This window comes from Ostrinia furnacalis, unplaced genomic scaffold (genome assembly GCF_004193835.3).
Source record: "Ostrinia furnacalis isolate ACB-3 unplaced genomic scaffold, ASM419383v2 OfSCF1918, whole genome shotgun sequence".
NCBI lineage: Eukaryota > Metazoa > Arthropoda > Insecta > Lepidoptera > Crambidae > Ostrinia > Ostrinia furnacalis.
Genome location: NW_021132157.1, coordinates 82483 through 154571, shown reverse-complemented (window position 1 = coordinate 154571; position 72089 = coordinate 82483). Strand labels below are relative to the sequence as shown.

Below are 72089 nucleotides of genomic sequence, written 5' to 3'. Positions count from 1 at the left end.
TGTTAATTTTGGTCCATTTCCTAAAAAGACATGGAATTAAGTACTATTCTACCTGTTTAATTTCTAAATCGTTTCGAGGAGTGAAGTTACTACATAAATGAATACAAAAACGCCGAAGCCAAGTGATTTCGGATTCACAACTCTCACGTAGATCACTTTTATCTAGTTAGGCATTGGGTAATAGCGGTTAAAAATCTTACGACACTAATGCCCGTTATCACCATCAATCCCTAATTTTTAAGTGACCCCTATGCTAACACTGAATTTTGTTTTCATAGGGGTCACTTAAAAATTAGGGATTGATGGTGAAAATAGGTTTATCCTCTCTGTCCCACCACCAACTCCTGTATAGCTGGGAACTTCATTTTGATCTCCAATAAAACCCAACCAGTGAAAGGTCAGAAGTCCCGAAATGTACCCCGGGCGCTAACTACTGACTTGGACCGCGCAATGACTTTTAACAAAAGAAAGTTAGTTCGAATAGGGAATACTTTCAATTTGTCCGCGCGTCGGTTAACTTATAAAAAATATTATAAAGAGTTGTGGTTTTCCGAATAAGGAAAAATATACATACACGACTCGTATTTTTAACTTTTTAAAAAATTGAAAGATATGCCCGTGACGTCGAGGCGTAGGTACTTAAAATTGTAGCACTTTGTGACGCATCTTAACTTCGTAATTGCTTTTTTGATTGACAAATAAAAATGTACCTATTGTGTCCAATATTTTTTGATAAGTAATTAAAGGTTTTTTTATAGTTTTAAAAAGCTAGTTTCGTCATTTGTTTCCAGCTGAGCAGCGAGATCCGTCGTTCGGACAGTGCGTCAGGCGACTACGCGCCGTTGCACGAGGGTCGCGAGGCTCACTGGGAAGTGGTGGAACGACTGCTCTTCCTCTACGCTAAGCTCAACCCCGGCCAAGGATACGTGCAAGGCATGAACGAGATCATCGGCCCGATTTACCACACATTCGCCAGCGATGCGGACAAAGAAAACAGACGTGAGTTAAATAAACATAACTATGTAGTACAGAACTGTTGAATCACACGCATCATGTCGTCAGAAAAGCAGCAAATCTGTGTTTAGTTGAGTCCTTAAAAAAGGACACCCTTTTCTATCAAAATACGTCCACAGCTGGATAAAGGATTTCTGCAGTTACTCATCCTGCATGCCCACTGAAAACTGCATCATGTACCTACATTTTAGAACAAATATGTCTTCTTTGGGATCTGTAGACTCCGAAAACATAACATTCACTATACAATTCGTGATGCATAATTGGAACAGAGAGCAATTTAGGCTGTTTCTGACATTGCCTAGATCTTATAAGAATTTACGATATAGAAGTAAAGATCAGACTGCACATGAGCTACGTATTTACGTTAAGTACAAATAGACATGTTACACTGAATAAGGACAATCAACTATGCACTTTAGGCCCACGGCATACGGAACTTAATGACTTGACCTTCGCGCTGCTGCGACATTACGTATTGTGACATTGAATCGTGGAGTTTGCGGTTTCAATATCTATTTGGGCCTATACAGGCTTCATACATAACAGAATGGCTTTAGCATCAAACCGCAAGTGCCTTTGTTGCAGTGCCATAACAGAGATATTACTTTTAGCAAATACTCTACCTAATAAACCCATTGAGAGCCAAATCTTGAATTACTTACAGTCATAAAGTTAATATACCTAGCGGAATAAAGCAACAAAGAACTGAGCGTTCGAGATGTCATTAGCAGCAACACTGTATGATAAAAAGAGATGCGTGATGCCGTCGCCGTCACGTCAAACAACCGTTTTTTTACTTAAACTATTTGTAGTTCGTTAGCACTTATTGGTACGCTCAAAATTTGAACTCAGATATTTTTTCACATTTTACGTGAGTGAAATCGTGGATGTTTATGAGAAATAGTGCTTCAGATACGTCAATAAAGTTTTAAAAAATGCCAGCTGCCAACAGGCACTAGATGGCGCTGTTGTACCACGCCACGTAGCGTAGTCCGGCCACCAGGAACTAGATGGCATTGTACCACGCCAAGTAGTCCTGCCACCAGGAAATAGATCGCGCTGTACCACGCTACGTAGCGTAGTCCTGCCACCAGGAACTAGATGGCATTGTACCACGCCAAGTAGTCCTGCCACCAGGAAATAGATGGCGCTGTATCACGCTACGTAGCGTAGTCCTCCCACCAGGAACTAGATGGCGCTGTTCTACCACGCCAAGTACTCCTGCCACCAAGTACTAGATGGCGCTGTACCGTGTAGCGTAGTCCTGCCACCAGGTACTAGATGGCACTGTACCACGCCAAGTAGTCCTGCCACCAGGTACTAGATGGCGCTATTGTACCACGCCAAGTAGTCCTGCCGCCAGGAACTAGATGGCACTGTACCATGCCAAATAGGCCGAACTAGATGGCGCTGTTGTACTACGCCAAGAAGTCCTGCCAGCAGGAACTCGATGGCGGTGTAGCGTAGTCCTGCCGCCAGGTACTAGATAGCGCCTTTGTACCACGCCAAGTAGGCCTGCTACCAGGTACTAGATGGCGCTATTGCACCACGCCAAATAGTCCGGCCACCAGGAACTAGATGGCACTGTGCCACGCCAAGTAGTCCTGCCAGCAGGAACTAGATGGCGCTGTTGTACCACGCCAAGTAGTCCTGCCACCAGGCACTAGATAGCGCTGTTGTACTACGTAAAGAAGTCCAGCCAGCAGGAACTAGATGGCGCTGTTGTACCACGCCAAGTAGTCCTGCCACCAGGTACTAGATGACGCTATTGTACCACGCCTAGTCCTGCCACCAGCAACTAGATGACACTGTACCATGCCAAGTAGGCCTGCCACCAGGAACTAGATGGCGCTGTTAAACTACTACCGAGTAGTCCTGCCATCTGGAACTAGTTGGCACTGTACCACGTCAAGTAGTCCTGCCATCTGGAACTAGATGGCACTGTACCACGCCAAGTAGTCCTGCCAGCAGGAACTAGATGGCACTGTACCACGCCAAGTAGTCCTGCCAGCAGGAACTAGATGGCGCTATTGTACCACGCCAAGTAGTCCTGCCACCATGTACTAGATGGCGCGGTTGTACCACGCCAAGTAGTCCTGCCACCAGGTACTAGTTGGCGCTATTAGTAGTCCTGCCACCAGGTACTAGATGACGCTATTGTACCACGCCAAGTAGTCCTGCCACCAGGTACTAGATGGCGCTGTTGTACTGCGCCAAGTAGTCCTGCCTTCAGGAACTAGATGGCGCTGTACTACGCCGCGCGTAGCGTAGTCCTGCCAGCAGGAATTAGATGGTGCTGTTGTACCACGCTAAGTAGTAAGAATCTAATGAGGGTTTTCGCGAATGAAAGATTCGCTAGATGGCGGGACGTGGATGTGGGGTCTGACTGCTGTGTGATTGGTGGATTTTGACATATCTGTCAATGTCATGTCAAAAATAACCAATCATGCAGCATTTGGACCTCGCGTCTACGTATTGCCATCTGGCGAATTTTTCATTCGCGAAAACCCTCATTAGATTCTTCATTTCAAGACTTGAATCTATTTTCAAGACTAAGACTCGTTAGTCACATGAGTCCGAGTCCTTTGAGTCTTCTGAGTCCTTTCGAGTCTTTTAAGTTCTTTGAGCTAAACTGAGTCAAAACTTGAGTTGTTGTATTATAATAGGTAATACTGGGTGATTTTATATCGTCATTTGTGTTTACCTATCCAGTAGTAGGTAGATGTATTTATGTTGAAACAAATTATTTAGCTACTTATAAATCCTGCCTAGCTCGCATTTATTACGTGTCTTGTAAGTTATAATAGAGGCCGACAAAGGTGACTGAGTTTCTTCCGCCACTTCTTCTCAGCACCAGCCCATGTTGTCCCGAAGTGGTGGTAGGGCAAGCTATATTTAGGACGTGTATAAGTGCCCTGGAAAGGGCCTATGTAACTGAATACCTTTTTTTCAAATCTTCCTCAGAACACGCGGAAGCCGATTGCTTCTTCTGCTTCACGAACCTGATGGCGGAGATCCGGGACTTCTTCATCCGGACGCTGGACGAGACTGAGAGCGGCATCAACTACATGATGAGCAAGCTGAGCCAGTGCCTCCGGAAGAACGATCCTGATGTTTGGAACCAGCTGGAGACGCAGGAGCTGCGCCCGCAATATTACAGTTTTAGGTAAAAAACCAGTGCCCCGATTGCGCTAAATATTTTCAACTGCAATGCACTGGACGATGAACGAACATCAGATGCTTTGACAAATCCGTATCGCGGTGTCGTTTTGACAGCTAGTTCAAACGAAGTTGTAACATAAACGGAGCGCAACTGCGCTTTTGAGTAAAAGCTGACAGAAAGCTACTTTTTCTCACACACAAGTCAAACGCTTCACGAATATTTGCTATGTTTTAGTCAATATGGTGTTCGGACTTTTAATGAAAATTGTATAACCGTTATTTCGTCTGTTTACGCGTGAACTTTACCGCGATACCGAATTGCACATCAGCTGGAATGATAATGGAGCTTGACTGGAGTGTAGACTGGAAAAGAAAAGCGAACGAATTGGAGACATAACAAATTAGCGCAATCATTTATTATAGCGCGATAATTTATTGTATCTGTAAAGATTGTGCCATCCACGAAGACGCGCCCCATTCATCCTAATCGTTTATAGTTTATGTATGCATGCTTCCGCTAATGTTTGAGTGTTATCGGTACACGTTAATTATCCATGAGTGCACACGCACATTACAATAAAGACGCTCGAATTGCTCGGATTAAACTCCCCGCACTTCGCGCTTCCCTCGACCAAAAATTGGTGGGGCGCGTCTTCGTGGGTAGCACTATCTATAGGTACCTACTGCTTTATTGATTGATTGGCCATGTTTTCTTCTTTCTCCCAATCTAACTAGGTCATTCAAATTTTATTTAAAGAATGTTTAGCTAGATAATCCTTCCCTAAAGGGGTGTATTTGCTAGACTAGATCATCTCTCACGCTTTATCCAATAATTCATCAATTGACTAATGACCCTACGGAAGGACTAGGCTGCGTTTCCACCAGAGATGTGCGAGGATGTGTAGCGAGGGATGTGTTTGTAAAGAACCAATAGAATCGCTTCATTTACCGAAGCGAGGCAACAGATTATATTCTCTTTTATTGTATTCACCTAAACACTGACTTGTCTATGTTTTTAGGAAGGAGTCTGACTCACGTTACACAAGTTAACCTTTTACGAGAGCTGCACATATTTTGTAATTTAAAAGTGTTTATAATAAAAATATTTTCATTTTTACGCATCCTCGTACATTTCTGGTGGAAACTGAACGGAAGGACAAAGCATGTCATGTGTTTTCCTTCTCATGACATCCAAATCAGTGCCATCTTTTCATAGTTTTCTTACATCAAGTGCATTCATGCTTTCTTTAATCATTTGTTTGAGTTTCTTAGCTTTATGTCATATACATCTATATATCTATAAAAGAAAGTCGTGTTAGTTACTCCACTTATAACTCAAGAACGGCTGAACCGATTTAGCTGAAAATTGTCAGGGAGGTAGTTTAGAGCCAGGAGAAGGACATAGGACTGACTTTTTATCCCGTTCGAAATAAAAAAAAGTCTGCTTATTTATTGCCATTAAGGCGGAACAAAGTTCGCCGGGTCAACTAGTTTTACATATAACACACAAAATACTTCTTGATTCAAATGAAAATTGGGCTCAAAGGAAATGAAGGAAGTTACAAGGAACTAAAAGAAGTAGGTATGCTAAAAGAAACTTCTTACCTTCTTTTATTGTATCATGATAATTCATACTTCTTTCTGTTTCAATTTCAGATGGCTGACGTTGCTTCTCTCGCAAGAATTCTCGCTGCCCGACGTCGAAAGAATTTGGGACACTTTATTTGCAGATAACAACAGATTCAGTTTCCTCATATACATCTGTTGTGCCATGATATTGTAAGTACTTTTACATTTTAGTTTATTATTTTACATTTCAATACTAATAAATCAATCTGTCTCAAGGTGAGTTAGACTAGAGCATTTCTATGTAATGTATGTAACGTTCTTGTGAATGGTACAATACAGTTTAAATATAATATGACTTTTGGGGTTATATAGGTACTAGCTAGATATTTCATAGAGTACTCACCTTTAAAGACTCCATTTAACGTTAGAATGATTTGCTTTGCGAAATCCAATTCTCGGTTCTATTGGTCAGCTTTTTGTTACTACATAATTATTAACTCTCTCGTTTAGAATATAATTTAATTAGCCACAAGTTTTAAGAACTATTGTTATACATAACATTATATTCATATTTTGATTTTACTTATCAACCAGGTTAGTACGAGATAACTTGCTGAACGGTGATTTTGCTTCCAACGTGAAACTCCTACAGAACTTTCCACCAATGGACGTGTCTCTAATCTTAAACAAAGCAGTCGATATATCTCATGTATAACCAACCCCCCACCGTTTTGTACAAATATTTTATATTCTTATACGTTTTATACAACGAAATTTACAAAGCATTTATACACTTATGTATGTTTTTGGCAGTACCTTTCGATGTTTCGTAGATTTTTTGGATATTTAAGCTATGTTTGTATTGGAACTTATGATAGAAAGATCTTAAGGCTATAATGTATTTTACTACTTATAAAATTTCTGATAAGTAACGTGCTTTAAATGACAATATGAGATATTGCATAATACGTATTTTGTTATAACCATCACAATATTTAATGCCATATCATTTTGAACCGTAATTTATTTTGGAAAAGTGACAAAATTATTTTTGGTCGAGTTGAAAGTTAATGAAAACCAACCATAGACGTAATTTTCTAGGTTATTAAATGTGCAATTTAGCATTAGACAAATCTACGTTATATTTTTTTTTATTCAACAGGTACGTAATTAAATACGTAAATGTTACGTGGGTACACACATTGTACGTTTTAATAAAAATATTTACTTAGGTACTCTTTATTTCATAATCATCATGAAAACATTTTTAACAAAAAATGAAAAATCTTTATTGTTTATGTTCGCTTAAACCCGACTGATTGCAGCTTTCCTTTTTTTAAGCGAAGTATTTCTTCCAAAAACTTTTTCCATAGACAAACATAATACATTTAAACACTCCTTTTAAGAGCGTTTACGTCTAGCGTGGCATGTCAAGTTTAGGTAATTTCGATGCTATTTTTATTCACACTAAAATAATTGTGACTGTGTGCGTGTTCTCACGCTCTATAGTCAAACCAAAATACTTTGATCCACCATCGTAAAAGTGTGCCAGGCTGTCAAGTGACAGCCCAAAGAAACTATAAAATCTTCAAATCTTCCAACACCGACTCTATAATTATAAATAATGGCATGTCTAGCGACCGAGGCCTGTTAGGCAGGGACAGTTGGAGACCATAAGCTGTCCTCTTGCGCCCAGGGTGTCGGCGGCGGATAACCGGAGTGTCGGCTGAGGCCTCTCGCTCCCCCTTTCCACTGCTTCTTTCTGTGAAAGTGTTCTTTCAGCACGTAAGTAAGCACACTATACCATAAGATTATTTGTCTTATCATATATTTTATACCTACTAATGTAGATATTGTTTCCGAAAGCGAGCGGGTTCATTCCGTACCTGTACGCTTCATGCGTTCTCTAGCAAAAGCTGAAAATCAGTGTTCTGCCCTTTTGAGGGTAGTGTTCATACTGAGCTCTTTGCTTTTTGCATCGCTGCGGCACACATCACTCTGACGCAGGGAACTATTTGAAACGCTAGTCATCTTTATCTTATGTTGTTTTGTCACTTTTGTTATGTTGCAACTGTTGAAATTATTAATAACCTGTGTAACAAAATACCAGTGGTGTCACCTAGTGTGTTTCTTGACTAACTTTATTTCGATATTGAATTGAATTTCAATAGCAACTATACATAATGTGTGTGTTAAAAGCATTAAAAAAAGGTATCCTTCCGTTTGGCCAAATTACTTTTCGCCAAATTTCACTTCGCAAACAACTTATCGCCAAAGTTTCATTTCCCAAATAAACTTTTAGCAACTGTACTTTTCGCAACTAATTCATTTGGTCAAATTAACATTTGGCCAAATTTTACTTGGCAAATGTTTATATAGCAAATGTTTTATTTTGCCAAATATTATATCCCAAATAATTTGCTTGGTCAAATTGACACTTCACATACTTACGAGTACCCACCGTTACCCACAAATCAAAGCATAAGGCACATGGTCATGGTTTTCACAATAATTTTATGTAAAACAGAGAGATTGCAGAAAATAGTATGGTTGCAAAAAGTAGGTATTGCAGAAAATAGTGGGTTAGGTTAGGTTAGAACAGTGACCCTTAATGCGCGAAGGCGAGCGAAGCGTGCCGCGGCAGCGGCCGCCGAGCGCTAGAATCACCTCTATTGTTAATGAATCATTTGGAAATTTCGATAAAAAGAATGAAATAAGAAAATTAATTTTATATTAACTACCCACTAAACAAAATAATAACCACAAGCTAATTTGTATTCCACTCTATGCACCAATCAAATTATTTTGTAAATAGTTTATCGTGAAATATTTTTGCCAAATGAAGCATTTGGCAAAACATACTTTGCCAAACAATAATTTGCTAAACAATGATATGCCAAAAACGACATTTGCGAATTAAAAGTTTGCAATAAGTTGTTTTGCCAAATGAGAATTTGCCAAATGAAAATTTGCGAAACGTTGTTTGCGATGTGATAATTTGGGAAACGTTTTTTGGCCAAACATTAGTAATCCGTTATTTTAATGTAACTCGAACTTTTAGTGCGGCGCGGTGACGTCGTTTTGCATACAGGGCCGCAGGGTGATCTTCAGACAACCTCGAACGCCTAAATGATGGTATAACGGTATAACTATACGAATATTCCGCTGTTATCTCAAATTCACAGGTTAATCGTTAATTTGACTGCATTATATTATTTGAACTAGAAGTTCGAGCCATTGAAGTTCAATATTGTTAATTGTTATATTTTTTTGAACCGTTATACTCTTAATAATAAACTAGCAACCGCCCACGACTTCGTACGCGTTGACCCCGTTTTACCCCCTTAAGTATGGGTGGAATTTTGTAATCGTTCATTATACAGGGTGTTAGGTAAATGGGTATATGAGCCGACACTAGCCCATGTTAACATATGCATATAAATGGTATGGTGAAGTCAGAAAATTGATATCATCATTTTAATTATTTTAATTTTCATACAAATCTGATTTTATAAATTTTATTTTGTATGAACATTTAAAAAATTAAAATGATGATATCAAATTTCTGACTTCACCATACCATTTATATGCATATGTTAACATGGGCTAGTGTCGGCTCATATACCCATTTACCTAACACCCTGTAGATAGCACGTTTTTTATATAAATTCTTTACAAATCTATTCTGCAGTTAAAACTTTTATGATGAATCGGCTCTTAGAATCAATAAAATATTATAAAGTAAGCGGACAGTTAAGATAATGACGACTGATCCTGGAATTTTTTACACTTAGGTATTAAATTTTATTAAAATTATTAAGTTACCTCCACATTTTTAATTTGTTAGCCGTGTGAATACCCCTATAGTCTATCCAATATAGCTTGATTAGAATGACGGCTGTCAAACGAATGTGACTAGTGATGGGTATGTTTCGTACGGTTCACATAGATGTATCGATAAGTTTTCGAAAAAATTATATGAAAAAATGCACCCAATTTTTCTTCATATATCTTTATTCATAAAAATGTCAATTATGATTTAAATTTAAAGACAGTAAACCTAAGTAGATGTACAACCTAAGTCGTAGTCATTATCATCAGTGTTCTTCAGTGGTTTTTTCCTCTCGCTAGAGGGCGGTGGGCATCTTTTCTAGAGCAACGGAGCTATGAATACCCAAAAAATTACCGGTGATTGATTTCCGATGTTTGATTATTTAAGAATGAAATGTTTTTTGGTTTTTAATAGTAAACATTTAGAAAAACGTATAACTTGACTTAAATATGTTAAAAAATTAGTTAGAAAATTTTTTTGTTAAATATGTTAAAAAAATAGTTTTAATTTAATATGACATTTGTCGATATGTCCCAACACTAACATTTTTGTAACTCGAGATAACCTTGTAGAGACGTCGTTAATACTCTAGCTTGATTTTTATTCTGCTCATGAACGCTTCAAACTCGGTACTTCTTTCCCAATCTCATAAAATTCAACACTTAGAAAGTGACATTTTTTTTAAAATAGGTAGTTGAAACAAACCACAGCTAATTTTCATAGTGGACTGTACTATACGATAAACATGTCAGTCAATTTGACAACCTTTGTCGGAAACATTATTCAATGAAAATATTGTCCGAACCCTTAGTATTTCTCTTCGACAAATACTTTAACACATTGTGAACCACTTTTCTTTCACGACTATAAAAATATTTTAGAAATTTAATTCATAAAACCATAATTGCGCACGTTTAAAATAACGTTTGTTTACAATTTGACAGCAATAGACTGACATGCAAGGTGACATGTCAATGAAGTTTTCAGTTACTGTTGCCATTAAAAGAAATTAGTACCATTAGTTTTCCGCAACATGGCGAGGGTTTTTATGTTCCTGGTCAGGCTATACATAATCAAGATTGTCGACTGATTTTTAATATTTTTACAATTATTAATAAATAATTGTTTAGGTTATTATTCATATGTAAATATTTAGTATTTTTTAAATAAGATACGTACCTACATTGATTAAAACAGCAAATTGACACAGCGAAGGTACTTATTTCGAGAATTTTGATAATCATGTTTATTTTTATGCAAAAAGTTATTATTTTACTTATAGAAATATTAGTTATNGACGTGAATTATTTCTTGTCCGCCAATATCTAGCTCTCATTGATCGCTACTACAAAGTTATGTCGTTACTTTTGATGACAGCTGTCATTCTAATCAAGCTATATTGGATAGACTATAGGATATGTTTTTTAATAAACATTGTAATAAACTATTTTGTTTTTATTTTATTGAATCACTCGTCACTTCCGTCTTTTCCATATTATACCAAAATGCATACAAATGAACTGTTTTATGAGTGAGGCGCTACAACCCGGCGAGGTAACTGCGCACCTCGCTGGAATGCCTCCCCTCGCACTCACCCGCGCACCTCCCCGCGTTGGCCCGCCAGACCTACGTCATTTTATAAAAGCTGATAGTTTGTCAGCGTATGCTCCCAATATAGGATATAATGTTAGTGAATTATGAAGTTTGGGTCATCGTGACTTTGGAAGCTACCCTAAAAAAACTGTCTGGCAAGGAGTTGGAACTGTCAAAACTGTCTGGCTGTTGGGGAAAATACTTCTAATTTATTGTCCAAATATTATTACATAAAAATCAGATTTAGTCTAGTAGTTTGTCACAGTGCAGGTACGCAGAAAGGTATTGGTTAACAAAACTATGTTAAAAGCAATTCCATAAAGAAAAGCAGAGTTAAATTGAGCTTTTTATAGTAACCTTTTTGAGAACTTTTCCACCTTTAAGGTCTGGGGTCTGAATCTTTATTATAATGAGCGTCGATGTCACATCACGGCTGCCAGGTTTGTTGTCTTGTGTGCTCGTCAGAATAAATATATTCTTTGCTTGTGTGTACGTGAATGTTACTGTATGTACTCGTATCAAGAACCTATCGTTAATGAATTTAACCCAGTTTATAGCATAATGAATTTAAATGACAAAAAAATAAGATCTAATCATTCTTCTCAGAATAGAGATATGACGGTTTAATCATTTGGATGTAGAGAGATGAAATCATAGTGGAAGAAATACATAGTCTACTAAAGTAAGGCGCGAACACTAACCAGTAAATTACCATAGTGTGTGTTCTATTATTTTGGGTTTATCGATTTATTAAATCGATTTTGGAAGGATAAAATTAATAACGCTCGAAACGCCTTCAAAGATTTAATATAAATAATTACAATGTAATTGATTTGTACATATTCATTGACAATAATAAATAGAAAGTAAATATTTAATACAAATATAATGTCATTTTAGTTTTAATTACACATACAGCTACTTGTTTGCGATACATTGTATTTAAAACATTGGAAATAAGAACATATTTCACGTCAAATCGATTACTGATTATAAAGTACATAAATTTTATCTATTTTTTAATCATTGAAGATCGTACATCAAGGGTGGTATAATAACAACTACTATTTAAAATATAGTCCCTTAATGTCAGTATTTTACTTAAAAATAAAACACTTTATTAAGAAACATATTTTAACGACCACATCAATTTTATAGAATGTATACAGCACATATTAACATATAGACATTACTATTGATACTTTACATAATTACATACAAATACATAACATTATTATGTTCACGGGAGTCGTGATACTATTTAAACATATTAAGATGGTGTGCTCTAAATAAATTAAAAATGTTGAACAGTCAGTAGTATAATTGACATACATCTATACATAGGTAAAAATAATAATTGTTATCGGTATACTTGATAAAAAAACGTATTATTTTCCTTAAAGTACTGGAAAACCAAATGTGTAATGTACTGATACCAAAATCAATATAATTAGCACCAGAAATAAATAGCAACTCAAAATTATGAGTAGTACCTAATACAACTTTATCAATTGTATGACGACTCCCATATTATGACAATAATTTTGTGCCCAAAATAAACACACTGTAATTGTTGCACGACCTATTTGTCGTAAAATAATAATAAAAAATAACAAGACATTAATTAACAAGCAGTATAAGTTCTAGAAATACGTAAGAATGTAAAATGAGATTTTAAATGTAAGACTTCTTGGAAAAGCTTTATCGTCCAACTCCGTAGAAAGAAAATAGTGAATACCTCCATCTCTAACGTAGTGGTGATCTATCGCAGAACAGACGCTTGCAAGTATCGTAGAAGCCTAATGGTCTAGTGCAATGTCTATCTCATTCAATCGTTAGTGCTTACATGGAATCAATGATAGTAACGGAACGATTTTTTATCAGATTGACTAAAGCAACCAGCTGGATGTGGATTATACAAAAGTATATACAACAAGCTATCCTAGTTGGATCTACGCCACTATTCCGTATATCATTCGCATCAATTAGGCGTGCACAAACTGTACTAGAGCTTGACCGCGACAATCTAGGTTTATGATGAAAGAAATAGTCGAATTTGGACATTTGGTAGCCCGGTCAATAAGCCGGTCGGAAGGTGATAATTTTGGTCGTTTCCTCACACGTCTCACAATGAAGGCATGGTCAGCTGACAGCGGTCAAGCTCTACAACCCCGTCGTTGTGTGCTCGTGAGGGGTACCTCCGATTTACCAAATACAAAAACCTAGTAAACATCAAATTATAATATCGTTTCCAAAACAATTCAAACGTCAGACATCCTAACTATGACCTGTCTAATTCCCTATCTACCTTATCAAATGCTATTTCTTTCAAAAGAGCACTTCTAGTTGCCTAATCCTTTCTTGGATCTCCGGTCCGTCATCTCATAGTAATTAATCCCTGGTTGTTGTTCTGCTATCCCATCAATATATGTACCTCATTCGAGCGATACAAAACCCTTTAATTATATTAGATGGATTTCAAGGAAAATAGCCAATTAATATTTTAAACATATTTTATTAACTATCCTTCAATTATATAGAAGTTTGTCATGCACATAAAATGGCTTGCAATCTAGATCCTCCATCAGCAAATATATAACATCTGGCAGCAGATTTTGTTGATGGTGGCGTATTGTCACTAACCAGTTGCACAAAATTATTTTCCGTTACCTCGCTAAACAAAGTTATACCCAAAAAAATACAGTCTTATTCTATAATTTTATCAAAAGTGTTTATCGACTTGTTTTGATTATTTCATGAACTGATTAGCGACAATCTCGTAGTATGCCACAACTAGTGTGTATACAGTATTGGACGCAAGCGTGGCTATAGGAGTTCTAGGTTAAAAACTAACAACAGTAGGTAGTAACAGTTTACAAGTAATCACATTTTTCTGTGGAACTACTGATATGAAAATAGACGGATGATGAGCAAACACAAAGACATAGCTTATTGTGTTTAAAGTATATAATAATAATATTATAATTGAAAACACTATAATCATAGATCGACCACAGGATAATGGATAACTACTATTACGAATTATTACTAACAACTACTGAAACGATTAATTGTCTACAAGGAACTAGCATTCGTAATCCAATTTATATGATCAAGAGTAGTCCCACAGATCATAAACATCTGACATTTCCAATATTATGATTTACTGTATGATTTTATAATACTTTTGTATAAATAAAGATATAAAAATATACATATAAATTGTCAATAAATATTATTCAACACAGATTCAACTTTAAAGTAACAGCTATTAAATAAATTATTACATGATTCCAAGGTCATGACATGTTTCCTTTTGAAATGAGCAGAACTGTTTTATTTTTGTCACATTTTAAAATTTTATTATGATAAATTAGAGCATTTTCATAATCTCTCTTAAATAGCAAGCTCTTATCATTCTTGCCGCAGCCGTGCCGAGATTCTCTAGGATAACAAATCAAGTTACTTAACATCACTTGCACTGTACCGCGCGTGTCATCTTTATCCGAAATACTTTTGTCCAAATCTGAAATATTATAACGTCCAAAACATTTCCCTCAGACTAGCTAAACAAAAATACTTTAAGTTTGTACCCTATTAAAAAGTTCAATAAAAACTTAGCTTATAAAATTATCAAAAAACAATCTTAACAGAATTCAAAACGGAACTTCGAAATAGATGTAAGTTATTCAACGAAACACTACTCGTTAAGTAGTACAAACGTACGAGCCAGACTTTTATGTAAATAGCACAATGAACACAGATATTCTGGACTATTATAAATTTCTACATACAGGGTGACTGTTTGAGATGGCCAAATTGTTAGCTACAGAGAAAAGTATTCAGAGACGAGCTCATATCAAACTTTTCTCTACATAACATAGCTATTGGTGTCCATCTCAGAAAATCGACCTGTAGACTCACGAACGTAGAATAGCTCGAAAATGAAACAGCACCGTGTAAACACCGAAAAAGTTTACTGCCTAACAAAATACTGCATCAAAATATTAGACATACTCCAACATAATACGTATAGTATATTAGAAAATCCTTAAACTATTGCTTACATACGAAAAAGGAAATATTTATGACAAAACAGTGATGACAACAGCATGTGTTGTATGAACTGTAAATAAGTTGTTTTTCATCATAAAGTATCTTATGTAGGTATGACGTCATATATCAATAAAAAGTTAAGAGCGTTTACGTCTAGCGTGACATGTCAAGTTTAGGTAATTTCGATGCTAGTTTTATTCACACTAAAATAATTATGACTGTGTGCGTGTTCTCACGCTCTATAGTCAAACCAAAATACTTTGATCCACCATCGTAAAAGTATGCCAGGCTGTCAAGTGACAGCTCAAGGAAACTATAAAATCTTCAAATCTTCCAACACCGACTCCATAATTATAAATAATGGTATACATTAGTCCTACCTAATCAATAATAAATACGTAAATTCTTTATCAAATAGTAAATTAGCAAAGGTTTTTTACTATTTTGAGAATATTTTATACAGCCTATGTTCAGCAGAAAATTTTTTGAATTTTAATTGTGAGAGATTTTTTCAAATCGGTTCTATTCAAAACAAACTTTTCCTGTTTACTATTCTTTTTTTATCCGGAAAATGCATAACATTTCATACCCACCAGCTGCGGGGGCAGCTAGTGGGTTATCGTTTTCGTTTCATCGCTAAAAATAACTTAATTTTATTTTTCATTACGTCTGAAATAGAATTTGTAGTAAAAATAGACTGTAATGAAAAATAACAATAAAATATTTTAATTACCACGTGATCGCAAAATCTACCACCAAGATTTTTCGGATACACTATAAAAGTCCAGCTACCTGTCAAAGATCAACGTACGCGTGACACATGTCAGCAGAGCACCGAGCGACGTGACCTCACTCTAGAACGCCTCGAGGCGGACTGAATTTGAACGATTCGTGCGCGGCGATTTATAGTAGTTTTCAAATACTCATAGAAAAAAAATTACAATGAATTATTTTAAATTTCAAAGTAAATATTTTAGATAAGATATTCTTCTATTATATTAAGCTATTTTTGTGTTGAATAAAGGAAGAATATTGGTGAAAAAATCACTTTGATTTTTGGGTATTTCACGTTCTTTTAATTTGTGATTTCTTAGTGTAAAATGCTTAAATCTAAAAATTTTCTCAGATAACTATTTGCCCAAGGATCTATGCTATAGGATATATATGTTTGTTAAATCGTTTTCACAGTGTTTTTATAAAAATTTCAGCTTGTAAACTGACGCTAAAGTGGAAATTTACAAAACCTGTGTGGACTTATCTGGATAGAATTCTTAAATGCTAAACTAATCGCAATATTTTCTCAATTAACTATTTAGACGACAAAATTGCCTAACTATTTATGCCTATAACATATTTGTAGTATTACTGGTTAATGATTGTAACGAGTTGAAAAAGTACTGTTTTTGCGCCAAACGGCGTAAACGCTCTTAACTTCATTGTAAATCAATGAAATGTTTAAAACACGCTACATAATAATAGTTTCATTCGAATGGCGATATCGGTTCAATCACAAATGATGAAAAAAAAGATCGCATTAGAATTTCAAAAGAGAAGAGTCTTCAGACGTCCAATAGATGCAGCATACGTTTGGCAGTATTATGCTGGAGGCATAGCGTGTTACCGGTGTGAAGCGTGGGGGGGGGCTATGTGGCCTTACTGGACGACGCAGCACTTGCACTTGGGCTTCTTCTTGATGGTGACGTGTTCCGGCTGCTGCGGCTCCTGCGGCTGCGAGCGCTGGACCTCGACCTGCCCGGCGCGTGCCTCGGGCACTGCTGCGCCGTTCTTCGTGCCGTTCATCGCCTTCGGCGTACTCTGCTGCACTGGACTCGCCACTTTCGTCTGCGGCGACGGCGGAGAATTGGCCTTTGGACAAATCACCCAGTTGTAGTTCAATATTCGTTAACTTTCTAATGTTATCGGGCACTAAGGCCCAGAACACACGGTGAAACGCAATTGCAACGAAACTGTAACTTTTAGTTACTTTTGAGTTGCATCTAAACCGGTTTCAAACTGGTCGCGTCATGTGTGGTCTCAACGGAATCTATGGCAGACACTTAGATGCAACTCAAATGTAACTAGAAGTTGCAGTTTCGTTTCACCGTCTGTTCTGGGCCTAACTGTAATCAGGTCAGCAAAGCACTTTTTCTAGCGTAACATAGATGCGGGTATGAACTTTGGTATTTACTTCAAATGATGGGCGGGTCTCAAATGGCTCATCTCATGACCGCCGACCTCTGTTGCTAATCCAATCCCGAAGACAGCTGTTTCCCATTAGAATCAGTACTTACAGTCATATTTATTGGTTGCCTTGACCAACGACACTAATGTTTATCAGCAGGTACAGACCTCGGCACATCTAGCGAAGTATTAAGGCGTCTTATGTATAAATATGTAAGTATGGATTCACGTGCATGTCAAGGTGATGTCAAAGTTCTATGCTGGCGTACTATACTCGGCCCAAAGACGTGGCAGGCGGGGCCATAAGTAATTTTTGAAACAGAGATACACACTCGCCATTCGCCAATATTTTATTAATTATTACGTATTATAAAACGCAATGCCTGTCTGTATGACGTCACCCATAACCAGTGTGAGTGCGAAAGAAAACGTGATACGCGCTGTTTTATTATTACACCGCTTGCCACGAGTCTTTACGCCGAGTATAATACAGCATCTACTTACGCAGATATTATTATAGTAGTACATAAATCTCTTCTATATCCTGAAAGAGAAGCTGCTGTAGTGTCTGATAGTATGTAATTGTATCAAAGGTGACTGCTGCTGTGAAACTGGTATCACTTGATGCTACAACGTTGGTACTTACGGTGACGTTGTTGTCATGAGTCTTCTCACAGAGGAGCTGCAGAGTTTGATGGCAATGAGGGCTATCGTTTTAGCGCTCACCAGTTGGCGCCACTGTAGAGTAAGGTCCTGTCACTTGCTAGTCGCGAAGACAGTGGCGCCAACTTGTGAGCGCTAAAGTGGTAGGAGGACTATCGCATTTGCACTCATCAAGATGGCGCCACTGTAGAGTAAGGTCCTGTCAATCGCCAGGGGTGCCAACTGTTAAGTATAAAAACGATAGCCCTCATTGCATTAATAGTTGCTGGTTGCTAGCTTCAATTGATGATATAGCAGCGTGGTTATACTCTACAACTGGTATCACTTGATGCTACAACGTTGGTACTTACGGTGACGTTGTTGTCATGAGTCTTCTTACAGAGAAGGTTGCAAGGTTCTTACAGAGCTGCAGAGTTTGATGGCATTTGCATCAATGGTGGCTGGTTGCTACCTTCAATTGATGATATAGCAGCGTGGTTATATCATCAATGAGGGTTTTCGCGAATGAAAAATCCTACAGATGGCAATACGTAGACGCGAGGTCCAAATGCTGCATGATTGGTTATTTTTGACATGACATTGACAGATATGTCAAAATCCACCAATCACGCAGCAGTCAGACCCCACATCCACGTCCCGCCATCTAGCGGATCTTTCAATCGCGAAATCCTCATCTTGCATCGTGCGGTCCTCACAGCTTATGACCGCAGTCTGTGGAGGAACACTGTGGTCGCGATCCTCATCAGTGAGGGACCGAGGAAGAAGATGCGTGGTTATACTCTACAACTGGTAACACTTGATGCTCCAACGTTGGTACTTACGGTGACGTTGTTGTCATGAGTCTTCTCCTCTATTTCCTCGCAGACGGGCAGCTGCGGCGCAGCTGTGGGCGTGGGCGTGATGGGCTTCCCGCCCTTGATCAGCGACACGATTTCGTCGGCTTCGCGGCTGAGATCGCCGTCTGGGCGGAACGGATTGTCCCATCCGCTCTCCGTACTGGAAAATACATCAATCGCTCACTAATCTATTATAAAAGCAAAAGGTCACTGATTGACTGACTGACTCACTCATCACGAAATCTCAGAAACTACAAGTGCTGAGTCTCAAATTTTGCATGAGGGTTCCTTTTAGAACGTAGGTTCACTCATTAACCTCACTAAAAACGGATTTTACAAAACTCCACCTCTAAATGGGATTCACACATACGAAGTCACGGGCCGGGCGGCCGCTAGTAGCTCAAATCTCAATATTTGTAGTTTAATGAGATGGAAAATTTCTTTCTAGTAGCAGCTAATATGGTTTTCTGAAGTGGCGGTAGAACAGGCTGTATTTGAAGCGCGTTTTTCTCATAAAGGAATTTGCTTTTGAAAGTCTAAACACCTCTTGATACGTTTTTACGTATTTTTTAATTTAAATGTGATAGATAACTAACAACAAGTATTAGTATTGAGATAACTAAAGGCGTTAACAAGTGGGGGCCAGGTAGGTTTGAAATAATATTTTCCAGCTCGTGTTATATTGTGATTCTTATTGAATAGTAGATTATGCAAAATTATTTCTCGCTTTTTCCTGCTGACTTACAAAGAAGTGCTCACTGATGGTAACCAGGCTTGACCTTCATGAATTTGAATACGAGAAACCACTTGAAATGCATGTATTCCTATCTGTGAACGTCAGTCACTTATCATTTTCAGATGTTGGCTACTTACTTTATATTGTGTAGGTATCTAAATCTGATAAATGATACGGATTTTACGCCGAACCTCGAAATAGTTCCTAATCAACGTGCAGCGCACCCACAACGCTTTTCATACATTGAAATTTAAATGGGAAGAGATGACATTGTATGCCCACAACAATCTACGTATGACCTAAACAAGGTTCTATGAACATTGTAGATATGTGTAGGTACGTTTGGCGGGTTTTATAGCCGAGCATAAACCGTAGCCAAGGCAATATCATCGCTGAAGGTGTTTTAATGATATTTAGTCGACCTAGTCACATTACTACAAATAACAGAATAAATAGCATTGTATTTAGTTATGTTTATTAAATAAAACAAAGATAAATAAGATCCCCTAAGAACAAACGTTACATAAGTAAAATGTCGTTTGCTTATTGCATGTCGGTGATTTGAGAAAACGGAAGGAAGGCAATGATCCCGTTTACAAAAAATAATTGGCTCTAAAAGTACAAAACATACGGTCATAAAAGTTTGTCAATAAGATACGAATTCGATTATTGCAGCTATGTATAAGTTGTTTTTTATTTGTAGATAATTAAATTGCGTTGCGATGTTAGGTACTCTATTTTGAAACTTTATTCTCGTAAAAAATGTAGAAGTATAGATAGACCTCACTGATTCATCAAAAACTTAGAATAATTAATAATCTTTGAGGTCAATGGTCATTGCACTGAAAACTACCTGATAAATAGAATAATTAATAATCTTTGAGGTCAATGGTCATTGCACTGAAAACTACCTGATAAATCGCTAACTTCTATTATTATCTTTCTTTGTGAAACAGAAAAATTATGTTATACATTATATTGACCATGAATACCGTAATATAGACAGATGACGGAATTGAAACAATCGGCATCAACATCTGTAAAATGTGTTTTCGGAAAAATACCGAGCGCCGGCAAATAAACAACGCCGTCTATAAAGTGACGAATATTGCAACTTGCCGATGACATAACGATCTACTAACCACGAGATAATTACAGAAATACTTCAATATTAGCGACTATGCGCCCACAAAAGCGGCAGTTTCATAATTTACTAGCTGACCCGGCGAACTTTGTTCCGCCTTAATGGCAATAAATAAGCAGACTTTTTTTAAAATTTCGAACGGAATAAAAAGTATCCTATGTCCTTCTCCTGGCTCTAAATTACCTCCCTGACAATTTTCAGCTAAATCGGTTCAGTCGTTCTTGAGTTATAAGTGGAGTAACTAACACGACTTTCTTTTATATAGATTGATACTACAACGTGTTATGTTCTCAAACAGTGCCTATTAAAGCTGTAATAAAACTACTGAGTAGACGCAGCTCGATTTAGATGTTATCAAGTCCATATTTTTTTGTTGCAAAGTGTTATCGGCCAATGAGTGACTTATCTAGATTGCATGCAGCACACAGTGAATTAGCAAACAGATAAAAAGATGCATGTACTATTTATTACGTAATACCTACAGTAGTCAGACGGGATCATTAGTTTTGCATTAATCTGGAGAAAACTGAGATGCAATTGTGAGAGTGCAGTGAAGCGCATCATGCGAGACTGCAGAATTTATTACCGTTAGATCAAAGCCCTTGGGATCAACGTCACCGAGTGTCGAACTTTCCACTTTTGCAGCACGTGGAATGAATGACGAAAACTACTCTCAATTAACACATGCATGAGTGCGGACGTTTAGAACGGTGCCGCATCACGCATAGCACTAACCACTAGAGTTTGCACGATACAACATAATATATCACGCAATCATTGCAAGTTCAATGCTAGAACCGACACGAAATGCTTTTAATTTCTTATGACCGGATGAATCTATTTTTATAGAGTCCCGCTATTTAAACTATGCATATTAAAGTTTGAAGGTCTCCATAAAAATATAGAGGAAAATAAACTGCTGGAAGCAGGTCATATTGCGCCATAGTTGGTACCATTTCAAGCATGATCTTCCAACTCTACATCATATTGAGCATAGCTTCAGAGCTTGTGAACCATCTGTTTGGAGAAAATATGGGATTACATTGCAGGAGCATGGTCTTGATAACAATCTCTCTTGAGCCGAGAGGTGCAGCAGATGCGATCTATGGTGTAGAATACTTGTCAAGAAGAACAAGAAGATTCACGAGTCTTGAAGGCTGAGTTGTATGGTTTTTGGAATACAGAAGCTGACAGGGAATTTCACTTCTTAATGCCATCAGATGTAAATGTTTCATTCGGGTTCAATCTCTAGACGTGAGCTATCTTGAACCTCTTTACTCATTGTTTAATTCACAGCGTTGATGGTTCCTTTGTGAATAACCACAGGAATCTGACATGGCTGAATCAGATCGATGAGGACAACGTTCACTTAGAATTTAATCATATTTCCTACCAGACAAGATTGCTCCATGACTGCAATGTCCTCTAAAGTTAGTATATGACTGAGTTCTTACCTGATCTGTCTGTTGTACATAGCGTGGTCGGTCATGTCTACGTTGGCAGCTGCTGACAGCAAGGCCGCGTATAACACGTGCGAATCCTGCTGATTCGGCGGCGGGGACACGCACTGCGGTCGCGCCCCTTGGTAGAAGGACACGCGGACCTTCGACCTCTCCGAACTGCAAATCAACACCACACTCTCAAAATACAGCACTATTCTACAAACACGTCTACAACACAGCAGTGATACTAGTAATCGTAACTCAGTCGCAACCGCAATGTCACAGTCGCCAAGCAAAACTGAACATCAACATAATAAAAAATAAAACAAATCCACAAGCAAAAAAATAAACAGAATAGGTATACGTAAGCGAAAACTGGTTTTATTGCAAAAATTGTATCGGAGATAATATGCAATAAGACCAGTAATTATTCGGCAACACCTTGCCAAAAACCTGACTGTGGTTTACTTTTATGTCGGAGACGTTTAACTCTTTTTGGTATCGCGGGCCGCGGCACAAGCATAGTTCACAAATTGTGGACATTATTCTAACGGCGAGCAAATAATGACTTTACCATTAAGCGGTTGTAGAGACCAGCATTACAACTGACAATACGTTACTAAACTATGAATGGTAGACTATACCTATACACGCCCTATTTACTCGACCAGAAAAAATATGTTTTTAAGTAGATTTGAGTAGGTAATTTGCCGTCGATACTGTGTAACTGTTAACATAATCATTTGAATTGGTGAGTAGGTAGGTATGTTTAGTAGCTGCTGTAAGAAATTCACTTTCAATTCAGCGTCTGTATCAACTGTAATGTGTATTACTCTTATGTAATAATTTCGCTTTTGCACACATAAGCAGACAATGTTAGTGTAAATGAGTTGGGTAGGTACGTATGGTCAACGTCGAAGCCACGGCAGAGGAGCATGCATTAATTCTGAAGGTGATTCAAAGGCTCCTCTTTATTAGTAGATGACTATATTCAACACCCACGCGCTGTTTAGCTCCGATCTTAAATAACTTGTTAGCATATGCAATAATAATTACTGTTGATTTCATTTGTTCAGACGGAAAATTTGTAAGTGCAAGTTTCCACTTGAACTCTTCGATTGTTTTTAAAAGGAATATTGTTCATGACACATTTTGTAATTGGGACATTAGCATGTAATTTTGTAATGTGTTGAGTGTATGATCTTGAAACCGCATCAACTCCTACGCACGTCTGGTATTCTTCGCCAATCGTCAAGTACAATAAAATAAAAATCTGACGTAAGCGCCACATTTACTCCTTTAGCGGTAGATGATTCATAATCAGGCAAAAATAGAGAAATATCGCGCAGTGCAGCTTAATGACAAGCCTCAAGGTCACGAGCACGTCCTAACAGACACACTGAGCAAATAAAGTGGATATAACAACATGACAGAGAATTTGATAAACCAACAGCGATTTTATTGGAGGCTAGAATAAAAATGTTGGTTAGAAGGCGAATAGATCTCTTGGGCGATTCAAAGATTAGCTTGTCTGCCTGAGGCTTCACGCGCGTGCGGTTCCATCTGTCACAGTGTCTATCACGCATCTTGTATCATAAATGCGGTAACTATTCGGAAACTCGATTTATTACCAGAGCAGAAACATTTTAATATTATTTAAATTGGTGGATGATATCATCATACAAACTTCCTTTTCCTGTTTCTATCTACTTATTTTTTTAAAAGGCTTGCTTATGTTTTCAAAGTTCAAATCTATCCAAACAAATCAATATTGATTCAGCTATTTCAGAAAATGTTAAAGAGATGATTTTGCATTTAAATGGATTTTGGTAAAGATAAAACACACAACAAGACTAGGACTTCTACCATAGTTTCATCAATTTTATCTAATTTGCATGTTTAACTTAAAAATAAAAAATAAGAATTTAATAATTTCATCATTGTTGTCATTATCAGAATGCTTTTGATTCTTAAAAACCTCCGATGCTGACTTCCAAGAACAGCTTAAAATTGGTGTACCTACCTATATTTAAATTTTAACAGCTGTTTAGTTGCATAGCTTTTTATTTAATAAGCTACTTAATAGATATTCTTATAATTATAAACAAATATCATATTTTTTTATTAAGTTATAGCCTATCACCAGGGGTATTTTTAAGAAATTCTATCATGTATCATATCGGCCACCTCAGATTTGGTCTGATTACTTATTTCATGACGTCTTTGAGCTTCCACAAGCACATAAAGGAAATTAACACCTAATTCTTCTATTGTTAGTACCTATTTCAGATTTGTATTTTTTCTTTTGTGTATAACACTGTGACAAGATGAATTACATAGATTATTTGAGTTATCTGCTCAAATCAGTTTGCAAAACACATTTGAAAATGTGTGCCTGAATTAATGGAATTTACATACATTTTATATATCCATCGTGTTGAATCTAGGTTATGGAGGCATGCATATGATGCAATCAGTGTTATGTAATTCTGGAGTGTACATGGTGTGTCCATATGAGACAGAGGACGAAATTAAACCACTGTAGATTACCTAATCCTTAATAATTCTTGTTGTAATAATTATATTTCTGATAAATCAATTATATTCGCTTGAGTGTAGAAAAGCAATGAAAAATAGAAATTAAAAGTGCTTCACATAACAACGCTTAGATGAGGATGTAAGCATTAATCAATATTATGAATTTAAGTTACACTATTATGATTTAACATTTAAACCAAATTAATAACAAAAGAACATCTCTTCTGTACCTCTAGTTAATTATTAAAACAACAAAGTAAAAACAAAAGAAAAAGTGTAATAAAAATAATAAAATTTAAAACATTTGACAATCTATCAGAATGTACTTAAATTCAATAGCAGATTAGCAGAACAACAGTGTAAAGTAAAATTGTTTTTATTGTGAATAAATAATAATAAGTTTGATAAGGGTGGAGTTACAACAGAAGTAAGGTATAATTAGCATAGACTGTGTTTGATATGGAATTAGTGGAGTTAGGTGTGACAATAGAGCTAATGATTTAATTGGAATGCAGTGCAAGTTCGCGGAGCGGCCTCCGCGGGCAGGGCGGGTCCCCCGCTGCCACAACAAAACAGTGATAGTGACATTATAAATAGAGCTTTTAAAACGTTTGCCAATTCATGTTTACTACATAAATGCCGAGTAATGACCTTGTATTCCCGGCTGCTGGATGATCCAAAAGTTTTATGTTTATAAATCAGTCCTAGTGACGTCATGTTGACCGAATTCCCACACAAATCGCAAATGCTAAGGACGAATCCCACATCCAAAGAATATTTTAATAAATTGTTTGACAAATAATATAACGCGATCTAATAAATCAACTCAAATTGGACTTAATTAGCTAATAATCGTAACAAGTATGACGTGATTATTGTATTACCATACCTTGCGATTTAATAACTGATTACAGCTATCAACGACACTGTGATGTTGTGAAATTTCCACTTTTTAACACAGGTTATCACTTTGATTAACAACTTATTAGTTTCGGCGCAATTTGCGTACGGTTTGGTTCATTCGACGCTTCACAAACAGTGTTTCCCACTAGCTATACATCGATCTCAGTTGGTCTCGGAAGTCGCGCGCGGCCCGTGGCGAATGAGCGAACGCAGAGCGGCGACGAAACGCAAGCAATGAAACCGCTACGACGATAACGTTATTTTGTGCCCCGCCCGCCTAGTGATGCAGTAACGAACAATATCGGTATTAGGTTTCTGCAGGACTTAAATGTTGGATAACTGAGACTTGATTGTCATTACGTGTAAAATTAGTTTACTTGATTGTTATTTACCATTAATAATGATTAAATCAAATAATGAGACAGGCAACCACTTGGTGTAATTTATTTTGTAAATAATTGTTTTTTCTCCTGTAAATTCACCATTACTTTTCTTTGTTAATGTAAAGTAGGTAACAGCTTCTTTGGTAACATTTAAGTACTGCGATTACGTTTTGTAACTTAGAAATCAACCAGTGGCAGAGAGAGCTGAAAGGCGTTAAGTCCGCCAATTAAAAATAGTACTTTCTGGGTGCACTAAAACTTATTTAAATGGAAATCCACTGTCCCACTTTTTCGTGTTAATTAGACAAAACATCACTATTGCGTCTTTGAGAACTAGGGAGTGAAGTTAGCGATAACGGTATTTATAACGCGACGGAGCGACAGCAGCGCCACCACGTTGAATATCAGTTGTCGGATTAGGAATGGTTTCTGTCGTTTTCATTTTCTGATTTTGTGGATGGGTGATACATATTTTATTGTTTACGTTAATGTAATTACATCCACAATAACACCTATTCGTAAGATATTTCGATTTATTAGCAACATAACATTGAATTTGACGAAATATTTTAAAAAATATTGTTAAATTAAAGTCATAAAAGTTAATTTTAATTTCACTTCGTTATTAATTAAAGCCTGCTTAACTTTTATAATTCTAAGTATTTATCAGTCAGCGAAAAGTTACAGAATCTCAAAGCTAACATAAATTTTTAACTCGATGGAGTAGCATAGCACGTATTACGTACCTATTCGCGATAGTTTGCGGGTTCGATTAGGGTCTCGCATCAAAAATATATTCGTCGCGCGTCGGTCGTATTAGGTATATTTTTTGAAATGATTTAACTTGGTAATTTACTTTTAATATAGAATATTAACCAATTAAAAATCCTTTTCATTAAGTTTATACTTCCATACCTCTACGAATCTGCGATGACCTAATTTAGGAGGAACGCTCTATATTTCTTTTTGTTACAACAAAATTAAAGTAATGTGATATGTAAATAAATCGGTAGAGTTTATACTTTATTACTATTACACCAACATAATCTAAAATAGACCAGCAAATAATAAAAACGGGTACCTACCTAGTCCGTAAATAGTTAATTAGTTTCCTACTTACCAAAATGTATTCTAGTCATAACTTTACAACTCCGATATGAAAAATGATATTGGTGTGAATAGCAACTATTCACCACCCTTCGAGTCAAACACTCATTCTGATTGTAGCTACAAAGCTAATAGCTACTTGCGACCATTAGGTGCGCTCTGACGCAAGGAAATAACGAGGGGGATGCTCCCGATGCCATATTGATTGAGGAAGGCAGATAGGAACTCGCCTAGTTGTGTCTATATCCACGCTATTCTATGAACTTGTTACGCAACGACCGACCATGAAACTAACTGCAGCACATAATACATTAGGTGTACCTACCTACTTGCTAACATAATGTCGTGTGCATCTAGCTCCCCCTATGTGTCCATGTGTGTTTCAGTTACCACTTGCAAACTCAATGAACGTTAAACAGAGTGTAAAGAACAGGATTATTTTCTTTAATGTAGTTTGTACCTACAGCAGAAACATCCTAATTCTGGTTTTAAGGAACAATGAAAACTTTATGTACCTACCTACTTAAGCAAACTAAGTAGGAATACGTAATTAAGGTCTATTTTCTGTTTAAAATGTAGCCTAATAGCATCGTAGGTTCCGATGGTGACGAATGACAGATTTCCAAACTAAGTAGGGTAAGTGCGCTAGTTCTCGTCCAATTATCGGAGTTGGCAATTTTGTGATGCGAAATGAATATCTTAAAATACCCTTACTCATATGTATCATATGTCATTTTAGTCCTTATATAGTCTACTTTACGTTAATATTATATGACAATAAGTAAATACCACGGGTTTTTTTATAAAAAATATTTTATGCAAAAGAGGCGATTTCACTAGTTTTCGTCCAAAAAAATTAGTTTTCGTCCTAGTGTACGCTAGTTTTCGACCACTGTGTAGAAAAAAGGGTACAGTTGAATTATTAACTTAAAACTAATTCTACAATACAGTAACTATGGATTGTGGTATACCATTTGAAAGGTAATTTTGTTAGCTTTCGAATGATATCAAAAAGATATAAATAAGTTTCTTACCTAAATTTAGGAAAATATTGCAATAGGTCGAAGGACAAATGGACGAAAAGTAATCTACAGGAATAGCTAATTTTGGTTTTCGTCCACCCCAGTGCTTGCTCATGACGTCATGGACGAAAACACAACAACGTTTAAAGCTGTTTTTTGTTTTCGTCCACATCTTTTTAACGGTTTTTATGGGTTTATCACTGTTAAAAAGTGGACGTAAACTAAAATGTTTAATGTAATAGCAATAAAGATCATATTGGAAGAAAAAACATTGTATTTTGTAGGTCCATTGAAGTAAAATGATATTTAAAAATATTAACTAGGTGTCAGGGTTTCCGTCCACGTGGACGAAAACCAAAATCTTGCAAAATTATTATGCTAGTATTAGTCCACTTAATTATCTATGATTTCTATACAAAAACTTTAATAAACCCTTAAAATGGTGTTTATTATGCTAATAATTAGACATACGTGCCAAAAACATTACGTAACGTAGCTAAAACAGTAATTAAACATACCATGAAAGTTCCCTACCGGCACGTTTTTTTTCTAACTTGACGACGTTTTCCATTCATCTGTGTGCAGCAGCAACTTCCGTAGATTTTTTTGGAGTTATTACTTGTCAAATTACATTTTCATGCAGGCAGAACTGTTACTTAGATATTATAGATTGTAACAAGTCCAAACTTGCACGGAAAGTTAGGTTTGTATTCTAATTTTCCGTATTTGTTTGTGGCAAGTCGGTCAAATGGACGAAAACAGGAGCTGGACGGAAAACCGGCGCAATTACCCTAATTTAATTTTAACTCCCCTTTCTCGCCCTTAGCTAAGTAGCAACATTTTTGAGAACAATAAATTACCTAAAATTTGTTGCTCGCGTTACTTAGTAAACCTAATTGTACCTACCTATTCTTGACTCGACTATGAATTTATTTTGCACCTTGACCAAAATTACCAACCAAATTCATACAACGATATCAGTGGCTACGATAAAATTTTTTTTAGAAGTTGCATGCAACATGTTTTAGTTTTAAAAATACTGTTTTTCTTTCCTTACATTCAGTGTCGAAAGCAAAAAAAAATCATCATAAATTCTCGCAATTTCCATGAGGATGCTAATCAATCATTTTATGATTATATTATATTATCAATGCCTATTGCCTATTTATTAATCATTCGATATTAAAATTTATCCATGACACTCGGAATTTCGAATATCGCCGCCCGCATCGGCACTCCGGCTCATGCAAATAAAAAATAATTCGCCAACGCGGCTCTAAAGAAAATCAACATACTCAGGAAATGGATACAACGTACTCGTCTTCCACTGGCGTGTAGGGGAAGCTGGTCTCCTGCACCTTCGGCGGCGGGCTGCTCTCCGGCTCCTCCTGCAGCGGGCTCTCGTAGATCAGGGTCTCCACCATCGACCCCTTGGAGCTCCCAAAGGACACCCTGTATAAAACAAAGCAGCGTGAACGAAAGCATTCAACAATTGTTTTTTGCTCGTAAAGTCGCGTGGGAAAACATCACTTATCTGTGAGATCATTGGACGTGGCTGTTAAACTGCAACTTTTTATATCGCTACCGGATTGCGAAGGATATATGTATAGTGACAAAACTTGCACGAGTTTATAGCGGCTGTGTATACTTAATATGAAGTAGGTACCTATTGACTTTTCCCACTACATTGAAAGTCGCGACATTAGCGACCTCGAGCAAATGACGATGATAAAAATGAATAAATTATTCGCGGTTATTATAATAATATGGTATGTCATTGTGTATTATTATCACCTAATTTGCATATTAACAACTCATTTACTAGTACAAGTAGCTATCTACTTAAGTGACACATAGAGTAAGTATTTTATTTGTTTTGTCTTCACTAATTGCGCGTTGTTAAGAATCTTTACATACTTAGTGTTCGTATGAGCGAAATTGTTTTGTTATTTTCCTCCGATCGATAGCCATCTGAATCACAGCTCCGCTTACGTACGCAGCCACAATTTCAATTAGCGTCCGTCGCTGGTTCATGTTTTCAATCAGTAATTTTACGTAACACACAATACCTACTGTGTAGGTAACCGCGGCATTAATGGATGCTGTAGCTAGCTAGGCTACGCATTATGCAATGATGGATTTCCGCCGGGGCGCCGCGTCTGATGGCAGATTAATGATTTGGTTCACGGTGGCCCTGGACGACCTCCAAAAATTCAGTTGACGTGCCCTACAAAGCCTTTTTACGCGTTTGTTCAGACAGACCAATTCTAGCCTCGACCTAAAATTCAGCTGAACGATCTCATGTAACTTTCGTTATGTGACTCGGATATTCGAACTGTTTAAAATGCATGAATGGCATGTGCCTTCGAAACGCCATTCGCGTCAAAGTTGCGTGAACTTGGCTGGCTCACATAAGTACCTACTTAGCGCTTCCAAAGTGCTCAAAGTTCTGCAACTGAACTTGCATATTCATTACATGAATAACTCAAGCGCGATATGGTGCATTTCTCGAAGGTTGCGAACTTTCGATTCACGTGTACTTTAACTTTAGTTACAAACTGTACCTGTAGACTTTACAGGTAGGTATGGTGTTTATTAAGATGACAGAGTTCAAGAAGTAAATCACCTCCAAACCGACATGGCCATTAGTCTACGTCCGCTCCAATTTGCCTCGATGTTCTGAGCTTGAATAGCAAATTTCCTTCATCTGCTTTCTCCCTACTCTCCATGTTGTGTCAATCTCCGAACACTTGAGTAGTCCCCCGCTGCATTATGATTGACCTTAACATTGTTAAAGTTCCCCTTGCCTAGAGCTAAATACTATTTTTTGCTGAACAAAGTCATTTTTCTTACTGAGCTTCATCTCGTAATTTTCAATAATAAAGCCTTGTAAGATCGAACTGAAATGAGAAATGTTAACGAGTGCTGGAGATTGTTATAATAGTAAAAAACGTATTTGTAAGGATCCTTATAATTTGTTTACATAAATAAGAAAAAAAATTGTTAAATTTTTTGAAAGATGATTGACGGTATGTGTCATAATATTACAAAAGTGACAAGAGCGCGAGGAGCTATAAATATTTTAGATTTTTTACAAAATGTAAGTTTGATCTTCTCCATTCATATTTATTATCGTTATTTACAGACGATGTAGCTTTACGTTAATTCCAGCATGCATTGCCTACATGCAGAATAGAGTTTCGTGAAATTAAGTGATGGTAGGTGGAAGCCTTCGTCGGCAAATTATCCTTCAATGAATTATTTATACAGTTGGACGTCGTACGACAATTTCCGATTTATGTAATGTGAAGTGAAGTTATTTCTTGGAAAGTGGACACGAAGCCTTGTTGTACCTACTTATTACTTATTATGTTTTTCAAAGACGATTACTTACCTTACATTACCTACATTTGCCTCAAATTGACGTAGTTTTCATCATATCGAAATCCATCTAGTATCTCTTGACGAATCTATCTTTTGTTTTCTTTGATAATCAAAATAATATGTAGGTACAAACACCTAGTCCTTATTTATTGCCTGCTCTAGATTAATAGAACTGCGTCCATGTCCATTGCCGTTGGCACTTTCACATCGACCTATTGTGTCTATGGTCACGTAATTTTAACCCAATGTTAGTTCCGTATCCGTTCCTAGCTATCTGTTTAGCATTCTTGCTGCTATCTGGCCTACTTTAGCTATAACACTTGCATAACAGTTAATCTACATGGTGAACTTTACAGTGTGCTAAAATCCAATAAAAGTAGAGCAAAATATTCAATTCAATCTTCCTTAGCTGTTAATTTTGAAACAGAATGTATCACTTAAAGAGGGCTAGCTAAGCTAGTCGCTTCAAGAGTAAAGCTGAAAGCGCTTGTCTTAAGACAACACGTGCATAAGACAAAGATGTGTTTACTTTGTATTTGCGTAGTTTTAGTAACTAAAATATACAAGATTTATCATTATAAGGCTCATCTCAAGTTAGCACTGCCTATTGACATTAATGATAACAATCTCTGGCAGGGCATTGACCTAGATTTTAATTGCAGCTACGAAAGTGGGTAGGTGCGTACACTTATCATTTTGTGCTACATAGTGCGACTACAAAAACTAGGTCTGGCGACTACAGCCAAACTCGCGAACGGTTCTTGTAATAGGGATGTTATGGATATGTAGTTTCGGTTATGGATACGGTTACGGATATTGGAATAATATTATACCGGTTTCGGTTACGGTTACACATATCTGTGCTAAGAATAGAATGCAAATTCCAATAGTTCATGCCTAACGAATAGAATGGGTACAGAAGAGATTTCTTTGGCATCTGTCACTTTCTTTTGGTCTCACAAAAAAGCTTTTATCTTAAGGAAAAAAACTCATATGCAATCATTAAATAAGCGTAGGGACTTGCTTGACTCTGCCTACATCCGAAACTATCCGAAACCTTTGAATCGGTTATGGTTACGGTTACGGATATTTTTTTATTTCGAATATTCGAAAGTTTCGGTTACGGTTACGGATATCCATAACATCCCTGTTGTAGATCACGCTTACGTTTCCAAGAAATACAATTTGTGATTTTATTTGGCGGTTGCTTTTGACAACACAGCATGATTTAAAATGTAATGGAGTGTTGAACGTTATATTCCGAGAAATATAGCGAACGTTTACTTATAAAGTCGGGCAAAGACTTGGTAAGTTTCCACCGAATGCATTTTCAATGCGCTTAATGATTACTTACCTACTGCACTTTAAGTTATGAATTTAGGAATTAGCGAATAGGTTATGCAGTTTTAGTTTTACCAGACAGCGTTTACTTCTTCACTGCTATATTACTTATATTATGTAAACATATTATTATTATTATTATGTAAACTATTGCAGATGTGTTATTGAGTCCTAAAATTACATTTATAAATTAAATTATTGAATCGTATTTCAGTGTGGTCTTACTTCTCACTTCCCAACAACTTTATTCCCGTGAAATATTTAATCAATATTTATACCTTTCTTTAATTTTGCTCTAGAATTTAAAAAGAGAATTGTTTATTTTTGCTTAATCAGTTTACAGACTCAAAAAACCAATGATACCTGAAACTGCAGCAAGAAATTCTTATCATTGATAAAAGTCACGGGCGCGACGCGACCATGAAGTTCCGAGATAAGTTCGTGTAAAACTTTCTGTAGCGACAAAAACATGTTATGAAATGTCACTGATATTTTTTTATTACTTTCCCACTAATAATACGCTGTCCAACTCCATTTACATTATACCTGAACCTGATATCGCGCATATATAAAAATTCGCAAAAACAACCCTTCTGGCACAATCGGGTAAAAAATCAAGTAGGTAACACTCCTGGGATCTTTTAACTCAAAAACACCGGGTAAAAGAGCCCACAGCAAAGGACAGACGTTAGACGGTGACGTGCGTTGGAATTTATTAAACTTGCATGCAACTCCGCCTTACGTGGGGTCCTCAGCACGACACGCACGGCTGCACCACTACATTACACTACCCTGACAAGGGTGTGCACTAATCTTGATGGAGCTTTACACCTTGCCTAGTGACTACAGTCTAGGGTTTACGGGTAATCATTAAAATTGCAAAAAATACACTAAAAACTGTTTTAGCTACACCTACTTCGTTACCAAACTATAATTTACTATGGAATACCTAATTAGGTACAAACATAATGTTATATGGCTTAAGTAATGGTAATACGGGACTCGGTATCTCTTTTGAGAATGTCCCTTTGAAATAACCTATAGTTAATAATATGTATAACCTACATTATCATTATTATCAAAAACTCACGTGTCTGTAAGATGTGTTTTTTCCCCGTTTGTCAGAAAGTTTCCCAAAAACTTCTCGATAAAGTCATCCTGTCCCAAGAAAAGGACAAATCCAAGAACAAGTAATGAAGTCTGTGCCTTTAATGCTAGAATTAAAACTGGAGCAGGATATTGTTACAAGTACCTTCACTTTGAGATGGTGTCTTGTTTCAAAAGGTCCGTGAGAGTGCACTATACAGCGCCTGGCTCCACTGCAGCGTAATAGGGTTACGCTAATATGATTACGGTCCTAGGCCTCACCATCAACTGGCTCAAAATTGATTCTATTGGCTCTTGTGATATAGCCACTTGATCAGGAATTATGTAATTTGGCCATCTATTAGGCTAATGAATGATGCACTATGGCTAAGTACTAGCGGTGCGTAATTAATTCATTCATATCCAAAACTAATGTTGCCGGTACATGAATTGTAGATAAGTAGAAAGACGACCATTAGCTGAAAAGTGAAAGTGTCAGTCTGTCGATTCGAGGGTCGTTAATTTAATCCTCCGCTGGACTTTATGTAGCCAACTCTTCTTAACAAATTACTAATAATGCCTATTCTCTAAACAAATGTATTTTGTAGGGAAAACAGATTTTTGTTTTTCTTGATTCAATCAAATTTTCCAATAGATGTTTGCGTGCACCGCAGGACACAAATTGTTTAGACTTTATTTGCCTACCTGAAGTGGTGTCAGGAATAAATAGAAGATTCTGTATACATAACAGCCCATACGACACTTCTACAATGATAGATACATATTCAGCTTATTCTAGTAAAATCTCATTGCAAAAAAGTAATGCATTCATTTCACCTGAATATGCACATAAGCAACTCTCGCCACTTAGTCCAGTCATTATAGTAAGTTCACCTCGGAATTCGAGATACCCAGCTGTAAGTCTGTAAATACGTGTATATTGACACCCTAAAAGTTGTCTCAAAACCTACATATGGTAGGGTGTAAGCAACTATTAAATTTCAAGGTCAACGGTCACAAAAATCGGTTTTTTGCGCTTTTTTTAGAAATATCTCATTTCCTGTGGGTTTTTTGCTATTTGTATTTATTATCAATATTGTAGAATACTAAATTCTCTACAAATTTTGTTTAAAAACTTTTTTTATACGGTGAACCGTTTTCGAGATAGAGGGCGGAGAGCGCGCGGTCACTGCATCACTTCAGGTCTACTTAAGCGGTTTAGATTTTTCATACAAAAGGATTTTCCCGCTAATTCCTGTGGGAATTTCGGGAATTCCTTGTTGTAACTAAGCTTTGAGTTTACTAAGGTACCTACATGCCAAATTTCAAGCGTCTAACTTCCGTTAAGCGTTTAGATTTTTCATACAAAAGGATTTTCCCGCTAATTCCTGTTCCCGCTTTTGTATGAAAAACCTAAACCGCTTAAGTTGACCTGAAGTGATGCAGTGACCGCGCGCTCTCCGCCCTCTATCTCGAAAACGGTTCACCGTATAAAAAAAAATTTTAAACAAAATTTGTAGAGAATTTAGTATTCTACAATATTGATAATAAATACAAATAGCAAAAAACCCATAGGAAATGAGATATTTCCAAAAAAAGGGCAAAAAACCGATTTTTGTGACTTTTGACCTTAAAATTTAATAGTTGCTTACACCCTACCATATGTAGGTTTTGAGACAACTTTTAGGGTGTCAATATACAAGTATTTACAGACTTACAGCTGGGTATCTCTAATTCCGAGATTCTTACCTAATTTAAGCTTAAATGACTGGACTAACTACAATAAGTCTGCTAACTTATTATTCAGATATAAGATGTATAAACATTCCAATATTGAATGAATGAATAAATTATATGACACAAATATACACAAGAAAATACATAAATAGCTATTTAGTCGAAGGAAATTGTTTAGGTAAGTACTAATCTTCCAAAGAGTTTTAAAAATGTATTCTTTATTGGTTTTGGTTCATCTTTGTAGAGGATAGTTCTATGTTATCTGTATCTCATCATCATCATCATCATTTCAGCCATAGGACGTCCACTGCTGAACATAGGCCTCCCCCAATGCTTTCCATGTTGATCGATTGGCAGCGGTCTGCGTCCAGCGCTTCCCTGCTACCTTTACGATGTCGTCGGTCCACCTTGTAGGTGGACGTCCCACGCTGCGTTTTCCGGTACGCGGCCTCCATTCCAGAACCTTTCTGCCCCATCGGCCGTCAGTTCTGCGTACTATGTGCCCTGCCCATATTGTATCTGTATCTGTCTATATTTTATTACAACGCGTGGCCGTACATCCTGTAAGTATTGATCAATATAACTAATTAACTGTCTTCTAAGAAGAAGCGGATATTGTGTAAATGACAGCTTTTCTTGCGAATAAAATTGTTAGAAGTAACAGAAACAAGAGCCCATCTCTCTTTCACGGCGAAAACCATTCAGACTAGGGTTGCCACGTCCAAAAACACAAAAGCCGCACTCGTTGCTTAATTCGGCCTGTCATTTTACCCAAAAATCCCCTATACTTACCTATAGACCTTTTTTAATACCTAATCATAGCTTTTTAAATCCCTAATTATGTTCTAAAACCGGAAAAATATTTCAAAATAAAAAAATCGCGTCATGGCAAGTTTCGACTGGCGCGGCAGTCACATAAAAGCCTAACAAAACATGGACCGGCTGGACAAGAAAATATTTGGCTGGGCACGTTCTTAAAAAGTCAAAATGTCCGGCTAAAGTCGGACACTTGGCAACCCTAATTCAGGCGCCGTCGTTTCCACCACCCACTCTAGCTGGTAATAGGAAACTCTTTGTTGTATAAAGCGGCTTTGTTAAGAAAATTCTAGTTAACTACGCGTGTTTAACTTTCATGATGAATGACCGCAATAATTTTCCTAAGCAATTGAGTGCTTGCTTTGCTTTAGTTATTTATCATATGTATTTAGTTCAATAAACACCAATTTATGTATTAAGTATAATTAATGCCAACATAACAAGTCCGGTAGGAAAATTAGATTCAAATGTGTTTTAAGATATCACAAGATTGTCTGAGATTTTCCTGGTTTTTCCTTAGCTTATTTTTCCTTCCTGCTTTTATTTTTGGTTTACCTACCTACTGAATCGCTTGATTAGTTATGGGCCCGCGATATTTTTTTTTCAATGGTGCATAGGACGCAGCATGATGATGAATATTTATGTACTTGAAAAAAGTTTCAGGTAGGGTATTTTTAAGCTACAAGGGGCACTGGTGTGCTAGACGCATAGTACAAACATTTTTAGTAATATCACCAACCTACTTTACCCTCATCTGTTAAGCCATTCAGAAGATTAGTATTGTACATGTGTGACATCTGATCTACCGTTAAGGTTCTGAATCCTTTGCCCGACGTGTGTCCGTATGTAGATGCCGCGGATTGATATCCCTCGCAACAACGCAAACAATCGCGCATCAGGAAAATGTTAGTGCGCGAGCATGAGAGTTCATGCCAGAAGTACATCTAGAAGGCTCAGTCATTTACATCAAATGATATTTGGCTCATAATATAATATATTTTATCCACTTTTCTATACTAGTATCAATCAGCTGATCATTTTTACGGGGAAGTAATAAAAAATATAGCTATATGTATATGACTTGGCCCCATTAAAATATGTACAGTGATTATTTGCACCTTATAGATCCTCTATCTTAGTAATGCGCATACGCAAGATGAGCGTTTAAAAGAAACAATTAACAGTTTGTAATTTTCTTTGTCTCTTGCTTGATAGATACATCAATAATGGCAACCACAAAAGAGTTCAACCCCAAGTTCGACCCCAACACGGAGGCGTTCCAAATGCGAGCCCAGTGGAAGAAGGTGGACATCTGCCGCAAGCAGTGGTTCGAGCGGTGGAGCTGGCTACTGGACGAGAGGAAGTCAGTATTTATTTTAAACTTTATTTATATCACCGCCAATAAAAACTCAACCAGTGATGGTCAAGTTTGTCCCGGGGGAAAGTTAAACATCATTGGACACGCAACGAAAACGAAGCTGTAGATCCTGGCTACACAGGAATTGCAGCGGTGAAAGGTGGGAATAGAACCGTTTATTTGCATCACGTTAAGGGTCTTCGTATTGCAAAACAACACTCAAACCTCGGCTAAGTAAATCTTAGTCATGAATTCTGTGATTGGTCTAAATATTGAGATTCAATCAAAAGCTTCAAACTATGTTTGACTTTAATTAAATTAAGTTTTAAGCTTCGTTCTGCAATAGGCAATTAGACTCTGAGCTTCTGGTTTCAATAACAATGTGTATTTATTCCCAGTTTGGTTAGTTACTAGAGTAGAAGCAATTACTGTGAAACAATTTCAATCAATACGAGTATAAAAAACGTATCTGATCGACATTATAGTAGAAATTCAAGACCGCCAACCACATGAAAATGGATCACGCTATTAATAGCAGCATCAATTATTATTAAACTTCATATTTTGCCAATATCCTATCAACGTCACATGGTCGCAAATTAATGTATTTAAAATGGATTGAGTTCCGCTTGACAGTACAATTATTCTATAGCAAAGCTTACTCTTATAGCTGTAATACGGCAAATTTTGTACAATTTCACTTCAGGGTAGCACGGTAATAATATCATACAGTATTATAACTTCATATAAACCGACGAAACGCGAGCTTTCCTTCGAATTTCAAATCTCGGGACGCGGTCGAAATCCAAAAGTTATGGTTAGGGGTGTCGCGAACGTGCCGAACGGACGTCGATGGCCTAGCTAGTGTTGAAAATGACTAAGGTGATTGAATTTGACTACCGTCATTTACGGTCAAATTTGTAAAAAACAAGTTATTGACAGTCAAAAATGGTCATTTTCAGTCAGTTTGATTTGAAATAAAAATTATATTGTATTAAACCAGCTTTTGCCCACGACTTCATCCGCCTGAAATTAAAGTAACAGGTCATTAAGTACTCATTATGATTAGTAGATTCAAAATTATTTTAGTATATTTTTTTAAATTAAATCTACTAACACTAAACAACACGCATATTTATCCTATTCCATTCACAAAGTATTTTGTTTGTATAAATAAAAAAAAATTACAATCGCAAAACTAGATAGAAATTTTAAGTAGACAGATGTAATTAGAATGGGTACTGTAGGTGGGCAGCCCTATCGCATGTTGTCATACCGTGACGTACCGCGCGGCTGTTGACATTTATTTCAAAAATATGGCCGAGTTGGAATACTGTATAGATAGTATTACCGTGAGGGTAGCGCGCGTTTGTAAAAAAAAATAGGTACGCTCTAAAAGTTACATTTCAACATACCTAACTATTAAAATTTAAAATAAAATTTACTTTGAGGCGATTGTTGGACGAGCTCGTATCAGATAGAATCAACTGACGTTAACATATTTTTTATGTGCTGGCGTCAAAACATTGTTTTTTTAGTTGATTAGTTGTGCCACCGTGCTGTTTGTCTATGGTTTTTGTTACAGCTTTTATCGGTTCCCAAGTTCCCATTTTAGTACGGAAAAACTCCATGCCCCAATCAATACAATCTATAACCACTTGCTTTAATTGGGTTAAGGCGAGTCCGTTCAATTGTTTCCAGAATTGGGGCACGACGCAATAGATCATGTATTGTGCTAATTGATGCTACCAGGGACTGATCTAAGCAGTCAACATTCAGGAGAAACCACTTATCTACTTTTCCATAATGGATACAAAAGGCTACATTCGTATGACCATTACAATTTTCACGGTCATCCGATTACATAACGGAATGGTGATGTTTTTCCGTTAGTCACTTGTTTTTTTTTGTCACTTGTTTCACCTTCATTTCTTATTTTTTCTATGATCATTTATTTTGTCTTGCTCAATTTTTGGTCGAACTGGTTCTTTCAAATAATAATTAACAACAGCGAATAATAGAACGTCAAAATGCATAGAAATGTAGAGTCCTGTTGACCGCAGTTTCCCCATTAATGTATTAAATTCATGGAGCAATACCGTGAAACTAGGTAAAGCATAAAATAATAATAAATTTTAATGCTCTGCTCTGCTATTATGTGCCCGCGGACATCTAAACAGTATTAAAAGAGGAAAATGAAATTCTATTAGTTCGCTAAATCGGCTTTGACGTGCTAGCTCGCACGGCCTCGAAGATTATAACCGGCGAGTTATTAGATAAAAAATAGAAATGCTTTTTGTCGTATGCGCTTCGCAGTTTTGTCAGGAATTCTTTGTTGGTGTTTTTGTATGACAATAAATAAATTAAGGCGCAAAATTGCCAATGTCAAATGGCAGCTCCTTGTACAAGTTTTTTCTTTTATTAGCTTAAGCTGCCGCTTTTGTCACTCCGATATTTGTTGTTTTATGCTTTAGATGCAGAAATTAGTTTAGGGACGTAGTCTAATTTTGAGGTGCATAGTAGATAGAAGTGCCATAAAATTAAAACTTCTTATTTTCATCTAGAAAACACCATTTTCCAGGTAGATATTATTGCCTATAGGAACCCTATAATTATGCATTCGTTCATAATTTATTTATTTGTTTTCCGTTACATAGATCATAAAAACATACATTTTAACTCCCTTTCATAAAATTAGCACCAACTTGCGGGCATAAATGAAAAATAGATATGTAGTACTATTTTGTACCCTACACATAATAAATAAGCAGTTGCAGGAAATATAACAACAAGTATCGCTCACGATCAGGTGACCTAAATGCCCGTTTACCTCAGATTCTATAAAAACGTGAATTTGAACAATATAGCGGTCTACAGATAGGAAAGTTACCCGTAACGAACAGCTACGAGAATGGAAAGGAAAGGAAGAAAAAATATAGAGTCGAATTAGCTTTTGAACAATTAACGGCGTCACCAGTAAACCAATAAAACGGCGATAAAGTAATCTGCAGTCGATTGGTGCGCTGCAGCTCCCGCGCTACTGCATCGATATAGGGATGCCCGTCGTGTAATCGTTTTATCGATAAACTGGTTATGCTCTACCGTCTAGGAAAAAGAATAACCAAAGCTTTCAGAAGTTTTCCACTGGGTCAGATTTTTTAATCTTGCAGTGACAGCCTATGCGTAGATACTAGTAGATAGTGACAAAGAAGGGGAAGGAAATTAGTTATTTATTTAAATTTAATCGTTAATTGTTATCTAATTATCGATAAAAAGGGAGAAATTAATCAGAAATTAATTAGAATCCGTATCCTTCCATAGATATCTATAATTCCAATGATCTGCTGCGTATGATTATCTTTTTACGAGAAAAAAGCTTTGAATGAGTTAGCAAACCCAGTCTGTAAGTTGTTTGTTTAATAAGTAATTTTTATTTTCATACTCCTGTCAAATCACGTTATCTGGGGGCACGGCAGTGCCCCCACCAAGTCGAGCAAAAAAGCGGCACGGCCGTACCATCCTTTTCTCGAAGCAATTCAGGCCATTTTCGACCCCCTGTAACTTCGTTGTGGATAAAACTAGAAGACTGAATTTTCAGTAACCATGTATTTATTCATTGCAAAGACACGGTATATTTCAAATTTCATTCAATTTGAACCAGTAGTTTAAGAATTATAACGGGTCAAAGTTTCTTAATTTTGTCACTCACTGACTCACCGATCATCAAAACTCTAAGGCACTTCTAGCAAACCTAGAAGCTTCAAATTTGGAATATAAGTAGTGTTTGGTGTATGAATCAAGGAAAAACTAAAATATTTGGGGGCACGGTAGTGCAACCGCCAAGTCGAGTAAAATTTTTCATTTTCGGTCCAGTTTTCTAGATACATAAAGAACTGCTGTCTACAAAATACAAAAAGAAATGAGATCCCATCAAAAACAATACTTGTCAAAAAAACCAAGTCTCGCAACTCAGTTGTTCTACGGTAAAAAGTTGTGAGATCCATGTAATACCAAGTCCAGGCCAGGAAATCTTTAACGTTTTACATAAATATATTGACTTGGCCATCGCATGAAAACACGTGTAAATTAAATTATTTAGTGCGATGGCCAAGTCAATAATTTATGTAAAACGTTAAAGATTTCCTGGCCTGGACTTGGTATTACATGGATCTCACAACTTTTTACCGTAGAACAACTGAGTTGCGAGACTTGGTTTTTTTGACAAGTATTGTTTTTGATGGGATCGATGTTATCGTAATCTGTATTGCCGTGAAATGTATTTAACTGCGTATCGGGCATCACTTATTTATAGATCAAAGTGCGCGGACGCCACGCACATCAAGTCTATCACGCGAAACCAATGTCACGATCTTTGCTTGTTCACGAATAACGCCTTTGACCGCTGAAATCGCCATACAAAATCGACAGCTCACAGATCGATACAAATAACAATTTAAATCGAACTTTCTAAAGTCCAAGTTTACGCCAAAAGGTTTTAGTAATAACGACATTGCCTATTCTTCGCTGAAACTCCGTTGGAATTCAATGACCTCTGTTTATTATTTACTGGGCTGTGTATTTTTAATTCGAATAGGAGGAGGCACTAAGCCTCTTGTTGGGTGCTCTCATTTCGGTATACCTTCGATGATTACTTATCGTTCAATAAGACTTAAGTACAGAAACAAAATATTAAATAATAATTGAGCTTCGAGTTTTTATCGTTGTATATTCTGAAAATGTTTCGTGTAACGTATAAAGTTTTAGCTTATTATCAGTGGCGGCGTAGCATGGGTTGGCACCCGGGGCGATCACCCCCCCTCCCCCCCGTCACAAGTCCCACGGCACCCCCTGGTATCCCCCAGGATTTTGGGGTTACCTACCGATTCGAAGATTGAAAGCCAATCGCACCCCCCACCCCCCCGTATCATGACATAGACCGCAGATTTGCCATGCAGATGCGCCAGTGAGTACTAATCTGCGCGACTTGTGTCACCCCCTGATGCTTGGCACCCGGGGCGGACCGCCCCCACCGCCCCCCCTTACGCCGCTACTGCTTATTATATTGCTTTTTGAATTTCTTTAAAAATGTGTATTAATTTCGCTGTGAATAAAAGAGTTTCAGTTAAAATAATTTGTTTAAGTTTTTTTTTATGATTACGATTCACATCGGAGTAGACATCGGAATGACGAATCAATCATATTTTCTATATGTATAATAGTCGACATACCTAATAATACCATTTAAAAGCCGTTTACCCACATTTTAATAACTTTTCTTACAGAAAAGCACTAGAAGAGTCCGACAAAATTCGTCAGGAAGCCGCGTCAGCTCTACATCAGGTGTTCACCAAAACAGAACTGGTCAAGTCTCTGAAGCCGGTGCCAGTCACGTCAACTGGCTTCATAGGATGGCTGGCTTCGAAGTTAGTGATCTATTTATTTATTGCCTGCATTTCTACTTATTTACTCCCTCTTCAGAACAATTGAATAATTGGCCGTGCTCGTCAGTTGGTAGGGTATATGCGTATTTTTTAAATGTAGAGATCACTGTACTCTGTTCATCGACTTAAATGATGATCCAATACACTTTTTCATTTGCATTTTTGCAATGGCTTGTCTTTGACGCTAAGTGAAAAAACTGACAGTACAAAACTTTAGACGAATGTAGAGGTTTTCCGTTTAGTTTCGGAATTTACGGAACCGAGTGTTGTATGTTTGGCCACTGGGCAACTTTAAAAGATGCTTCCATGAATGCTCGCCAAGAGTAAAGGCTCCAGTTCACCTGAAAGGACGAGATTAAAAACTCGTCGTCTTGAAAACATGACCCAGATGTCTTTGAATTTAGCTGTTAAAATTGAGCACAGGATATTACAGATAACGGGAACGGCTCTACTTTTACCTGAAAATATTTTATTTTCCAGGCCAGATTGCCAGTTGGAAATTTATACATCATGGCTTTCGAAAATACCCAGGCGACTACCTGATGCCTGGGATGATAAGGACTACCTTAGTCCAGGGCAATCATTGAAGGCTGTAGAGTGATTTTAATCGAGATATGCAAGCGATTTGAATCGAAGATCTTCGTGTAAATGGATAATAATTATGATTTAAACATTGATAAATTAGTGGGTACCATGAAATATATTATAAGTCCATTAATAATGTTCTTGTTAATGAGTTTTGCATTAGATGGCTGCTTGAGGCAGGTAAATCATCTCAGACAGGACCAATTATTTATTAATGCTTCTTGGCATAATAGTTGGTACAAAAACTCGCAATGCAACGAAATTAAAGTAACTATACATTTTTGATAATAAATTACTCGGTTTCACATTTTATAAATGTAAAAGCTATTGTTTGATGTGCAATATTACATCGTAATTCCAAACTGGACGTGATTAATAGAGTTTGTCATACAAATAACTAAAATCGCTTGTGGGTTTCGTGTCTACAAGTTGAAATTGCAATCAATTTGCGGCTAGCTGTTAAACTACATGTCACACACGGTATTTAAGAGTATAATTACTAAAATGTTTCATTTTATTGTATCCCCGGGGACAATGTATCACTCCGATCATTACTGAGTTGCGAATATAATAGAGCGCACATTGATTCTATGTTCACATTTAAATTGCCAATTTAGTTGATTGTTTTTGCATTGTTTCAATTTTGTCATGGCAAAATGTTAGGCTTAAAATACACACTCTCAGTAAAAGAAATGCAAACGATGTTAGAAAACATTGAGGTACTTAATAAGAAAAGTTGATGGTCAACGCCAAAATATTATAAACCTACCTCTACTGGCTCTTATACTGTTATGAATATTGTATGATTATTCTTAGCTTCTATTTTGGGTTTTGACCTAAAAATAGGTTATTAGAACATAAGCAGAATTGATTAACTAATTATACCTAAGATCATTTAATTTAATACTTGAACGATGCGTCAGAGACAAACTGATAATACACTCGCGAGCAAAAGTATGGAATCACTTACATGAAGTTGTTTCCACACGATGTTGTGTACTAACGAATTTGTGAGGAACAAAAAAAGTGGCACCATTTTAAAGATTAAACTTTTATCTTTAAATTGATACCAAATTCATTTAAATAACACCAGTATTTAAAAAGATATCGCGGCTGATGTGAAGAAGTAACGAAAAAGACATGTATGAACTGTTTGATACGTCGCGAGTTGCGGCCTATTTACCCCCTATAAAAGCACGCGTTTTCGGATTTTTGCTTTCACACGTTGATTCATACACATCTCCGCTTCTTTTGACACTTTACCTGGGATTCTACACCTTCAGAAGCAGCACAAATCGTTGCACTATTGCAAGAAGGGCTCAGTCAGCGGGCTGTCGCACGTCAGCGCCACATAAGCCAGTCCTGGGTTTCGAAAGTTTTAAGACGCTTTCGGGAGACTGGTGGCTTTATCCCGAGACCAAGTTCTGAACAGCGCCGGCGCACATCGCAGAGGGAAGACCGTTTTTTCATGTCAACCTCTCTATGAAATCGTCATTTGACTGGAATCGACGTCCAGTAAGAGCTCAGAAATGTTCGTAGGATAGCTGTTAGCAAGTAGACAGTTTGTCTAAGACATAAGCAATAGAATTTAACTCCAAAAAGGCCTGCCACAAGCTCGAAACTGACGGCAGGTCACCGATAAGTACGCTTTCAATTTGCTCGTACACATCTCGATGTTAAGTCGAGCAAGCCACCCCCATAAGACACTGTTTCAGCGAACCAGCACTGCACAAATCGCTCCTCAGGCCGCCTATAAACCCGACCTCTTCGACTGCTGCCCTGCAAACACAGTTTGCATTCATCGGAGAACAGAACTCGCCTCCATTACTCGCCTTCCCATCGAGATGTGTACGAGCAAATTGAAAGGGTGCTTATCGGTGACCTGCCGTCAGTTTCGAGCCTGTGGCAGGCCTTTTTGGAGTCAAATTCTATTGCTTATATCTTAGACGAACTGTCCACTTGCTAACAGCTATCTTACGAACATTTCTGAGCTCTTGATGGACATCGATTCCAGTCAAATGACGATTTCATAGAGAGGTTGACATGAAAAAACGGTCTTCCCTCTGCGATGTGCACCGGCGCTGTTCAGAACTTGGTCTCGAGATAAAGCCACTAGTCTCCCAAAAGCGTCTTGAAACTTTCGAAACCCAGGACTGGCTTATGTGGCGCTGACGTGCGACAGCCCGCTGGCTGAGCCTTTCTTGCAATAGTGCAACGATTTGTGCTGCTTCTGAAGGTGTAGAATCCCAGGTAAAATGTCAAAAGAAGCGGAGATGTGTATGAATCAACGTATGAAAGCAAAAATCTAAAAACGCGTGCTTTTATAGTGGGTAAATAGGCCGCAACTCGCGACGTATCAAACAGTTCATACATGTCTTTTTCGTTACTTCTTCACATCAGCCGCGATATCTTTTTAAATACTGGTGTGATTTAAATGAATTTGGCATCAATTTAAAGATAAAAGTTTAATCTTTAAAATGGTGCTACTTTTTTTGTTACTAACAAATTCGTTAGTACACAAGTTCGCGTGGAAACAACTTCATGTAACTGATTCCATAGTTTTGCTCGCGAGTGTATTATGAAATATTGAACAATAACGTAACAGAACAATATCACGAATTGAATTCAATTGTTTTGAAAGTTCTTAACGAATGCATCCGCTATCTATTCGGTAAAAAGTTTTTCATAATAATTTTCGCAGATCTTTTATGTGTAGGTACTCACGCTATTTTATTTCGCTGTTTAATGTTTTTAGCGTTTGTAGTTCTTTAAACCAATCGATATGCAAGTAAGTAGCTAATATTCTAGTACTTCAAATTCTCGTTCATGGGAGGACAGGTAGGGTTGCCAATTTGTGGAAGGAAATTGCCCGTTAGCAAAGGCACAGCTTCGCGTTTTCTCTGCAAATATGAGATGCGACAAGCGGGTCGGGTTGCCCTGTGATAATTATGCGGAAATCGATTGCTGCCGTTTGCAGTGAAATGGCGCCTCGGGACAATGCAACGTTCGTTATCTTTTTGGTTTTGTGAATGCATCATTATTACGATTTAAAAAATATACTAGATCGTTTCGAAATTTCGAATATCAATTTAAAACAAACAATCAATGATACATTGTGTAGATAATATGAGCATGTTAATTAGTACCTACTTTCTGCTATTCCAGTGCCTTTAGAAAATGTGATTGTGTGTTATTGATTTTCTAAAACGATTCGACAAGTTGCTTACCTACATTTATTTTATACCATTTTGTACTTTACCTATTTATAGACGTAGCAATGTGATCACGTCAAATCAGTTAGGCAGGATTTTGTTACAACCTAAAAGGGCTCTCCTTAAAAAGTGAATTGCGTTGTAACAAAGGGCGTTGAATTACCTCTCTAATGACTAAATGTTATTAGGCTATTTGTACCCGTTCTTTCAGTTTCTTATTTATAAACGGAACACTAAATACTAGCCGACTATTTGGCTTTTCGGCGAGTTAATGACTTGTATAGAAAAGTGGGTAACTGACCTTTTCAAAGAGGTGTGCTTGGTTCCGTTGCTAAGGAGTTTGTGTTTGGGCTTGTCCAGCGCTCCTGTGGGCGTGGATGACGAGATCGTCAGGTCGCTGGCGAACGAGCTGGTAGAGGACTCCTTCGAGATGTTCGTGCGCACCTTCCTGGTGGCGGGAAAAACGCGTTAACACCACAGATTCAAAGTAAAAAAGTTAACTACAGTTGGGCGCCACGTTAACACCACAGATCAAAAATAACTTGAGTCAACTCCAGTTGGGCACTACAGTCACAGATAAAAACTAGAATAAAGTCAAGATACGTGATGTAAGGTCTTTTATTAATGTTTTTCCCCGTTTATATCGACACCTCATATTGAAAATTTTCACTCCATGTCGACCTTATGATTAGTGTGTAGCGAATCGACATGTGACGGTGGTAGTAAACGAGAAGGTTCGGCCGACGCAGAATATGCACTTCGTAAAACTCCAGACTCTCATGGTGAATGTACTGGTAATAGTGCATGATATAAAAATACAATATTATTATGTATTAGGTATGTAGGTGTAAGTGAGAGATGGGAGCGCGGCGGAACACGACTAACGCATTTTCATCGTGTGTCCTAATAAAACTGCATACGATGCAAAACGTGACTACGTGTCGAATCGCTACAAGTGAATAGAGTTCAAATTATGGTGATCTTATAGCTAGAACCCTATAAAGGCTTAATTGTTTTTTACCTTCATCAGTCAGTTAAAAAACAAATGTGTGGTATCCTGTACTTCTTACTTCTTACAAGTTCACAAAAAAAGAAACTAAAACATAAGAATGGAACGATATTGGTATTTTAACCGAAAAACAAAACAATGGTCAATTGCTTTTCGTTACGTTTGTTCCAGTCTACTTATGTTATGACTCGACTTCAAATGTTTTCCATACAGTCATGCTTCGTTCAGTTTGATGATAAGGGAATAACCACAAATAATAAACACCGGTTGTTGGAGCACAGGCCCCAAATATAAATACTCATTTTAGCCATCCGTATTTTACAGACAGATAAGAGAACAACTTTATAAAACTTGGAGGAGCATAGAGGTGCGATTTGGACTGCAGGCAGCAACACATATCTCGGTTGCATGCATTTCAATGAAGACTTCCGAACTCTGTTGCAGTGACGATGCGGTCTCTCATTCAATTAACATTTAGGTTTGTATATGCGTGCTTTGAGTGTCTGCGGTTACAGCCTGTGGTGGCTTCCAAATACATCAGGTATTTGAAGATAACCTTGTCGACTACACCTGTGGAGGTAGCAAAAGGTGACTGAAGGGGAAAATGTGCTAACATCAGGCCTTCCTTTTGCCTCTAGTAAATTAGAGCTTCCTGCTCCTGTAGATAAGACTAAATAAATACCAGCGGGCTGAGTGTGAGTTTAGAACAAACGTCCTCACTAGTGAGCGCGTTAAAAAAGTACATACATGAAAATTTTAGTTCTTGAACGTTTCCGCTGGGGGCGCTATACAATCCGTCATACATTTAATGTAATTTGATACACGCTCACTAGTGAGGACGTTTGATATAAACTCACTTTAAGCCATCAGATGATGTTGGTGATAATTACCTGATGGCAGACTCCGGGCTGCTGGGAGTGCCGACCAGCTCCAACGCCAGCCGGCCCTTGCCTGGTGCTGGCGGCGGCTTCTCCTCCACCGGGACCATGTAAGACAGCATGGCTGCTAACTCTTCCCTCGGAAATTTACAACCCTCTGCTTCCGCTCACAAATATGATGTCAACTTTCACATCATCCCTATCCATGTTTATTAAATTTAAATCTTCCTTATCCCAAAACTATCCCTATCTCAGTCTGTTGCCTCGTCACGCTCTATCGGAGAGATCTGAAAGATAAACGCGACTGTAGAGCTTATCGTAATCATGTTTATGTGTTACACACGTAGGTAGGTACTTTCTGCATATTTTATTGAAAGATAGCGAAAGTAACAAATTATACTCTTGACGAGACATTTTCAACGACGTAATTTATAATAGCAAATTAATATGAAATAAAAACAAGAAATGGAATCAAATTAGTTTGGACGCAGTTTACTTTAATTAATTGTTGCACAAAAATTCGTAATTCGCTGCGTTAGAAGAACTACCATCACTAGCGTAGAGTTATGAACAGTACTAAGTCCCTCCAAGAGAGCCGAGCTACCTATCCCCCGTACGTAGCCGACCTTCGATTATTGGAAATGGATTGGCTGGAAAGCTCCGCTTTTACAATAATTAAGCTGCACCTAAGTAAGTACCTAGTAAACACCAATAGTGGAAGCACTAGTTGTCTAGTAGTGGGTATGTCTCTATTATGTAATTGTAATTACTGCACCTTGCAGTTGTTAATTGTGTAGTGAGGCGACAATTTTTTATGCAGTGCAGTGACTCTTAGGGTAGGTTGCACCATCTTACATAACGTTAACAAACAAAACGGAAAGCTTTACAAAAAGAAATTGTTACGCAAAGACGTATTGTGAAACGTGCCGGTAAGTTTCAAGTTTCATGGGAACGAAGCCCCTGAAAAACTAACACTCCGAATAGCCTTCAAATTGCAAAACAGGCAAATTATGGAATCACGAACAAACATTGTGTTTCTTACTTCATTTATTTCTTAATTGGATGTAATTGTATTTAAGTACCTTAGATGATTTTCAATGTGATTTTTACATAATGGAGAAGATTCAATTTTTTTTTCTATTAATAAAACTTTAAAATACAATATAAGTAAATAAAATAACACCTATTTTTGAAATAATCATGAAAATATCTCTACAAATAAAGAAGTTACAGGGCTCTAAAGATGCGCATAACAAATATCGCCATTTGAACGATGACTTCACGCTATTCATTTGGAGTACAAACAGTGAATCACCCCTGTTCCAGTACTGTTGACAGATCCAATTTTTTATAAATCTAGTAGGTGGTTTTTAATTTTTCAGCCAGAATCACTCAAGATTATGTCTTAGTAAATAAAATTGTGTAACCTTTTTTGACATATCCAAGACCTGGCCATATACAAAAAGAAAAAGTGTTTTTCTCGAAAATGTTCCAAAATACTGGACTGTCCGGTCGATGACATTGACAGTGGGGCGCCACCGTCAATACCGGATCGCTGGTTCAGATTTTTGCCATGTTGGAAACCGTATAGTTGAACGATGGTAGCGCCCCCCTGTCATTGAGTTTGGTGGGACAGTTCAGCGTGGGTCATCTATAGGGGTGGTAAGCATTGTGATTGAAACTTGAACAGGTGGCCTGACGTCACGGGACCGCCTATGTTTAAGTTCCACGCGAAAATATGTAGCTAATAATTTCTCAGACATTTCTTGATGGATTTCAAAAATAACTTCACCGGCTTTTAAGTTTTGGTCTATATTTTAATCCCATTCAGTGAAATATAATGTGTTTAAAATCACGAATGAGTGTGTGAGTGTCTAAAAAAGATTTATGGCATTATACAAATTAATAACACGTACATAAGTATGTAGTTTATTGCTGGAATATTATGCAGTAAACCTGTTTACAAGACGATAACGTGAGCGATTAAAAAACAATAAAAACATCTAAGTAAACAAGGTCATTCTATTTAAATGATTATTATAACTGTACATCTATTATAGATCCTCATAATAATGATACCTATCTCTTGAAGAACAAACAATAAAGGGTAATAAAGTGCGCAGAAAAGTTGTAATATTATTACTTATTGCGCATCATTTTTAATCGTAACTAATGCCAATAATAAACATTTCAGAGTGACCTCCTTTTAAAATCCAATATCAAAGAATAAGTCAACGGTACCGAGCTAAAAATAACATTCATTAGAGGCGCACATGATCTTGTTTTTCATTGCAATGTTTTCAGTTCCATGAAAGGAAAGTACTTTATTATAGAGGTATTTTCAATCGGCTCTGCAACCTTGACCATGCATTTAATATTTGCGTATCAATCACTACTACACCAGAGACGTGGCTCTTAATATGAAACGAATCATCTTCGAGTGCGGTTTTGATGGCTATCAATAATTAGGTAAAGCAAATATTCAAAACTGTGACTGATGGGGGATGATAAAGATGAGCGACGAACGAATGCGAGCAATGATCGGCTCGCGAGCGAATATAGTCACTCCCTTAATGCTTTTAAATTGCGTGCTGTTAAAGCCTAAGTAATGTAAAAATTGCACTTCATATATTTTATACGCTGTTTGATATCTATCTACCCACAAAACTATCAAATTTTAATAGATTGTTTGAAATTCAGTATTAGGTACTCGTATGTCATTCGCTCGAATTTATAAGCGAGTGTAGATATTCTGACTAGCCGCTTCATAATTCGGACTGTTGAGATACTGAAATTTTCGTTAAATGTGCGTTAAAAAGCCCTTTCTCTAGAACTAGTACAAAATCAAATCAATATAAAAATTATTTTATTCAATTTCTTATGAACTACGAGATATGTCAACTGCCACCCCTGAAAAATAGCCCTACAGAGCCCTAGATCCTGAAATACTGCCACTTAGGGCAATATTTACATTTAGCCACGTATGTGTGCATACTTTATCATTCTATAGATTACGTGCATTTTGTTCGCTATCGAGACGTGATTGTTTAAAATATTTCAGATGTTATTGATTAGAAAGCACACGTCTGTTTGTTTATGGGCCGCTATCGCCAGATGTATCGGCTCATTTCTAAATGACCGAGCGGCGGCCAGTTATAAATCCGCCCTTGATCTTACATGAACGTGGAATGTCGAGAATTATTCGCTGACTAACATGTAGACATATTTTATTAGACTGCCATTTAATTTTTTTACGTAATACCTTTCTTAGGTACGTAGTAAAAATTATAGTGTGTTAATATGACTTTTTAGTTTTTAATATGTCTTAAAGGCTCCTTTGGCAAACCCTCTGGTAAACTTTAAGGGATGTATAAGTAGAGACTTCCTGATGATGATGAAAGTTACGCAAAGTAATGTAAGTAGATAGGTATGAGTAATTTTTATAATACTTACTGTGTGTACCCCTTTCGGTTAGTCTCAAAAAGCAAGATTTTAGAGAAATCCTCAAAACTATTTGCCCAGGACACAAAGTAAGTAAGTAATTTCACGCTTGGGTGGAGAGTGGTAAACTCGGCTCTCTTTACGTAAATAACTCTCCTTCTGGTAAAAAGATAAAAAGGAAAGATTTTCCGAATGAATTCTAAAGGAATTACGCTTCACAAATTCATTACCGCCTACTTGTTTCCTCTACCTACAAGGCTACCGAATCGTCTCGGTGTGCAACGGACATGCACTATTGGTCTCAACATCGAGATTGTTCCACATCATGCTTTGCCAAGGTCGAAGGTTAATTGATCAGAGATAATTATTAATTCGTCATACATACCTATACGTTTATCTCTACCACATGACGAGCCTCACAAATTCTTGTCTTTCCACACACAAATGTAGGTTACCTGCAACAGAAAACAACGATCAGTAAGCGAAATTACAATAATTGATAAAACAGGATTTTCTATTAACGACCAGCTAATAGCTTCCGACACTATCATCAGATCAGCTCTGACTTAATAAGTATGCAAAATACAGATCAACGTAACTTCAGGAAGTGTATCAAATCACTAGTAAGATTACTTGAAGACACAGGCTAAACTACACTCAAGGGTATCTAAGAATGTACTTAAAGTAACACTTGTAAAACATTAAAATTTCAGTGAACGAGTAGCAATTAACATTTCACGTTATAAAATAGGTTAATTCCATTTTTGTACAAAAAGAAAAGAGCCGGCTTGAGTCGTCGTGGGCGAGATAATTGTCGGTGCCTTCGCACCTAATTAAAATAATAACAATAACGAAATATGACATCAAAGGGTATTTACGAGGTAACGAGGTAAAAGGGTACAAAAAGCTCTTTTAAAGAAGCGAAGGTAGCGCAAAAAATCTCCAGCGTTGCACCTAATTAAACTTTATTTAATAGTTCAAGCCTTAAGGCACGTAATTAAGAAGTTAAAAGAATTTTATTAAATTTAGTAGACGCCTCTATAAATGATGGCAAAAAGGCGTAATAAACCTAGTACCGGTTATATTATTAGACACATAAATGCAGAGCTACAGAGTTGGTGATTATTAACTAATTATAGATCGTTTTTAAATAAATATGCAGCAGACTTTACTTGGCAGCTATATTGTATACAGGGTGTTTGGTAAATGGGTATTTGAGCCGACACTAGCCCATGTTAACATGAGCATATAAATGGTATGGTGAAGTCAGAAATTTGAAATCATCATTTTATTTTTTTAAATTTTCATACAAAATAAATTTTATAAAATCCGATTTGTATGAAAATTAAAATAATTAAAATGAAGATATCAATTTTCTGACTTCACCATACCATTTATATGCCCATGTTAATATGGGCTAGTGTCGGCTCATATACCCATTTACCAAACACCCTGTATACTAGCACTTCTAATCTTCTATAATATAAAAATGAATCGCAAAATGTGTTGGTAAGCGCATAACTCAACAACGCCTGGACCAATTTTACCAATTCTTTTTTTAAAATGTTTGTTGAAGTCCAAGGATGGTTTTTACAGCGAGAAAAGTTTGAAAAAACTTGAAACTTCACCCCTAAGGGTAAAACGGGGTCCACGCGTACGAAGTCGCGGGCGGCCGCTAGTCTTCTATAATATAAAAATGAATCGCAAAATGTGTTGGTAAGCGCATAACTCAACAACGCCTGGACCAATTTTATCAAATCTTTTTTTTTAATGTTCGTTGAAGTCCAAGGATGGTTTTTACGGCGAAATTTGCAAAATCCAACCCCTAAGGAGGTGGGGTCCACGCGTACGAAGTCGCGGGCGGCCGCTAGTTCTTAATACATTTAAAGAACAAGTAGGTAACGAGTGCATCACATTATTTTTTAATAATACATTTAACGAAAATAGAGATTTATACCTCAAGCACTCTCCATCAATCAACTATCCAAGCTAAGCATTAAAGAACTTTTAACTTCTGACATTGGTGCAAACAATGACTGCATGCATGCAGGAAAACATTTGTTTTCTCGCAAATCATGATATCACGGTCTTGTTTTGATGAAACGACCAGATTTAGCTCGCAATACGACGTAGACATGACTTTTTTCAGTTTACGTAACCAGTTTAATGTTTCGAACGATGGTCTTCTTTTGGCCATGAACCCTGAATCGGGGCGTCAATGAGTTGGCGCGAAATAAAAATTCGTACGTGCTGTGGGCCATAGCTGAATAACCTAAAAATAACCGATGCTTCGCTATGTTTATGTTTAACTATTCATTCATGAGAAGACTATGAGATGCACGCGCTCGCGCGACCGCCGCGGCTGTGTCTTTGGCAGTGATCCTTGTTGGAAACATCTATGAGTACGAATGGAATGCTACTTGTATTATTTATTGTTAGCATTGAAGTAAAATGTACCTACTACAGTGTGACGTAAAGTTTATTGTATATCGCATTTCAAATTCAGAATTTGAGCAATTTTTAACTGAGGCTTTCAATAATGTCGAAGTACCTAAATTACATTTAAGTTAATTACCTACTAGCTTTTTTCCCACTGCTTTACTCATTTCATCCCCCTAGGGGATGAATTTTGGAAAATTATATCCTTTTTAGCGGATTTCTACGTCATAAACTCCCCTGCAGGCCAAATTTCAGCGTGCAAACTTATTCAGTAGTTTGAGCTGTGTGTTGATAAATCAGTGAGTCGGTTACGGTGTCTTTATAAACAGATAACGTTAACTGTCGCAGTAAAATATAAAATCTCAGTGCACCGGGTCAAGTAATTTTGCATTAATGTGTTTGTTGTTGATGAATGTGTACTCGTGAGATCCACAAGTCAAGAGGTCGTTGTCAGTTAAAATTTAACAGTTGATTCTAAGAATGAGAGCGCTCTTATTTAAACAAAAGTGCACTGCACGCATTTCGTACGGTCACGAAGTTGCCTACATACCAGTCAGCAGTACCTATTCATACTGATAATTATAATTTTTCAAATGCGAAACGACTATGGCTGCCAAGAAAAGCAAAAATCTAGACAGCTTTGATCTACATTGAGACCAAAATCCGAAAAATGGTGAAAGCAGTGGAATAACTAAAAGTAATCCACTTGAGTCATGGCCTACATAAATCCAGTAATCCTATCGAATCTGGGCAGTGTGAAATGTAAAAACTTTACGTAATGAATTTCGTCGAATCCTGTATGTACATGATACCAAAGATCACGTAACAACCGGTGCAGCCGATGTGTTAATTCGTAATAAAATCGGGCAAAACTAATTATTGCAACACCTGAGCCTAAGTGGTGTTAGTTCACTCGTAAAGATGGCGGCAGGTCGTGTGGGAATGACAATATAATAGCATTCCTCGCGAAGGAAAGGTCAGTCCCCTGTGAACCGGGCTAGAGGCGGCCGGAGCGACCGCCCCAGCTGATCGCAATCAGCATGGACTAATTAGAAACATAAGCGATTACTCCTTTTATGTGTACAGTCGACAGCACATCAAACTATAACATTTTATGATGCAAAATCACACTTACTCCAACTGCATAAAATGCTACCTTGTTGGGCATATGCCGTCGTTTGTACCTACCACAGTAAACTTTTAACAAGCTATAACCAATAACCATGCTCAATAGCGTATCGATATAATGGGAAATCGTAGGTACCTAGTTGCACCTAGAAACTATTTTACCTAATTGCGAAATAATAAACTGCAAACGTTCCAGGCATATTGACATTTTAATAAAATGTGACCTTACCTTTATTTTAAATTGGGCAATAAGATTGTTACAAAAATGTTTATAAATGAGAAAACAAACGCCGTGTGTAGCAATAACATAAATACGATTATGTTAATCGAAACATTTGTAAACCATAAATTAACTATGCAATTAACACATTAATGCAACACATTTTAAAGACACATCTAAAACGAAGAATATACAAAATAATATTAGCATCTGCAAAATAAATTGCGATGTTATTTTGCAATATTTATGTACGTATATTACAATAATTTATTGGATTTCATTTATTCAATGTATAATAATCGCTTTATGTATAATTTATGAGTATAGATGCAGCAAGTGTTTTTAGAGAGAGCTATTATTAAAGCTTAGGTCAAAATTATGTAGCAAACAAGAAAAGACGATTTTCTTATTTTTACCTGCCACCCAGCCTATTTCTATTCCCGTTAGCGTTACATAGATACCGATACCAAGTTAATTTAGGTATCAATGATCTTCCTCGAGCAAACGGTAGTGGTGGGGTCGTATAATCGTAAACACTTGATTCGATGCGTGACAAATCGCGTGGTACAATCTGTCGCACCGATCGATCATTCTTTATAAATTCCACGAGGAAAAAAAGGCCTTTCAAACACCGTTCACCGGGAATAAGTAGTCTGTCTTATTCTCAGACACGTTGACCTTTTTGTTTGATTTAAAAAAACTAACATTAAAAATTGGAAGCGTAGAGTAGCGGTGCAAGTTGTTCTCGGGTTGTCTTAGCCCATGACGCTTTCGAAGGCTAATTTTCGATGTTGGCATGCACGACTGGATCAATCTGATTTAATAAGTATCAGCGTGGGTACGAATGCGAGAAATGGCCATTTTATTGCTTAGTTTTCGCCTGTTGAATATTTATTCAAGTTTGCGCGCCCGCTTGCGTCAGACGCGGATAATAAAGCGTGTTTTCGAATAGAAAACTATACTTGCAGCGCACAATACTTATCGCAAAGTAACACACATATCAATATGAAATTACTTAGAAAGATAGAAAACTCTAGAAATTTTTTACTACACCACCTAAAACAATAATAAATCCTTAAGAATTAAAAGTATTCAGTGTATTTTTCCATTCTCTATCTACGTTATTTCATAGACTTGTAACAGTCTCATATCATCAGCACACGTTAAAACCTTAATTGCATTCCAATTAATTTACTACGAGTATTATGATACCTACATAATTATCAGGTATCTTTTATACATTATTAGTACATGACAAATGCATTTCGTTTCATGTTTTATTTTAATTTGAATTGAGAGTCGGTTAATCTATACTTATAATAAATCTGTAGAGAGGTCAATTCTGTACATGAAATATATTTTCAAAATAACTATCAGGGGGTGATAAGTGATCGATACTGATGCCAAAAATGCAATCAGTAAAATTTTTGTCTGTCTGTCTGTCTGTCTGTCTGTCTGTCTGTCTGTCTGTCTGTATGTTCCTTATAGAAACAAAAACTACTCGACGGATTTTAACGAAACTTGGTACAATTATTCTTCATACTCCTGGGCAGGTTATAGGATACTTAAGAATTCCCACGGGAACGGGAATAAGCGGGATAATCCTTTTGTATGAAAAATCTAAACCGCTTAAGTTAGACGCTTGAAATTTGGCATGCAGGTACCTTAGTAAGCTTAGAGCTTAGTTACAACAGGATATTGCTAAATTCCCACAGGAACGGGAGTTAGTGGGAAAAAACATTTGTATGAAAAATCTAAACCGCTTAAGTTAGACGCTTGAAATTTGGCATGCAGGTACCTTAGTAAACTTTATGCTTAGTTACAACAGGATATTGCAAAATTCCCACGGGAACGGGAGTTAGATGGAAAAAAACATTTGTATGAAAAAATCTAAACCGCGTAAGATAGATGAAGGGGGTAAAACGGGATCCACGCGTACGAAGTCGCGGGCGGCCGCTAGTTAAAAATAAATGGTTAATAACTGAAGATAGATTTAATAATTAAAAACTGATCAAATCATTCAATTATAAAGATCTCTCCAGATGTCTCGATTGTTGTCATTTAAAATTATTAATTAACAACTATACCAATTTGTTACTCGTATTGTAGAAAGACTCGGTAGTAGGTAATGGTCCGTGAATCGATTTTTTCTTAATTATAACATTTTAAAATAATAACTCTTCAAAGAAGGCCGTCTTTTAGTTATTTCCAATTTATTGCTAAGATTCTTGTAATCTCAACAATTTTATCATCATTCATTATCATAATGAACACAAACGTCTATGAGACTATACATTAGAAACTCTTTTGCTCATTCATTACACACAACAAATGCCTGTAACGGGATTCGAACCCGCAACGCATCGAAATCCGGTACGCCAACCACCAGAGATTAAATAAAAACTATGTTCAATATTATTACGATCGCATCACTAATTGGTATCGATATTGTTACACTTGGAATGTAATAATGGGAATGTAGTTCCCACGTGCATTATTTGGAAAACCCAGTGAAAAAATATGTGAGCTGAATTCTCACGGAGTCGGCAAAAAAAGGTGGTGCGTGAATGAAATTCTAAATTATTTCAATGTCCACTAACAATCTATCAAGTCGCGTGAAAAATTACAGTAGTTAGCATGACCGAAACAGATTGCCCGATGGGATCGCGTTACTTTGTTTCCGGCGGTAGATATTTGTTTGTGTTTCTTTCGCTTCCGCGGTCATACGAACGAGTGTACAGGGAATTTAGGTTTAATGTCTCATTTGTTCCCCACTTCCCTAGTCTTTCTTATTGTACGTATTTAGGTCGTCACTGAACAACAATAGAAATAGGATCTTTTGCCTTAATCGCGATTACCTACTTAGAGCTCAAAATTTAATACTTTTTGCGATTTTTCTTTTCAGATTTGATAGAGATATGGCTCTATCAACTATGGTTGATTTAAAAAAACGCTAAACTTGTAAAAATCCATCTTCTTGTCGACATCTTTGTGCTTTGATTATAGGGTATTTTATTACTCGGACGTTTTCTAGATTTTTATTTAACTACTTAGACTTCGTCCAAGTTTGACTTCCATCTAATAAGGAAAATTTCCTTCGATATTTGACCAATGAAGCTCAAATTGAGGCGGAAACCACAAAAAGTTTTGCAAAAGAAAACAGTGAAATGAATTTCATATTTTACTGTTTAAAAATATTCAATAAGTAAACGCTCGCTAATTTTCTATATACATTTGGATTTAGATCTCTAGTCGAGACAAGCATTCGCAAATTTCTCAGTGGAAAATAATTATCGAAGTAAATGCGGACATCCTATAATCTATTTGAAAACATACTTCCGACGCGACGTTCTACTAATGCCAACTAAGTTAATGATAGAGCTTTAATATAATTATTGCTGCTAAGTAAATTACTAGGCTTTCTTGTTGCTGGAAGATTTGGAGGAAAATTGTAACTTGGCGGTGAATCGTAACTTGGTGACGATCGAAGTCTTTTTAGTGTAGGACTCTACGGAAAATCAAATGAAATGAATAATAATTAGAACTTACAAGTCGAATAATGTTAAGTAAGTTAAAGCAGCAACACTCAGACCTTAACTTTAACTGGAACAATAAAAATGTAGAGCTGATTTACTGTTTTCGATAAGTCAGTTAAAAGACCTTATTTAAAAAGTTTATGTAGAGGTAATTAATATTTGTATTTCACTTTAAAGTTGCATAACTACTTGTGCTGTTAGGTAAACCTAGTTATTTTGTGGTCTTCACACAAAATTTACTCTGCGGTTTGTATCGCCGAACCAGTGATTAATTAATATAAATAGCGATTACGTTCTATCCCATCGAAACAGCAAACTCATATTAAACGTAACCACCAAATAATTTGGCGGAATAACCCCAACAAACGGTCCAGTAATTAATTCTGTTACGTAGCGAAACTCGTTTAATTTTCAATTGCTGGAAACAAGAGCAAATCACACAATATACGCTCGTATAATACGAGTATACACTCGTAATAACATTCGTATCGGTAAACGAATTCTGTTACAAACTGAACATTGGAAAATTGTGGAAACCCGGCGGCAAATTGCCTTTACTGTATAAAATACAAGACTCATTTGAAAAATATGATTGGCTTGTTAATAGAGCTGATAGAAATTGTTTTATGAGTATTTTATTTCTAGTTCCATTTAATACAAACGCCTACCTAATTCGTAAATTAATCGCATTCTTACTCCAAGTACCTCTACCTATCTAAAACTACAAGTATTGTGCAATAAATCACCGCGATCTTCCCCCAAAGGTCAATTAAAAACGTTTTAATAGGCTAGTTTCCTAAAAAAATTTTTTTAGTCCGTCATGTTTAATATCAAAAAATATTGGACACATATATTTTTATTTGTCAATCTAACAAATAATTACATAGTTATGGTGCGTTGAAGTTCCGCACGACGTCACAACGTGCGGCACTTTTATGCACGCATTGACGTCAAGGGCCTCTTCTTATGAACTTTGGCGCGCTTTATCTCTTTAAATTTTCATTAGTTTGAAAAAGTGAAAAATACGTGTAGAGTATTTTTTGATAAGTTAACTGACGGACTAATTAAAACTCTTGCTTTTTGACCCAGGAAACATCCCTATTGTCTGGGGTCTGGGTATAGAGGGAAATAAACCTACTGGGAGTGCCAATAATTGTTACTGCGACTGTGTAGTCAACAAAGACCAAAACCATTAGTGTGTTTTCTGACGCATTTTTAAAATGAGGCGATCCTGGTCTGACCTCCAAATACTGAATCTGTTTAGTACAATAACATTGTTTTCTTAGTGTCTCTACCTACCGCCTGATGCTGAAATTCTCCCAAAATTATTCCACTTATTTCAATATCAAGTAGGTATATCATCCGCAATTGCACTATCAATAGCACTTTAAGCGTGTACGTAATCAATCAACATGATAAGCTATCTTTGAAATAATACGAACAAGATTTCGATATCGTGTAAAATTTTAAGAGAACGACATTTTGGTATTTCAAGTAAGTAAACTGCTTTAATTGTAACTCATGCGTATCGATCAAATTGATCAAACAACGCTAGCGCCAGTCGTGGACATAGATTTGGCGCACCCAAGTGACGTGGGCAGGGCGCATTATTGTCCGACGTCCACCGTTTGTTGTTTGGCCACATGACATCACCACAAGGTCGCGCTGCAACGCATTCATAACACCTAATAATAACTTGTGATGACACAGCGAAGTTATCGAGAGCAAAACATTAGACGGTCGCGGCCGCTGTCACCATTATAGCACGCTCGAGCACGACCGAGGCTCTTCGAGATTCCGTGATGCTGATTCGATATCACCCTTTTTTGTATTATCTCAAACATCTACTTTTGGTCACGCCACAGGAAAAGGAGATAGATCACTAGAAATGTAGACAAAGACATTTCAGAACAATGTAGCCAAATGTTGATCAATAAAAATGTAGAGCCGAAAGTTTTCAAATCTGTTTTGCAAACGAACCAGAAGTAAGGGACTGTTATCGTAACTTTTAATGATTGACTGAAATTATGTAGAGTTTCAAAGTTGAAACATGATTCATCTAATAGTAGAGGCAATAAATAAATGTTAAGAACCACGTAAAAGTATTGACTCAGCATTGTTTCCCCGGGTGACATGCTTTCAAATCCTTGTCGCCCCACTTTCATTTATTGCGCTGTCATGATTTGCATGAAGACAGGACATCCTACACTTAGCGCGGGTTGGCGGGAACGTAAGAAAATGCAGGCTTCCTGCCACCACGCAGACCTAGAAATGGTTTGGCACATGACCTCACCTAATGGCACTGCCGAAACTGGGTCGCTCGTCAGTGCGGAGACGTCCCGCATTTTACTAACATTGTTCTATTGCGGTTAGATAGTATAATTTAGTACACAAATGGTGTGCCCATATTACGCAACTCTACACTTTTCCAAAACTTCAAAGTTTGTATGAGGAAAACCTTTTGTCTATTATATAAAGATCAGTTCCTTACTACTAACGATTCCAAAATTATGTTCCGTGGAAAAGTTGCCGAAGTTTCGTTAGGATACTCGTACATTATGATAGAATCGTTGCTATAGTTGTTTTAATCGTACTTAATTTACAGTTACGTATCTTTAAGTAGCGATGCACAGATGATAATTTCACGAAAAGTAACAATGATTATAGTTAGAGATAATTCTGCCTCGATATAACGCGTATGTACCTAGAGTAGAAATTGGATGTGGAATTCCAGAAAATTTAGGACATTCTTAGTGCTCCATTACCTTTAACGTTCAGGAACCGCAGCACGACAGTTTTAGACAGGTGTATTCTCAAACAAGCGCAGCGTTAACATAGAGCAATTCACCAAACTCAGTTTGACAGTTCTAAAATTACGTTTTCCGCTCTCATTTGTTATACTTAGTAGGAGAGAGACAGACTTAGCAATAATAGAGACACCTAGTCAACATCACGGAGGGGCCTGTGTTCTAGATGGTTCAGAATAGATAAACCTTAACCTTTCCGTGGCGGTAAGTAGTGGCTATAAAATTAGCCTAACGATTTTCCCCGTGACGTGACGTGAGCTTGCGTCGACGAACAACTAACCCCAGATGACTAAACTTAGGCCACAAACTTTGAAGGTCATGCATGCTTGACATTTACTTTGGCTCGTCACAGTATCATTTTTGCTCCTGATAAAACTTCTAGAAGTTCTTCCACAATCTATTTAACGTCGTTTTAGTGTAAACGGAAACAAGACGCAAATGACCATAGCAATGTCAACATCAACACTTGCTGATTACTTCCTAATGTTTCATGCAAGAACTATAGTTATACTACATTATAGTTATACTTACTCTATTAATTAAATTAGAAAAAAAAATTGCAGGTTATCTACCCACAGTGCAATCACAAACTTGTAGCTCTTAGAGAAATAGCTATTGAAATCAATTATAATACTCTTATTAAATATTTAGATCAAGTGGGTAAGTAAACTTGTAATTGCATTGAGTCGAGTGATTGATAAAACGATAGTTAAATGATACGCGCAATCATAACATGCAACAAAGATGTGATGCAGTAGGTCTGTATCTGCGACTCTACCCAAAGGCATCGCAATGACAAAGCTAGTTTCGTTTCCAATTCTCCAAATACCCACCGAATGAAATAACTAAATGCTGGAAATAAGAACACTGACCGTTCCTTTAACTTGGTTTCAGTTGCGCAATTGTGCGGAGGCCTAACTTGATATGCAATCCGGCAGTATAGGTATTACTGTTACACCTACCTACATATTCACTAACACGTTTTGGCTTAAAGTGCGTAGCTTTTGCTTAGACATACAGTCTTATTCCAAATCCACGTGTATTTACAGTCTTACTTCAGGAAATAATGTCAAAAATCGAATCAATTTGTAACACCCGGCTTTTCTCTACATGTTTACAACATACGAAAAACAGATTGAGATAATATCTTATTTATAGTTCACACATAGTCATACATAGTTTCGTGTATGACACGAAATGACGCGCAGTCGGTAGTTATAAAAACATGAAACAAGTGCATGATACGTACTTGCACTAGGTCCGGTCGCTGCGTCGCCGGTGCATTCAGGAGCAGCCGTCCGGATCGCTCGCTGCCAAACGTTCGTTTCAAAAACAAGAGGGACCTAATAGATGCGGCCGGCTGTTTATAAACATTGAAACACTCGGGACGGGATGCGATCAATACCGCGTCGAGCGCGCTCCGAGCGGCCGGGGCCACGCCGGCCCCAACCAACCTCACCTGCCGCGCGAAATCTGCGGCGTAGACAGATCACAGTGCACTGGACCGCTAGTAGACGAGTGCAGCAGGCGCGAGAGCGTATCGCACGGACGTTCTGAGCGGGCGGCTGGCGGCGGCCGTGTGTGCGCCGCCCTAGCTGTTACGTCACTCGGTTCTGACAGCCGGCGCGCGAGGGCAGCACCGGCGCCGGCCGCCGCAGCCGCGTCGCGGCGCCACCGGCGCGATCAATACGCGGTCCCGCTCAGCGCACGCGTGTGCTCTTTTTGCGGCGTCCCCTGGCGACCCCTATTGCAAATAATCTCAAAGGAGCGAGCCAATCTCGATGCAACTAGGTACACTCTGCATCTTTTACAGCAACTCGACCTAATATTACATTGGAACTCAATTGCAGAAGTAATATTGGGTGGGCCAAGTAATATACCGCTATGGCACTCAATATTGGGAATACTATTACCCACCCTCTCTTAACTATCTTTGTCTAGACAAAAGACGATCGTGAAGCTGTCTTCAAATTACACCATTCATCATAAATAGGTTCTCACTCACTTATCATATTATTGAAAATAACTCATACGAGTAAGGTTTGAGCACACTACATGGTAGAGTTAAGCTCTACATTAATAATAATATAAGCCTTTATTACTGGATTACAAGGTATTTTACAACATTAACATTTCATTTTACAATTTAGCTGCACTCATCTCCAGTTTGTCCTTGGACATAGGCCTCCTCCAATGATCTCCATGCTTCTCTGTTTCTAGCCATTTGACTTCTTGCTCCATTTTGGAAATAATTAATTTCGGTCAACTAACTAAACTACTGAAACAGCGCTTGATCGCTTATAAATAATGTCCAAGTCGTACTAAAGTAAGGTGTACGGATGCAGTATGGTTAAGTTCAACATAGCGAGTGTTATTTAATGCCAAAATCGCGAAATCTTATGCGTAAGGTAAACGGCTACTAGTTCGTGATAGTACGTAAGTTCGTAAGTTTTTTTCTAGCTCAAATAATAAGCAAATGGAATATTATTTATAAAAATTCTTCATTACTACAAAAACTCTATTATTTAAGCTATCTAAAAAACCAAGTACCAACATTGTGGCGCCAAAAATGAGAGCAATACGAAGCTTCAAACTCTCAGAGAGCCAAAAACAGCCGTGCGGCTTGCAAAGGTTGCTCTCACCGTAAGGTTAGCGCTCCAACTTTTTAAGCTTATAAAAAGGCGAAGAAACGTCCATTTAAATAAAACTTGTAATAGTAGTTTCATGTGTTCCTTGACAATTGATTTGGCTTAGAAAAAAGTTATATGAAAACGTAGAATTCCTTTAAAATTGCGATTAATTGACTCACGAAATAGCGTACATATTATTTTTCGGGTGTCCCCTATTTCGTGACACTACCGATTCAAGGATATTATGGATAACATTTTGATGCTTGGTTTTTAAATAATTATTTCCCCCCCCCCTACATTTCTAATGGTTATATAAATATTGTCACATATTGCAAATCAAAATATTATACTACTCACATTATTTCTTATGAATATTTCAGGTAAAATATCGTCAATTTCACATAATTATTTTATTCTAAATTTTTATTATCGTTTTTAAATTTATTAAACCCTTAATCATTATTAAAATAGCCTAACTGTATGCATAAAACCTTATCCCGAAATAGGGGACATGAGTTCACGAACTTAGAAACAGAGCAAAATTTTGTCACGAAACAGGATCCAAACAAGAGGTCCGCAGAACAATTAATATTAAAAAAAGTTCAAACTATATAACTATAAATTATGTATTAACTTACTGTCAAAAGACCAAAGTTTAGCATACAAAAGCTTTCATACTGATATCATGCTTGGTTATTTTTAAATAAAATGTTAAAGTCGTAAGAGCCTTAATATACCGAAGTAGGGGGCACTTACCTTAGTAGGTATACATCGATGATATTTTGTATGTAAATAATTCAAAACAATACTCTTTTTTTCTCTTAATTCCAGGGATAGATTTCAGTGCGCTCCGGTTTACAAATTAGTATTGGCCTGAGGAACAAAATGCACTATAGTTTCATTCTGGGCAGCACTTGGTCCAACTTCCATACATGGATTGGCACTGTCCTTTCCGAAAGCCAAACTTTCCGTAAACCTAACCTAACAACTCTAAAAATTTAACTCTCCGCAAACCTAAATTCTCCGAAAACCTGAACCCCGATAACTTACGAATAACTTTCCGTAAGCCTAAAAGTGTAAAAAAGCTAATAGTCCAAAAACTTCACTATCTGTAAACCTGACTCTTTGAAAACCTAAATCCGAAAACCTAACGGTCCAAAAACCTATCTTTCCGTAAATCTAACACCTCTAAATCCTATACCGCTTCCAAAAACTTATTTTCCAAATACCTAACTTTCCCTAAAAATAACTTTCCGTAAACCTAACTTTCTGAAGACTTCTGTCTTTCTGAAAACCTAACATTCCATAACTCTAAAACCGTCCGAAAACGGTAAGTTTCCGATAACCTAAGTTTCCGTTTTCGTTCCGTCTGAAAACTTACTTTCGAAATCCTTGCTTTCCGTAAATTTTTCCATGAGCCTAGCTTTCCGAAAGCCTAACTCTCCGAAAAACAAACTTTCCAATACCATAAAACAGGTGAGGCCAAGCTTCCTCGTTGTGGATAAAAAAAACTGTCAGAAAACCTAAGCCAAAAACATAACTAATAAAGTTAGTAGGTAGTAAACAAAAATAATAAAGAAGCTTTTTCAGTAAACCTTAAATTATATTGTAACTGTATGTTTCCCAAAAATAAATAAATAAACCTAACTTTCAAAAAATCTCATAAACCAGTACCGCTTCCGAAAACCTACTTTCTGAAAACCTATTTTTGTAAACCAAACTTAAAAATTCTAACTTTTTGATAATTTAAGTTTCCGATAACCTGATTTCCGTTTTTACCTAAAACAATCTAAAAACCTCAATCTGTCCAAAAACTTCACAACTGAAAACCGAATTGTCCAAAAACATACTTAACTGTCCAAAAACCATACAGTAAACCTAACTTTACAACAAGAACTTATCTTTCTGATAACCTAATTTCCGTTTTTACTTAAAACCCTAAGTATGTCCGTAAACTGAACCTCAAAAATCTAACTGTCCTAAAACCTAGATTGGCCCACAACTATCCCAAAACCGAACTGTCCTAAAACCTAAGTACAAAAACATCGTTCAGTAAACCTAACTTTCCGAAAACCTCGAAAACCTACTCACTAAAAAGTAAAAACCTAACTCCGTTATCCTATCTTTTCAAGAACTCATCTTTCTGATAACCTAATTCCCGTTTTTTCTTACAACTGTCTGAAAAATCCTAAGTATGTCCTAAAACTTAACTTCAAATATCTAACTGTCCAAAAACCTTTAGATTAGCCCACAACATCCTTCCCAAAACTTAACTGTCCGAAAACCTCTTTCCGTAAAACTAATTTTCCGAAAACCTACTCTCTCAAAACCTAACTCCGTTAACCTAACTTTTCGAGAACTTATCTTTCTGATAACCTAATTTCCGTTTTTACTTAAAACCTAAGTATGTCCGTAAACTGAACCTCAAAAATCTAACTGTCCTAAAACCTAGATTGGCCCACAACTATCCCAAAACCGAACTGTCCGAAAACCTAACTTCACAAATCTAACTGTCCGAAAACCTCTTTCCGTAAAACTAACCTTCCGAAAACCTAACACTCCAAAATCTATATTCACAATACTATAAAACTGTCCGAAAACCTAACTCCAAAAACATAACTTTCCAAAAACATCGTTCTGTAAATCTAACTTTCCGAAAACCTCGAAAATGTACTCTTTGAAAACCTAACTTTTCGAGAACTTTTCTTTCTGATCACATAATTTCCGTTTTTATTAAAACTGTCTGAAAACCCCCAAGTATGTCTAAAAACTTAACTCCAAAAATTGAACTGTCTGAAAACCTTTTGATTGTTTCACAACTATCCCGAAACCGAACTGTCCGAAAACCTAACTCCAAACATCTAACTGTCCGAAAACCTCTTTCCGTAAACTTAACCTTCCAAAAACCTAACTCTCCAAAAACCTAACTTCCCAATATTTTAAAACTGTCCGAAAACCTAACTCCAAAAACAACTCCGAAAACCTCGAAAATGTACTCTTTGAAAACCTAACTTTTCGAGAACTTTTCTTTCTGACCACATAATTTCCGTTTTTATTAAAACTGTCTGAAAACCCCCAAGTATGTCTAAAAACTTAACTCCAAAAATCGAACTGTCTGAAAACCTTTTGATTGTCCCACAACTATCCCAAAACCGAACTGTCCGAAAATCTAACTTCAAAAATCTAACTGTCCGAAAACCTCTTTCCGTAAACTTTACCTTCCAAAAACCTAACTCTCCAAAAACCTAACTTCCCTATACTTTAAAACTGTCCGAAAACCTAACTCCAAAAACAACTTTCCGAAAACCTCGAAAATGTAGGTACTCTCTGAAAACCTTACTTTTTGAGAACTTTTCTTTCTGATCACATAATTTCCATTTTTACTTAAAACTGTCTGAAAACCCCTAAGTATGTCCGGATACTTAACTCCAAAAACATAACTGTCCAAAAACATCGATCCGTAAACCTAAGATTCCGAAAACCTCGAAAATGTACTCTCTGAAAACCTAACTTTTCAAGAACTTTTCTTTCTGATAACTTAATTTCTGTTTTTACTAAAAACTGTCTGAGAACCTTTAAGTATGTCCGGAAACTTAACTCCAATAATCTAACTGTCCGAAAACCTTTAGCCCCAAACTGTCCTAAAATCTAACGGTCCGAAAACCTAACCTCAAAACCTAATTCTCCGAAAACCACTTTCCGTCAACCTAACCTGCCGAAACCTAACTCTCCAAAAACCTAACTTCCCAATACTTTAAAACTGACTGAAAACCTAACTCCAAAAACAACTGTCTAAAAAAATCGTTCAGTAAACCTAACTTTCCGAAAACCTACTCTCTGAAAACCTAACTCTTACTCAGATAACCTAACTTTTCCAAAAATTTTCTTTCTGATAACATAAAATCCGTTTTTACTTAAAACTGTCCTTAAAACCTAAATATGTCCGAAAACCTAACTACGAAAATCTACCTGTCCGAAAACCTTTAGATAAATCCAAAACTGTCTCAAAAACTAACTATCTGAAAACCTAACTTCAAATATGTAACTTTCCGAAAACCTCTTTCCGTAAAAATAACCTTTCGAAAACCTAACTCTCCAAAAACCTAATTTCCCAATACTTTAACTGTCCGAAAACCTAACTCCAAAAACATAACTGTCCAAAGACATCCTTCAGTAAACCTAACTTTTCGAAAAGCTCGACGTACTCTCTGAAAACCTAACCTCGTTAACCTAACTTTTCGAGAACTTATGATAACATTTCCGTTTTTACTAAAACTGTCCGAAAAAACCTACATTATCCTAAAACTTACAACTGAAAACCTAATTAATTATCCGAAAACCTAACATTCGGTTAGTCTAAAACTGTTCGAAGACCTTGAAACTGTCAAAAACCTAACTTTCCAAATACTTAACTCTCCGAAAAGCCAACTTTCTAATAAATTCCAATACCTTAAAACTGTCGGAAAAACCTAAAACTGTCCGAAGACCTAACTTCGAAAACATAACTGCCCAACAATCTTTTTCAATAAACCTAACTTTCCGAAAACGAGGAAATCTTTCACCACTGCCGAAAATCTAAACTGTCTAAAAACCTCTTTCAGTAAATCTAATTTTCAAAAATCCTCGAAAACCCCCCCTTTTCCTCGTGGCAAAACTAAAATGCCAAACTAATTTGTACATAAGGAAACTTGGTTCCTCGTAGCCAAATCGTGGTCATAGTTTAAAATAGTCAAATCACGGAGAAATAAGAGACCAACAGAAATGAAAAAATATTTGGAAAATTATGAGACCTGATTATTATTTTTTTGTTTTTGACGAAAATAACTAAGCTTCAATCTTTTTCTTCTTCTTAAAAATAAAAATGAGTTGCTGTTCGTTAGTCCCGCTAAAACTCGAGAACGGTTGGGCGGATTTAGCTGATTTTGGTTTTGAAAATGATTGTCGTAGTCCAGGGAGAGCTTAAACGGTGAGAAGACATGGGAAAAATTACGATTTGATTTCCACGAAGTCGCGGGCACAGCTGGTTAAATAGACTCGTTAGTATGTATGGTGTAAAAGAGTCTTTTTCCATACAGGCGGATGATAAACTATGACTATGGTTTGGCTACGAGGAATTAAGTTTCCTCGTGGCCAAATTGGCATTTTAGTTTGGCCACGAGGAAAGCGGGCGAAATCCTGGACCGCCTTTCGAAAATATCTGAAAACCTAACTTTACGAAAGTTAACTTTTCGAGAACCTAACTTTCCGATAACCTAATTTCCGTTTTTACCTAAAAATTTCCGAAAACCTAAATCTTTCCGAAAACTTACAAACTGAAAACCTAAGGCCGAGTTACCTATTGACCGTAACTATGACGATAACCGAGGTGGTTGTTCTTTGTATGGAGTTTGACAGATTTTTGACGTTTGTTAAAACTAAAGCAGGATGGTGCAAGTCAATGTCCGAAAAACCTAACTTTCCGTTAACTTCTGGTTAGCCTAAAACCGTTCGAAAATTTAAATAAGTAAACTAAAATAATAAAACAATCTGATAATCTAGCCTACCAATGAAGGTCTGCTAACTTATACGAAGTCTGCTAAAAATTAGTACCTACTTTTTCCTCTTTACAATTTTTAAGCCTAGAGTGTAAGCTGTTTGTATACCTATTGCAAATAAATAAATAAGACAATCGTATGAGGCTATTTCTCATCGTCACGGTTCTCATCGTCACCTTCGTGGCGAATTTTATTTCTAACTTATTTCAACTTTTTGTAAACAAAAATTGTAGCGCTTGATGTGAAGATTGTATTCTCAGTAAATCAGTAAAATAGTGAGTCTCGTTTGGAAGATTTAACGTTTTGAATTTTTTGATGCCACGAAAGTGACTCTGTACTTCACAGCAATAATTTTTTCAAACTTTACTACTGTAAATGACTCTTATAAAACATATATTTTGTCTTATTTTCATAGATAAACATTCATAGAACACACAAACATTCATAGAAAAGCAATAACATAATATAAATAGGGACCTACTTAAATCTATATATATAAAAATGAAACCCGTTTCGCGTTGTCACGGCATCACGTGTGAACGGCTGAACCGATTTCGATAATTCTTTTTTTTAAATGTTTGTGGAAGTCCAAGGATGGTTCTTACGGAAAAAAATATTAAGAAAATCTCTACGCTAAGGCGGTACGAAGTTCGCCGGGTCAGCTAGTACAAGATAAAATTTTACCGATTAGGTCACCTACTAAGTTACAAGATTCTACGCAATTGGTTTTAAGGGTGACACTGGTGGCATTTTGAAATACTAAAGAAGCAAAAAACGGATTGTCAGTACCTAAATAAAAAGAACTCTAACTGATTTATCAGTCCCTCAGCAAAAAAATATTTTTTATTTAGGCCAGATGGCCTCGTATTTTTGTTGTACAACTTTTAACTCAAACTTCAGATTAAATTTATCTTACAAACAGATACACAGTCACATATACAGACATACATACAGTCATACAGACAGACAACAAAAATACGAGGCCCTTATTTATTTATTGATGTACTGATCTCTACTTTACCACGTATAATTTATTAGTTATTAAAATATTGTAAAAACATAAACACCAGTCACTATATTTTAAAATAAACCAAAGCAAGAAATCACTTTCGTAGCCTAAAATCACCTTCGTGTATAAAACACCATGAAGGTGATGCCACGAAGGTGACGAAAATTTTAGTTTTTTATGAATTATCCTTAAATTTGAATTTAACGGTTCAAGTCGAATACTACACAAATAAGTCTAACATGTTAAGTTTTCAATGGCAAAGTTTCAATTAAATTGTTTAAATTTTAGAGGTAGAAAATATTGTTCAAGCAAGCG

At 36.8% G+C, this 72089-nt stretch overlaps 3 protein-coding genes across 5 annotated transcripts in view; 2 read left to right on the top strand and 1 right to left on the bottom strand.

The window, feature by feature from the left end:
- The window catches only part of LOC114354117 (TBC1 domain family member 13), a 10375-nt gene extending 3180 nt beyond the window's left edge, over positions 1-7195 (top strand). The window contains exons 6-9 of the mRNA XM_028306377.1: positions 792-999; positions 3982-4183; positions 5836-5958; positions 6343-7195. Coding sequence (XP_028162178.1) covers positions 792-999; positions 3982-4183; positions 5836-5958; positions 6343-6463 — 654 coding nt within the window. The 3' untranslated portion in view covers positions 6464-7195. The remainder of the gene's footprint in view (positions 1-791; positions 1000-3981; positions 4184-5835; positions 5959-6342) is intronic.
- A 4909-nt stretch (positions 7196-12104) lies between these two features.
- LOC114354086 (uncharacterized) lies at positions 12105-64193 on the bottom strand. Its single transcript, XM_028306338.1, has 9 exons — positions 63851-64193; positions 52857-52926; positions 49043-49317; positions 47445-47591; positions 29502-29636; positions 22244-22408; positions 18895-19069; positions 16661-17095; positions 12105-15370 (listed from the first exon to the last, which is right to left on the bottom strand). The coding sequence occupies exons 3-8, from the start codon at positions 49150-49152 to the stop codon at positions 16883-16885; spliced, it is 945 nt and encodes a 314-aa protein (XP_028162139.1). The 5' UTR covers positions 49153-49317; positions 52857-52926; positions 63851-64193; the 3' UTR covers positions 12105-15370; positions 16661-16882.
- LOC114354087 (uncharacterized) lies at positions 29972-44030 on the top strand. 3 transcript variants are annotated; one of them, XM_028306342.1, is made up of 4 exons: positions 29972-30042; positions 37764-37911; positions 43188-43328; positions 43827-44030. In XM_028306342.1, exons 2-4 carry the CDS (start codon positions 37775-37777, stop codon positions 43945-43947), a joined length of 399 nt encoding a protein of 132 aa, XP_028162143.1. In that variant the 5' UTR covers positions 29972-30042; positions 37764-37774; the 3' UTR covers positions 43948-44030. The 3 variants fall into 3 exon arrangements, with proteins under 3 accessions (XP_028162143.1, XP_028162140.1, XP_028162141.1); XM_028306339.1 differs by lacking the exon at positions 29972-30042 and adding an exon at positions 31215-31284; XM_028306340.1 differs by lacking the exon at positions 29972-30042 and adding an exon at positions 31285-31402.
- Positions 64194-72089: the final 7896 nt, after the last annotated feature.

What these genes read in the sequence shown, in the direction of transcription:
- LOC114354086 (XM_028306338.1), bottom strand. Translation starts at nt 49,152, where the DNA reads ATGCTGTCTTACATGGTCCCGGTGGAGGAGAAGCCGCCGCCAGCACCA. An exon ending in AGCCCGGAGTCTGCCATCAG is followed by an intron (nt 47,592 to 49,042) that starts GTAATTATCACC and finishes TCCCGCCACCAG; the next exon opens with GAAGGTGCGCACGAACATCT. An exon ending in ATGTACAACAGACAGATCAG is followed by an intron (nt 19,070 to 22,243) that starts GTAAGAACTCAG and finishes TGTATTTTCCAG; the next exon opens with TACGGAGAGCGGATGGGACA.
- LOC114354087 (XM_028306342.1), top strand. Translation starts at nt 37,775, where the DNA reads ATGGCAACCACAAAAGAGTTCAACCCCAAGTTCGACCCCAACACGGAG. An exon ending in TGGCTACTGGACGAGAGGAA is followed by an intron (nt 37,912 to 43,187) that starts GTCAGTATTTAT and finishes CTTTTCTTACAG; the next exon opens with AAAAGCACTAGAAGAGTCCG. An exon ending in ATAGGATGGCTGGCTTCGAA is followed by an intron (nt 43,329 to 43,826) that starts GTTAGTGATCTA and finishes TTTATTTTCCAG; the next exon opens with GCCAGATTGCCAGTTGGAAA.